At 38.1% G+C, this 56,934-nt stretch overlaps 1 protein-coding gene across 9 annotated transcripts; it reads left to right on the forward strand.

Moving 5' to 3' along the window:
* Positions 1 to 6,112: 6,112 nt before the first annotated feature.
* On the forward strand, positions 6,113 to 46,894 carry KLHL24 (kelch like family member 24). 9 transcript variants are annotated; one of them, XM_027582696.2, is made up of 11 exons: positions 6,123 to 6,255; positions 6,743 to 6,833; positions 9,866 to 9,947; positions 10,660 to 10,790; positions 12,306 to 12,368; positions 19,332 to 20,308; positions 31,367 to 31,551; positions 32,509 to 32,627; positions 35,982 to 36,170; positions 37,685 to 37,873; positions 44,619 to 45,012. In XM_027582696.2, exons 6-11 carry the CDS (start codon positions 19,389 to 19,391, stop codon positions 44,817 to 44,819), a joined length of 1,803 nt encoding a protein of 600 aa, XP_027438497.1. In that variant the 5' UTR covers positions 6,123 to 6,255; positions 6,743 to 6,833; positions 9,866 to 9,947; positions 10,660 to 10,790; positions 12,306 to 12,368; positions 19,332 to 19,388; the 3' UTR covers positions 44,820 to 45,012. The 9 variants fall into 9 exon arrangements, with proteins under 9 accessions (XP_027438494.1, XP_027438498.1, XP_027438499.1 ...); XM_027582695.2 differs by lacking the exon at positions 9,866 to 9,947; XM_027582692.2 differs by lacking the exon at positions 9,866 to 9,947 and having other exon boundaries at positions 6,132 to 6,430.
* Positions 46,895 to 56,934: the final 10,040 nt, after the last annotated feature.

Consider the following 56,934-nt stretch of genomic DNA (forward strand, 5'->3'; position numbering starts at 1 on the left):
AAGAGTCGGACGCTTAACAGACTGAACCACCCAGGTGCCCCGAGGTTTCTTCTGAAACCAAAGAAACCACCTGAATTCTCACTACTGGGGAACTAATTAAGGAAACAGAAAGGGAGGTGAAATCAGATGTCCTCGGGGCAGAAGAATGAAGAGCAGAGCAGGGTTTGGCATCACAGAGCAGGAAGGGTGCAAGTATGCTTCAGCCATCTGATGTCAGAGCCCGGGACTCATGGTGATGACCAGTCACCCTTATCTGCACGTACTGTAGCAAGTTTGGTAACAAACAGGATCCTGAAGCCATCAAGGCACCGATTACTAACATCTCATTGACCTCAACCTGTGATAGTTCCAAGAAAAAAGCAAGGATTTCCACCCTACCCTACCAGCAACAGATGGGTTTGTTTCAATTGTGAGGAAAGATACCTTGTGGCAGGCAAGAAAAAGCTCATGAGGAAAAAGCTCAGGGAAGAGGAGAGGGAACTTACCTTCCAGGTGGCAAAGTTACCTCTTTTCCCAGATTCCCAAATGGAAATTTTTCCAGCTATAACTTCTCTTGTTGAATCCTAATGCTACTATGTTTGACCTTAAGCTTTAACTGGCCCAGTCTGGGTTGGGATAGGAGTGGGACCTCACCAGGGTAACTCAAAACTTTCCCGGTAACTATACAGCGAGGGAGAGTCAGAACTCTGCATTCAAAGGGCTTCAGAGATGAATCACATCTCACCTCACCAGCAAAGAAGGGAGGGAAAGGGTGGACCTCAAGACTGGAGAGACTCGGGTGCCAAGAGCAAATAGTGTACTGTGTTTACTCTCCCCTTCACTCAACACTCTGAGGTGGTATTGTGTAATAGACTTGCTGAGATGTTAAATTGTCTGTGGAGGAAGATGAGGTGGGGGTGGGGTGGGCAGAGATCATTTGTTATTTATGCTATTTTCTGTCTTCTTTTTATATTTTTAAATTTTATTTATTTAAGTAATCTCTACACCCAACATGGGGCTTGAACTCACAACCCCGAGATCAAGTGTCACACGCTCCTCCAACTGAGCCAGCCAGGTGCCCTGCTATTCTCTGTCTTCTGAAGAATGGAACACTCTTGTTTGAAAGATGATGAGCATGTGGGGTGCCTGGGTGGCTAAGTTGGTTAGTAGTCCGACTCTTGATTTTGGCTCAGGTCATGATCTCAGGGTTGTGGGATCAAGCCCCGAGTCGGGATCTGTGCTCAGGCAGTCTGCTTGTCCCTCTTCCCTCTGCTCCTCCCCCTACTTGCTCTCTCACTCTCTATCTCTAAAATAAATAAAATCTTTTTTAAAAATTAAAAAGAAAGATGATGAGTGTGAAAATGCAAATTGCAGAAAAAGAGATGGGTGTGTCCTGGAGGAAGGTGGCAGAGATTATGGAAAGAGAAGAAGCCCAAGTTTGTGGCTGAAGAGAGGCCCAGAGAAAGAGCGTCTGGTGGGCAAAGAGGAGTAGCTGGTACCAACAGAGAAGCTGAGATGAGGGAGCAGAAATGTTTGAAGGGATTTGTTATGTAGTTCTGCAGTGTGGAATGCTGTATGATTCTCATTGTGAAACCTTCAGTAAAATCTCCATTCATCAGTGCTTTGTAACTGGGATTTGTTTCAGGGGAAATCAAATGACCCCTGCATTCCAGGACTGGGTATGAACACAGTGTGAGTGTCACATTCTAAAAGACCTGAGAGGGGCACGTGGGTAGCTCAGTTGGTTAAGCGGCTGCCTTCAGCTCAGGTCATGATCTCAGGGTCCTGGGATCGAGCCCCTCGTGAGGCTCCCTGCTCAGCGGGGAGTCTGCTTCTCCCTCTGCCTTGCTTGTGCTCTCTCTCTCTCTCTCTCTCTAATAAATACAATCTTTAAAAAATAAATAGGGTGCCTGGGTGGCTCAGTCATTAAGTGTCTGCCAAACCCTGGGATTGAGCCCCGCATCAGGCTCCCTGCCGAGCTTCTCCCTCTCCCACTCCCCCTGCTTGTGTTTCCTCTCTTACTGTCTCTCTCTGTCAAATAAATAAATAAAATCTGAAAGAAAGAAAGAAAGAAAGAAAGAAAGAAAGAAAGAAAGAAAGAAAGAAATAAAGAAAGAAAGAAAGAAAGAGAGAGAAAGAAAGTGAAAAAGAAAGAAAGAAAGAAAGAAAGAAAGAAAGAAAGAAAGAAAGAAAGAAAGAAAGAAAGAAAGAAAAGAAAGAAAAGAAAGAAAAGAAAGAAAAGAAAGAAAGAAAGAAAGAAAGAAAGAAAGAAAGAAAGAAAGAAAGAAAGAAAGAAAGAAAGAAAGAACAAACCTGAGAGAGATGCCCAGCCTCACAGCAAGTCAGGGAGAGAGGAAAGAATCAGAGGAAGCCCCATAGGAGAGGTGGCACAAGAGATGAGCCTTACCCAATGACCAACATTTCTACTGCAATACTGCAGGGGGACTAAGTGTGAGAGGCCAAGAGGGGAGGCAAAAAGGTCTGAAAGTGTTCCATTAATGATTTACTATGTCCTGACAGTTGTCTGCATGAAGAAGGGGAGTAGGCTGGAGAGGGAAAAAAAAGAATGGCTGGAAGAACTACGGATAATGGGTCACCTTCAAACATTTAAGGCTGTCATGGATGCGTTGGAGAGCAAAACACAGCCTGGCATGGGGTATTTGCAAGAATAGAATATGGCACAATTTGTTATATCCCTGAAAGGAGAGGAAATAGGTCTGAAGACCCTCTGATCTCCCTACTCCAAGTAGCTGCCTCCTTCAAATGACTAAGCCAACCTGGATTGTAAACACTGCAGAAAATAAATCATGTTACAACTTAATCACCCTCAACTTCAGTAGATTCCCCCTGGACTCAACAGCTGTTTCTATTCCAGTCCTAGCTGAGGAAAAGGCTGCCACCCAGCCATGCTCACTGATTTGTGGGGTAGGTCTAACTCCCAGGGCCCTCCACTAATGCTGAAACTACCTATATTTTGGCTGCCTGAGGAGCTCCCACACCCACCAGTAGGCCTCTGCCTGTCTTCAGGGCTGCCTGTTCTGTGGGTCCCCTCAATCTCCTCCACTCTCAGAACTGTGATTGATCACCCCATCTGCCCCAAGAGAGTCTGAGGACCTCCTCATGTAGATCCAAGTGGATCCTAGGGCATATGGTGGCAATTTTTTTTTTCACTCCCGTCCCCATAACCTCAAGAAGTAGAGATCATTCCATCAGTTAACAGATAAATATTGAACACCTACAAGGGATGCTATGATACAAAATTAATTAGACATGGTCCCTGGGGTGCCTGGCTGGCTCAGCTGGTGGAGCGTGTGACTTGGAGTTGTGAGTTCATGCCCCACATTGGGTGTAGAGATTACTTAAAAATAAAATCTTAAAAAAGAAAAACAAAGGACATGATCCCTGACCTCAGGGATCTCAGTTGAGAGAGACATGTAAATAAACATAGACAATTAGTGTGATAACTGCTGAGAGGGAGGTAAGGAAGTGCTGCTGTGGGAAGACTGAGGGGAGATCCTTAGTCCAAAGGGCAATGAGGAGGAAAGGAGAGTTTCCCAGGATTCTTGGAAGGAAAAGCAGGAGTTAGCCAGTGATTAGGATGAAGGAATGGAGGTAGTATAAGAGGCATAGGGAATAGGTATGGATGGGAATGGCCTGGAGAGCAAGTCCTTTGGGCAACAGTGGGTAGTTCACTGAAGCTTGGCGTTCAGGCTGCACAGGTAGACCCCAGGGTGCATCAAGAAGGATCTTGTGGGGCGCCTGGGTGGCTCAGTCGGTGAAGTGTCTGCCTTCAACTCAGGTCATGATCCCAGGGTCCTGGGATCGAGGCCCGCATCAGGCTCCCTCTCATCCCTGTTCCTGCTCTCTGTCACTATCTCTGTCACTATCTCTGTCTTGCAAGTAAATATATAAAAAATCTTTTATTTATTTATTTATTTATTTATTTAACAGAGGTAGAGAGACAGCACAAGTAGGCAGAGCGGCAGACAGAAGGAGAGGGAGAAGCAGGCTCCCCACGGAGTAGGGAGCCCAATGTGGGACTCAATCCCAGGACTCTGGGATCATGACCTGAGCCAAAGGCAGCCGCTTAACTGACTGAGCCACCCAGGCGCCCCAATAAATAAAAAATCTTAAAAAATTTTTTTTCTTAAAAAAAAAAGAAGGATCTTGTATGCATTCCCAGGAAGTTGAGACTTTATGAAGGCAGTGAGGACCATGGCTTCATACTCTAGGGAAAAAAAAAAAAACATACAAGAAAGGAAACTGTATACTATTTGACTCAGCACTGAATAATAAATACACAGTCTTAATAACATAAACATTAAATAATGATTTAACTAGAAATTATAATATTGGAAGGATGGGGGACAGGGATAACAGCTTTCTTAATAGGAAATAACCATGTTATGTGAAAAAATATATATAAATAACCAGAATCACTCAAATAATTGTGGTTTGCTTCTGGAGAATCAGGAGTGGGGAAGGATGGGAGATGAGACTGCTTTTCACCACTAGCCTTGTTTTTTTTTTTTTTCAAGGTTTTATTTATTTGACAGACAGAAAGAGAGAGCACAAGCAGGGGAAGCAGCAGGCAGAGGGAGAGGGAGAAGCAGGCCCCGCCGCAGTGCAGGGAGCCCAACGTGGGGCTCAATCCCAGGACCCTGGGATGATGACCTGAGCTGAAGGCAGACGCTTAACCGACTGAGCCACCCAGGCACGCTCACTACTAGCCTTGTAATATGTAACTTTGTAAATAAGCTTTTTAGAAAGATAATTAAAATTATATATATTATATTAATATAACTTATTAATTTAATATTAATATTTCTATATAATTATATATAATTATTAATTATATAATTATTAATTATATATAAGTATATAATTAATATTAATAAAATATTAATATAAATAAAAACTTTTTTTAGTATTTATATGTGAACCTCATCTTCATCACTCAATAACTGAGCGACCAGGGGACAATTCTTTATCCTTTCTGTAGCTGAGTTTCTTCATCTGTAATATGGGAGAACAACACCTATTTTGCAGGGTTATTATGAGGACTACATATGTAAAGTGCTTAGCACTAAGTTTGGAGCTTAATAAATAATATTACTATTATTCAATATTTATTAAATACTTAATATAAAAAATTAATAAATGGCAGGCACTTTTTTTTAAGTTTTATTTATTTATTTTAAGTAATCTCTACACCCAAGGTGAGGGTTCAACTCACCACCCTGACATCAAGAGTCACCTGCTTTTCCGACTGAGCCAGCCAGGCACCCCTGAGCTCTTTTGTTTATAATAAGAGATGGAAAAGAGGCCTAAAAAGCATATTTTAAAGTCCTGAACACATGCTTTCTTTATTATTTCCATCACTGGTCATTGGAACACGTTCCATTATTTAACAAGAGCATGGCTGTATTCATAAAGTATAGAAGAGAGAGAAGTTATAATTCCAATATCAGAAGCCAAAAACTAGTTAAATGTTTCAAAATCAGGAGGTATACTCATCCTTGAAAAAAACATTTGCAGAAACAAAGAAACAGAATAATGTGCTTTGAGGAATCTATCTGCCTGGGAAAACAGGGCTTTGCGATAACATTGTTCCACTTGGATGTACGTTTAAAATTAAAAGGTAACCTAGGATTTGATATGACTGACATGAACAGATTTGCAGAGAAAGGCGGTTTCCCTGGGCTGTCTACAGACCAGAGTTCTAGTGCCTTTCATCCCTCAGGCCGTCAAATTTCCCGATTGTGTATCAAGGGGTCAAATAAAAAGATTTCTTATGTCCTCGGCCCACTCTCTAAGGTTCTGAGAATTCTTGGTAACGTGCTTTTGCCTCGGGACGTGGCAATAAACATACGACTCAGGTTTCTCACTAACGCTCCTAACATGGGTGGATTTCCCTAACCCGTCTCTAACTAAAACAAAGTGTTTCCGAATCAGCAACCCCTGGATTGAGTCTCCTCACACTCCGCACCGACACCCGCCCTATACCGGGAAACCCAAGTGGCCCCGCCGGGCGCCCCCGAAGTGGCAACTACATATCCCAGGGTGCCCCAGGGTGGGGGGTGCTCACTCGGATTGGCCAGGGGTCGCTGACGCTCAGTGTTTTGGCCCGGACGGTCACATGTTTCCTTTGTTGTGAGCTGCCGCAAACACTGGTGGCTGGAAGGAGACGCCGGCGCTGCAGAGAGCCCTGCGCTGCCGGCCGCTAAGGGAAGGCAGGGGCTGCGGCTGCTGGCCGTTTCCAGCCTTCGCCGAGAGGTACCCGGGGATGACAGCTCTGGAACTAGCCGAGAGGCGAGGAACCGGCTAGAACCGGGGGCGGAGGGTCGACTGAGGTCGCCACCATGGGGGTGTCTGCAGGAGGGAAGCCAGCGTCGGCCGACTCGGAGCCAGACGTGGGGTCTGAGGAGAGATTGCGGCTGGGACTTGCACGGTCTCTGTCTGGGGCGCGGGGTCTCCAGGGCACCCTGGCGGGGGGGGAATGTCTTCAGTGCCGGCACGGTAACGGCAGTCCTGAAGGGAGGGCACCCCTGCCTCCTGGCACTACCGCCCCGGAACCGCGGCGTTGCTGGCGCGGCCCGCCGTGGGCGGGTTGGGAGGAGTATGGCCGCCGGGATTGGGGGTAGCAGGTGCGGGTCGCCCCGATGTCCCAGGGGCAGGGGCAGCTGGCGGATGGGGCTGGGCAGATGGGCCCCGCATGTTGCCGATGTGCTTTGAACTGGGCGCTGCTCTTTTTTAATCGAAGGAAGCACTGAGAATGCGAAGGTCTCAAGTCAAGTCGTGTCGTTTGGTGGGGGCAGCCGTTGGTCCTGTTGGGGAGGACTGACGGGGTCAAGGTGGGTCTCAGGGCATCGGGCCAGAGAAGCCCCATTAAAGCGGTTGCGAAATGTGCTAGGCACCGTCACCTGACCGTTACTCCCGCCCCCACCCCCCGAGAGCCTTTGTTTACCACGGATGGCGGCTGAGCCAGCGCCGGGAACCCGGCCCTAGAGCGACCGTCCCCGGGGAGTCGGGGCGGGCGGGGGCGCAGGATTTCAGCCGGCCGAGTCTCCGCCTAACCTCCCCACCTTCCTACCAGTCCAGGACGAGGTTTCTTAATTTAGTTCCTAATGTCCCCGCCCCCAAGTTCTGGACACTCAGGGCGCAAACTGTTACCACAGCTGGGATTGGGCGCCTGCGGCGGACTGCAGGCGGGACGACTGGGCAAGTTCCGAGTGTTTATTGGCGGGTGTCTAGTCGCTATGCCCAAGCAGTTCTCCTCCGCCCCCTTGAAGGTGATCTGGAGGACGCGCGGGAGCGCGCGCTCTCGCCTCTGGCGCTGCTGTGGCCCGACTGGAGCTAGAAGCGCGCGTCCCCGCGCGGAAGGACTGGAGCTCGAGGCCGAGCCACCCTGCTGTCACTCGGTGACCGCCGCAGCTTCTGCCAGAGCCTTAGGCAGTTGTGGAACAGCAGCGGAAGGCCCTCTTTTCGAAGACCGGAAAATTAACCCCCTTTAACTAGTGTCGCTTTATTACCGAGATGGTGGAAGGAAGTCCTCTTACGAAATTGCCCTTGCTGGTTCTGTAAACAAGATTTAAGTAGCGAAATAAGGACCTTAACGCTATATTTTAGGATGCCTCACTCACCCCTGAGGCAGTGACTATTCACAATTGATTTTAGGATTAATCACTTGGTTTCAAACAGCTTTTTCTCAAGCAGCTTTTTAAGAATTACGCCTTAGTATTTGCAGCTATAGCCTTTTAGGTCCACCAGCTGAGTTTGATTTTTATTAGGAATGTAAAATAGATTTAAAATCTGCCTCGTGTCGACGAAGATTAAAATTAGAATTCTACTTTTTTAAAAAAAGTAGCGTAAGGGTATTTTCCTAAAAGTTAAGAGTCTTCTATACCCCGGTTTAGATGAATTGTTTTCCTTGTTTAGAGGACGGTGACACACTCATATATTAATCCCCGTGGTAATTCAAAATTTGAATGAATTTCAAATGTGTTGTTTTAAAATTGTAAATTAAGAGGACATTAGTAAGATCTCCCAAGAAAATCATTGTAGCTGTAATGTGTTGAAGATAAAATTTGCCTAATTTCATGAGTTAATAGCGTACTTGGGCTTTATCAGATTTTCTTTTCCTGTAAATTTGTAGGAATTCACCCAAGACCTAATGCATATTTGTAGAAGGTAGATGGAGTTCCCTGCGTGAAGCACGAACTGAATATGAACAGTTCTCATTTGTTATGCATTCTTAATATATTTTTGATATTTGAGTGGAGATGACTACACCAGAAGGGCAGCTTCTGTGATCCCAAACTGTCTCATCACTTGTGCATTGAGGGCATTTAACATATTTAAATAAGTACAAACTGCAAACCTCTAACCTTTTTTTAAAATCAACAGTCAAAAACCTGCTTATCTAGACAGAGCCTGCAACTTAGTCTCAGAACAGGAAAAAGAAATATTTTGAGTTAAGGTTATAAGTTTTAAATTAAACTTCCCTAGCTTTTGTTCAAGTTGCTAAAACCTTAATGCTGTTTAAAAAAAAAACAACTTTAACTTGTTTTTCTGCCATTAAAACCCAAAAGTCAAGCCTGTGAAAAATAAATACTATTACATAAATGACAGCAGTTATTTTTGTATATACTTTTACCTAGAAATTTGAGATCCTTTTTCAATAAATATTTAGGTATGGACTGTATGCTGAAAAATGTAAATAAAATAGCCTTATAAGTATATCCATCTAACTACATGAAAAATACATTTTGTATGATTCTAATTGTGTGACTAAAACAAAATGTGGCCATCTGACAACTGTTGACGTTTTAAAACCTTTATTCTACTAAAAACACAATAGCTAAACTTTTAATTGATGAATTTGTCACTCTGCCTAAATTCATCATCCAAGGGCTTATAATTTTTCAGCATTTGGCACATCTTAAAGTCTACTAATTGATGTTTAAAAGTGATTAGGCCTGGGGCGCCTGGGTGGCTCAGTTGGTTAAGTGTCTGACTCTTGATTTCAACTCAGGTCTCTTTCTTGGGGTTGTAAGTTCAAGCCCTGCATTAGACTCCATGCTGGGCGTGGAGCCTACTTAAAAAAAAAAGTGGTTAGGCTTTACTCTTTACTCAATAGTTTCTAAAAGTTATTTCTGTAAATAATTTGTGTCACCGCTAGGTAAATAAAAATCACTGACAAAGATATTTTTATACATAGAGAAGTCATCTGAAATACTAGATCTCAAACTTGTTCGAGTGGCAGAGCAGCGGGTAGTGTCCTTGCAGATTTAATTTTATTTTAATAAAGAACATGCATTAAATACTTCAATATGTTAGCAGGGTAAAACCAAATGACCTTAAGTTTACACGTTAAGTCTAGTGAAAAGCGTGAGTAGGCTTAATAGGCAGCTTGATTGCAGGTGTGATGCTTGATAACATTTTTTTTCCTTCGTGGGTAGGGGAATATTAGTAACCAAAAGTTTTAAGGCAAGGGAGAGAAACACTGAATGGAGATATTTGATTTTTTTGTTCTGTGATTTAAGTTGTTTAGTTATAGAACCATATTGTTAAGTCTGACACATTGTTTAGGCACTGCTAAATTTTTCACCATTAGACACTTATTTTTTTTCTCTTGTTAATCACAGTCAGAATGTATTGACCATTTGAATTCTAGTCAACAAGGGATAATCATTAGTTGCTATAATCCTAGGCAAAGAAATTTAAGTGTCAGTTGGTTTCTGTTGTCTGATGGTGGGTAAATATGTTCTTGGTAGTTCCATTAAGAAAATTAAAATGTTGAAAATAACATCTTGTTTATTTACTGTTTCTTAAATTATTTTTCATTTAGCTATGTAAAATAAACTCTTCTTCCTCCCCTCAAAAGAAAAGAACAGAACATCTTGAAGACTGGACTTTAAATACTGCATTTGTAAAACTTGGTTCAGGAACCACTCACTGCTCCCAGAGTAAAGCTTTAAATTGAAATTTTTAAGAGTGTAAATTTATAGTTTTTAAAAAGTCATTAAATAGAATGTTTCAAATAAATTAGCTTTTGAGAAAATAAGGTGAAAATATTTAAAATGTATAAAAACTGCATGGTTTTATGTAGTACCATGTTAAGTATAATTTTCTAGTCATTTTTAAATAATGGACTTACTATGTTGTACTTTTCTGGCTTTCCTTCTTTTGCTTTACTTTATATAGCTTTATATATCTTTAAAGATAAACCTCTTCTTGGGGTGCCTGGGTGGCTCAGTCGTTGAGCATCTGCCTTCGGCTCAGGTCATGATCCCAGGGTCCTGGGATCAAGCCCTGCATCAGGCTCCATGCTCAGCGGGGAGCCCGCTTTTCCCTCTCCCGCTCCCCCTGCTTGTGTTCCCTCTCTCACTGTGTCTCTCTCTGTCAAATAAATAAATAAAATCTTTAAAAAAAGAGAAAGATAAACCTCTTCTTGGTTAGTCTTCTGGTTGTCTCTGCTATGTTTTCTGCACTCAAAGTTAAATTTGAGAAAATGGAGTAGTGTAGAGCATGGTATGTGGCGGGTCACTGTCACTAGTTGTAGGAATCACAATAGTGAAAATGTTGGTTTCCTTTGCTATTTGGTATTTATTAGTCTTTAAGCTTCTCCTTAATCCACACTATCTTTAAGACTGATGGTAATTTCTTTATTTTGTATAGGATTCCTGCATTCTAAAGGAAAATTAAGCTTGGTTGCAGTACAGCTACATTCTAGATCAATTCTGATATTATAACTCCTTTGGACTTTGTACACTGACCTCCTCTGTCCCTTGCCCTTACCTATTAGGTTGGTAAGTATTACCTTAAAACTCAAAATGCCCTAGTGAATTGCCTTGCCCTCCTACTCTTCAAGGTAATAGTTCTAGACCAGGTCAGTCATGAGAAAATCTATTCCAATCTTTGTTTTCTACTAGCAAAACATTAAAAATTTGAATCTATTTTAGTAGCAGTTCTGGAGTTTTGTTTTTTTTTTAAGTTTATCTATTTATTTATTTAAGTAAACTCTATACCCAGTGTGGGTCTCGAACTCACAACCCAGATATTGAGTCACATGTTCTATTGACTGAGCCAGCCAGGCACCCCAATCCTGTAGAGTCTTGAATTGCATCTGAATCCAGTATTTGTGACCCCAGCACCAGACAGAAAAATAAGCATTTCTTTAGTTGACCTGGATACCTACATTGGCTCAGGATTTTATTGTCCACTGGGAAAAAACACTTACTTAGCTAGGATTAACAATCTCCTAATTTGACCAAGTTGAAATATTCTTTACCAAGGGTACACACAAGTTAGACTTACTTCTGGGAGTAAAGAAACATTCAAAATAACTTCTATTTCACAATTGTAGCAAAATCAGGGCATAGAGATATGTGTTTGTGTACCTATATAGGAAAAAATCAGTAGTCCATATCTTGGTTTTCACAATCAACTTTTTTTATTTGCCTTAACTTGTTAAGACATTATGAGTTCTGTTTGTAGATGTTTGGGCCAGGCACAAGAATTGCTTATGTTTAATTACCATTGCCATTCCGTGCACAGTTCAAGGTTCTGGTATTTTCTCTTAAGCATTCCTCTCCTTCCCATCCACCAAAAGAAAAAAAAAAGAATTGTGCTGGATTAGTTGGTTTCCACAGGTACTAAGTTTATAAGGTTTAACAAAGCAGAAAAAATAATATATATTAATGCATTAAAATGCATATATAATAATGTATTTATATATTCTAAAATAATTATTTGAGATTATGGATAATCTAGATAACTAAGGATTAAAAACTAATTTTTTTCTTGAATTACTAAGACATTTTCTGATTTTCTCAAATTGATTCCATAGTTTTATAATACATAATGACTAAACTGTCAATTTTTGTAGTATTGCTAGACCAACTCAGAATTATTTAATGGCCCCAAACTCAGATGAGACCTCAATTACCAGACACTCTTCAAATATCCATTGCAGAATTATCACAGGATATATATTTTGTCATCTCAGTGCCACCAATTAGCTTGCTGTTGACAATAATCTTTGTTTACTCATCTTTCAGAAAACTTTACTCCAAGATAATATTGTCAAGTAAGGAAGTTGACAAATAAGGAAACTAATTTGTATGTAGAAGAGCATAAAGTTATTAATTTGCTTTAAGGAATTGTTATTCAGTAATGATTTCCTATGCAAAAGTAAACTTTTAAAACTGCAAAAGTCAGAAACTGAAGTCTAAAAACTTCTTTCAACATATTAGTAAATAACGCTAACTATGCATTAAGTGATTAGTATCTGATAATATATTGCTGTTCTCCATTTACTTTAGGTGTGGAAATTAAAACAACACAAATATTTTGACTGGGGATTTGATCAAGCAAATGCTAAAAAGGTATTATATTTATAGTATTTATAAAGTATCTAAGGGGTGCCTCGGTGGCACAGTTGGTTAAGTGTCTGACCTGTGGTTTTGGCTCAGGTCATGATCTCAGGGTCATTGAGATCGAGCCCTGTGTCAGGCTCTGCATTCAGTGCAGAGTCTGCTTGGGATTCTCTCTCCCTCTCCCTCTACCCCTCCCACTTGTGGGCTCTCTCGCTCTCTCTCAAATACATAAATCTTTAAAAAAAAAAAAAAACGCAACTAAACATTGTTATTAGAGAATCTAAACCATTTTCCTTTCTTTAACCAGGGATTACTTAAGCCAATCAGAGTAATGAACAGTTCTATCCTCAAGATCATAAAAGAAAACAATGTCATAGTCTTTTTTTTTTAAGATTTTATTTATTTGACAGAGAGATACACAGTGAGAGAGGGAACACAAGCAGGGGGGAGTGGGAGAGGGAGAAGCAGGTTTCCTGCTGAGCAGGGAGCCTGATGCTGGGCTGGATACTAGAACCCCAGGATCATGACCTGAGCCGAAGGCAGACACTTAACACCTGAGCCACCCAGGTACCCTGTCATGGTCATTTCTGTTACCAAATAAAGTATCCGCTCTTTTCACTTCCTCCCTCATGTCCTCAGTCCCTCTTCTACATTTTTCTCTAGCCTTAGAGATACTAAAATAAGTTATCTCTCCTCATTTTTCTGAGACATAGGCCAAAAACAATTTTAAATCTACCTAGCAATCAGGAACTAGGTCTACAACATGCATGAGTTCTGCAGTTGGAAATAAACCCTAGAGTACCTTTAACCAGAAGAATCTTTGTGTTAAGAAAAATCCTTTCAAGTGAGGGTATCGCTTCAGGAATTAAGGTCCTGAAGAAATGAGGGAGGGAAAGAAAGATACTAGCTTTTCTAGACAAATCATGCAACTGGCAGTCAGTTGCTGACATGACAATCTCATCACCCTTGCATTTGCTATCTTTATCTAGATAAAACTTTGTCATTGTATTTCTTCGGAACAAACATTTTCCCCTCTTATTTTGTCTAGAGATGCTTACTTAGTTGCTTACTTTCTCCTGAAGGGAATGATGATGCTTTGATATTTGCTAAATTTTTAGAAGAATTTTATCTGTAATTTATGTTTTGTTTGCTTGATTGTGTATGAATTTGTTTATTATAAATCTTGAACCTATATTAGATACTGTACTCTGAGATGTGGTTAAACTTTATATTTTTAACCATTACTAGTTAAAATACTTCATTTGTGTAAAATGGGAGAACAAAAGCTAGTAAATTACATCTGGAAGCCCAAAAGATGCACTTTGAAATGCATCTCCTATTCCTAAGACCCTCCTGTGTGAATTATTTACCCTGTCATCAATAGGCAGAATTTACATTTTGTGTTGTGGAGATTGGTTAAAGGGCAAGTTCTCAGAAAGTCTAGGGAAAGTGAGGATGTACAAAAGCCAGGCCAAAGCTGCTTGGAAAGAAATAGCCCAGATCTATGAGATAGCCTATCTACATACAAAGCAGTAAACAGGTATCTTGTTGCTGTTGAATACTTTGTAATAGCAGGTGATTTTATAGCTGTTCTAATCCAGGATTTTCAGTTTTACACTGGCAAAAGCAGTGGAAGACCGCTTGTTAGTCAACATTCAAGGAACCAGCTATGAGAGTAAGAGGCAGAAAATTACATAAGACAAACCCTTAACTCCTATAAAGGTTTTATCAGCCTTATATTAATACATAACTTGCTCAATCTGCTATCTCCAAATTTATCAGATAGAGATACCAGATAACAAATACCAGACACAGTAAAATTATTGGACACAGAAAGCAGAGTATCTTTTCATTTGTTTTCTTTCTTGTCCCTTTTAGCCAAAAGGGAAATTCTTAGTTTTTGCAGTATGTTATTTTATTTTTCATTTTGTTTGTATTCTGTTGCATTGTTTTGCATTCATTTAAACACTGAGAAGGGGCACATGGGTGGCTTAGTCAGTTGGACATGTGACTCTTGATTTTGGCTGGATTGTGATCTGAGGGTTGTGAGATTGCACCCTACGTCTGGCTCTGTGCTCAGCGCAGTCTACTTGGGATTCTCTCTCTTCCTTGCCTTCTACCCCTCCCCTGGCTTATGAGCCCCCCCCAAAATAAATGAATAAATAAAAAATCTTTAAACACTGAGAGAACAAAAACGTAGAACAGAAAAGGCATAAAGTTGAAGATTTTTGTTGTCAGTAATGCCAGTAATCACACCACTAGTCAAAAACAATAATTTGTGAATTTTTTGGAACCTGAAATGCAGTAAGAAATTAAGTAAGCTGATTTGAAGATAAATTCTTGTTTTGAAAGCTGACTTGTGACTGATTCAACCATAATTTGAATTTAGCTTAGTAAAGCATTAAATAAGTTATATTCCATATATTTGTTTATGTTTATCATAATTGAGTGGTTATCACTTGTGATATTACATGCTTTGAACTTTTTTCAGTTTCAACAACAAAAAATTGGCATTCAGGCACAGTAGTGATCTCTCATCTATGGGAGATAGGTTTCTGTGTATTAAACCATTATTGAGATAACTTCAGATTAAAAGTGTATTTGAGATATGTGCTACTGCACATGTATGGGAGCTTGCAATTTAAAAGTGATGATATGTACTATAAGTGAATTCTTAAATTTTAACCCATGTATATGTGCATGTATTTGTGGATGGCACACACATGTGTGGGCAGCCATAATCCAAGAAGTTGAATGACCTGTAATAAGGCAAACATGAACTCTCTAGTCAGGAAAATCTCAAAAGAGATGGGAAAAAACATCTCCCTTTTTTTTAGTTTGTGATGATATATTATAAAACTAATAGTAAAATATTTTAAACCCATGCAATTTTATTCATTTAGGTATTAAAATTAATAAAAGAACATTTTTATTCTCATGCAGATCTGTTACTTAAAACCTCCAAAACATAATTAGATTACAGTTCAAAATCTGACTTTCTTGGACCATAACATATGTGTAGACAAATATTCCCTCAAATTTAAGAAAAGCTCATTTTACTGACTAAATATCCAATAATTGACATTGCTCCTAAAACCAGTTATTCATAAGCATTCTCTTAGGTTTATTTTTACTTGTGTGTTTATTTAAATAGGCCTTCTACATGAGTTTCCACTGCTATCTAACAGTTTCATTATATTATAAACTTTGTTATACATTTAAAAAATAAATGACATATATATTTGAATACTTAAAATTTTCTGTTTGTTTTCTTAAACTTAGAAGTGAGGGTAAAGTTTATCCCTGTCAGTCTTTCACTTACGTTGTAAATAGTTCCTGCCTATTTAGAAAAATCTGTCTTGGGGCACCTGGGTGGCTCAGTCGTTAAGCGTCTGCCTTCGGCTCAGGTCATGCTCACAGGGTCCTGGGATCTAGCCCCGCATCGGGCTCCCTGCTTGGTGGGAAGCCTGCTTTCCTCTCCCACTCCCCTGCTTGTGTTCCCTCTCTCGCTGTCTCTCTCTCTGTGTCAAATAAATAAATAAAATCTTTAAAAAAAGAAAAATCTCTCTTAATCCTTTACATAAAAGTCCTAAGGCTGTAAACAATTTTCTTGTTAATTGTAGTAACAACTTCATAAGGTTGTTGGGAGGTTTAAATTAATTCTGTATGAAGAATTTAGAAAGTTGGAGCACCTGGGTTGGGCATCCAACTCTTGGTTTCGGCTGGGGTTGTAATTTCATGGGTCGTCGAATCAAGCCTGGTGTTGGGCTCTGCACTGAGGGAAGTCTACTTGAGGATTCTCTCTCTCTGTCCCTCCCCCCTCAAATAAATAAATAAATCTTTTTATTGTTTTAAATATTTACTTAATTTATTTGAGAAGGAGAGAGCAGGGGAGGGGCAGAGGGAGAGGGAAAGAATCTCAAGCAGACTGCCTGCTGAGCGCAGAGCCCCTTGTGGGGCTGGATCTCATGACCCTGAGATCATGACCTGAGCCAAAATCAAGAGTCGGTTGCTTAACCAACTGAGCCAGCCAGGCACCCCAATAAATAAGTCTTTTAAAAAGAGAGAGAATTTAGAAAGTGCCAGGCACATGGCAAGCAGTTTTTAAAAAAGATTAGTGTTGTTCTGTTTTGTTTTTTAATATGTATAAGGAAATACAACCCCCATGGTATCGTATCGTCAAAGCAGTTAATACACAATGAGTACACAGATTGGCACTTAATAGTCCTACAGCCTTACTTGGTAGATTTCCAAGAACTTCCTCAGTTTTTGTTAGAATTCTTAGAGGGAACCAAAATGACCCTTCTTCGGTCATTTTAGGACTTTTTAAATTCACACAATCCACATGAACACAGCAGGAATTTCCCTCTTAGCATACTGCCTCTGAATCCCCACTCGGTGATCCTAAATGAAAAAAGTATTTGTTTTACTTGCATCTTTATTCCATTTGACTAATAAAATTGCTTGAATTTTTTTCTGACTTTACCTGCAAAATTAAGAGATGAAGAGAGGAATGGAAGAGAAAGGATTTTGTACATGCAAACATTTAGGTGTCCTTAAATGTGATTACAACCAGGTACTTTTCCCTAACAATTAGAATAGCCTGCTGTACATCTGTCTAGGGAAAATCCTAACACCTGGACTTCAGAAAGATTAAGTGCTAATTTATATGAAGAGGTAAAAAACATTTAATAGAAACTTAAGTATCTATACCAGTGTGGCATCATATCGCATATACTACCTTCCTATTTATCTTCTTGTGAATATGCTTTGTCTCAACTATATTAAAAAAAAAAAAAAAACCTCAACAGCAACATCCAGTAATATCTTACATCTCTGAAAACCATAGGCTGAGCACAGTATTCTGACAATGGTAGGCACACAATAAATATTTGTTGATGATAGAAATGGAAGTGACAAAATTAAATACACTCAGTGAGGGAATTGAAAATTGGAAGTATCTAGTGAATATTGTAACTAGGGTATCTGGGTCATTAGAGTGATGAGAAAAGAAGGAAAATATAAGAATAAATCAGGGGGCACCTGGGTGGCTCAGTCATTAAGCGTCTGCCTTCAGCTCAGGTCATGATCCCAGGGTCCTGGGAATGAGCCCCTCATTGGGCTTCCTGCTCAGTGGGGACTCTGCTTGTCCCTCTCCCTCTGCCCCTCCCCCCCCCCCCGCTTGTGCTCATGCACTCTCTCTTTCTCAAATAAAATCTTAAAAAAAATAATCAGAATATGAAAGAATGTAATAGAACGAGTTGCTTCTTGGTTTTGATAGTTCATATTTTCTAGCTTACTGTGTCACATAAGGATTCTAAAAATGGGGTACAGTTTAATGTGTGATGGGTATACAAAATACAGGGTTTTTTTAAAGGATTTATTTTTAGAGACACAGTGCGAGTGTGGGCACACATGAGCAGGGGAGGGGCAGGAAGAGAGAATCTTTCAAGCAGACTCCCTGCTGAGCATGGAGCCTGCCCTGGCTCAATCTCAAGACCCATGAGATCATGATCTGAACTGAAACCAGGAGTCAGTGGCTTAACTCACAGGAGCCCCACAAAACACAGTTCTAAATTAAGATTAACTCTCAAGTGTCCATTTTATTTGTGGCTTGTGAATGTAGGACAGGATTTCATTTGGGGGGTTATCTTTGATGTTCTTAAGCATTCTTTAGGCTTAGTTAGGTCTGGATGTCTGACTGTTGAAATATTTCAGAAAGAAGCAGGGACCTTTAGAAGGAATTGTGTAAAAGATTATGAGAGAATGGGAATAGTTGAGAGTTATTCTCAGTGCTCTTAAGCCAGTTACAGTTACATTTTGGATCACATATTAATTTATGGAGATGTGAAAACAGAGTAGCTGTGGAAGAACCACCTTAAAAATCAAAACTTAAAGAGAATTGATAGCCATAACCCAGTGCGTCAATCCATTAGTTTACCTATTCATATTCATTTCTGAGAGAAGTTTGGGGATGTTTCTTATTAGCAAAAGGGAGAAGGGCATGGATAGATGTGTTTAAAGATCTGAAAACAAAATACTACATATTTATAGTGGAAATTGGGTGAAATAGAGGAAAACAAAAGATAGATAAATCACTTAACATTTTGGCATATATGCCTCCTTTTTTCTATCCCTAAGATACACTGATACATAATTTTTTCTGTTTTGAGCATATGTTTTACGATCCGCTTTTCACTTACTATCTGACTAATACTTCCCTGTGTCATTAAATAGTCTACATAATTTTAAATGGCTGCATAGACTAAGATGCAATATGGTTTAACTCATCTTCTATTGTAGGGCATTTAGATTGTTTTAAGTATTTTCTATTAATAGAGCATAGAACATCTCTGTAGATAAATCTTTCCACATACTCCAGATTATTTCCTTAGGATAGATTGCTAGAAATGGACTTGCTGGTCGAACAATACACATTTTTTTTTTTTAAGTAATCTCTATACCCAACATGGGGCTCGAATTTACAACTACAAGATCAAGAGTTGCATCCTGTACTGACTGAGCCAGCCAGGTGCCCCAACACACATATTTTTAAAGGCTGCTGATACATATAACTGAATTCCTCTCTCATAATATTATATTAAGGTAATAAACATTTATATTAGGAATCTGAATATAGTCAAATTCTTGGTCTTACAGCATTCAGACTTAACTCTACAGTCAGTAGATAAAACCCAGTTGTGTAAAAGGGGAGACAGAGGTTATTAGTAATTCAAAAAGTATATAATATCTTTGGGGGGGTGGGCTTAAGGAGTACTATGGCAGATTGTATCCATAATGCAAATTTTTATTTATCAATTCTTATTAAAATGAGATAGTACTCTCTACTCCGCATAAGATATATTAAGTATATGTATTTGTTGTAATGTTTACATCAAAATGAGGCTATGTAGTTTGAGTGCTGAATTTTTTATATATTGAAATGTTTTCCTTTTTTTTTTCTACTTTTAGCCACATAAAGAAGATCCTTAACATTTCTCAACAATTATATAGTCAACTGATGTAACAATGGTACTAATATTGGGACGAAGACTAAACAGAGAGGATCTTGGGGTGCGTGATTCCCCAGCAACTAAGCGTAAAGTTTTTGAAATGGACCCTAAATCTTTGACAGGCCATGAGTTTTTTGACTTCTCCTCAGGATCATCCCATGCTGAAAACATACTCCAGATATTCAATGAATTCCGAGACAGCCGCTTATTCACAGACGTCATCATTTGTGTGGAAGGCAAAGAATTTCCTTGCCATAGAGCTGTTCTCTCAGCCTGTAGTAGCTACTTCAGAGCTATGTTTTGTAATGACCACAGAGAAAGCCGAGAAATGTTGGTTGAGATCAATGGTATTTTAGCTGAAGCTATGGAATGTTTTTTGCAGTATGTTTATACTGGAAAGGTAAAGATCACTACAGAGAATGTACAATATCTCTTTGAAACATCAAGCCTCTTTCAGATTAGTGTTCTCCGTGATGCTTGTGCCAAGTTCTTAGAGGAGCAACTTGATCCTTGTAACTGCTTAGGAATCCAGCGCTTTGCTGATACCCATTCTCTCAAAACACTCTTCACAAAATGCAAGAATTTTGCATTACAGACTTTTGAAGATGTGTCACAGCATGAAGAATTTCTTGAGCTTGACAAAGATGAACTTATTGATTATATTTGTAGTGATGAACTTGTTATTGGTAAAGAGGAGATGGTTTTTGAAGCCGTCATGCGTTGGGTCTATCGTGCTGTTGATCTGAGAAGACCACTGTTACATGAGCTCCTGACACATGTGAGACTCCCTCTGTTGCATCCCAACTACTTTGTCCAAACAGTTGAGGTGGACCAATTGATCCAGAATTCTCCTGAGTGTTATCAGCTTTTGCATGAAGCAAGACGGTACCACATACTTGGGAATGAAATGATGTCCCCAAGGACTAGGCCACGCAGGTGAGAAAACTGTTTATAAATGAACTACAACATAATTAACAAAAGTTTTTATTTTTTAAATATTTTTAAACCTCCTGAGTGAAATCTCAGTGTAGTCATTTATATATATTGTCTACATGTGGCTTTCCATAATTTAAGATTTGGATTATGTAAATCATTAAAATGTCTCTCCCCCTCAAAAAAAAGTTTTTTTAAAGTCTTTGCCAGTGAACACTAGATTCAGCAGTATCATTCTTTGTTATTCGGAGCTATGAAAGGGTATTGCAAAGGGTCTTTGCAACTGTGAACATCTCAACATATTTCTGCTTATTTCTCTTAATCTTTTCTCTTAATCTCTAATCATTCCACTTTTCTTTCCAAAGAGTCTTTGGATATAAAGTAGACTAAAGACTTTGGTAGTCTCGCGGGTGCCTGGGTGTCTCAGTTGGTTAGGCAACTGCCTTAGTCTCAGGTCATGATCCCAGGATCCTAGGATCGAGTCCCACATCGGGCTCCCCCTGCTCTGCAGGAAGCCTGCTTCTCCCTGTGCCTCTGCCTGCCACTCCCCCTGCTTGTGCTCTCTCTCTCTCTGTCAAATGAATAAATAAAATCTTAAAAAAAAAAAAAAAGACTTTGGTAGACTCTCTTGTACTGCCTCTACATATAAAAAACAATTGGCAGGGGTGCCCAATTGGTTCAGTTGGTTAAGTGTCTGACTCTTGATTTCAGCTCAGGTCATGAATTCAGGGTCATGAGATCAAGCCCTGCATTGGGCTCTGCACTCAGGGGGAGTCTGCTTGAGATTCTCTCTCTGTCAAATAAATAAATAAATCTTAAAAAAAAAAAAAAAAAACAATTGGCAAATTCACAGACTTCCTTTTTTCCTAGCAGGCAACTTAAAATATAAAGGTGAAGTAAGTAAGCTGATATATATTGAGTGGATTCTTTTTTTTTTTTAAGGTTTTTTTTTTTTAAGATTTTATTTATTTGACAGAGAGAGACAGCGAGAGCGGGAACACAAGCAGGGGGAGTGGGAGAGGGAGAAGCAGGCTTCCTGCTGAGCAGGGAGCCCGATGCAGGGCTTGATCCCAGGACCCTAGGATCATCACCTGAGCTGAAGGCAGATGCTTAATGACTGAGCCACCCAGCTGCCCCTATTGAATGGATTCTTGATGTAAAACCCAGGTTTCAGATCTCTTCTCATTGTCACAGTAATTTAATGTCAATCTTAATTTTAAAATTTTTTTCTGATTATAAAAATTGTATCATCATTAGAGAGAATTTGGAAGATATTTAGAGGTAGGAATTCAATTCAGTATTAGACTTGTATCTTCTTACAGTGCATTATTTCAATAAAACATACAGATTTTAATTTATAAGCTATAGGAAAATAATATCCATGTCTTAATAATTGAAGGAATAATATTAAAGGTACTATACTGTGAATAAGCAAGAAATGGCTATTGTGAGAAATATAGTAAAGAATCTTGCAGGGCGCCTGGGTGGCTCAGTCAGTTAAGCATCTGCCTTCTGCTCAGGTCATGATCCCAGGGTCCTGGGATTGAGTACCACATCAGGCTCTGTGCTCATCAGGGAGCCTGCTTCTCCCTCTGCTGCTTCCCATGCTTGTGTTCTTTCTCTCACTGTGTCTTTCTGACAAATGAATAAATAAAATCTTTTAAAAAAAATCTAGTATTTTTCTAACAAAGCTAATTTTTTTAAATTGTGGTTAAAAAACATATAGCATAAATTTATCACCTTAACCAGTTTTAATAATTGTACCACTCAGTAGTGTTAAATATATTCACATTGTTGTGAAACTGGTATTTACTTTTATTTTCTCATATCATCTCCACTTTTCCTATAAATTTACTAGAGCGTAGCTCTCAAACCAAAATTTTAGCTTTCATTTTGATTATTATTGTTTTGGGATATGATTAAAATTCAGCATATGATGAGATAGCATGTCTTTAAAATCCACACTAGTTTGAACATCACAAGATTTAATCTGTTTCCTCATATGTAAAGTGAGAATGATGATAAATAGTACCTATCTCACAGGTTCTGCCATTGAAACTATTAAATGCAATAATCCTTAAGGTACTCATCATTGAAAGTGGTGCAGAGAAGTACTTAAAAATTATTAGCTATTATTTATAGAGTGTAGTGTAGGTTTGACCCACTTAAGAAAACTCCCAGGAGTGCCTGGTTGGCGTGGTTGGTTAAGAGTTCAATCCTTGGTTTCGGCTCAGGTCCTATCTCAGGGTCTTGAGATCAAGCCCCGAATGGGGCTCCTCTCTTAGCTCAGAGTTTGCTTAAGACTCTCTTTCCCTCCGGCGCCTGGGTGGCTCAGTTGGTTAAGCGACTGCCTTCGGCTCAGGTCATGATCCTGGAGTCCCGGGATCGAGTCCCATGTTGGGCTCCCTGCTCAGTGGGGAGTCTGCTTCTCCCTCTGACCCTCTTCCCTCTTGTGCTCTCTGTCTCTCATTCTCTCTTTCTCAAATAAATAAAATCTATAAAAAAAAAAAAGACTCCCTCTCCCTCTGCCCCCCCACTTGTGCACTCACATGTGCACGCACGTGTGCACTCTCAAATAAATAAATCTTTAAAGAAAACTCCCAGTACTTGACAGTCTGAACTTTTTATAAATTGGATACAATATTGGGTAATTATTATTATAAAAAATTAATACTTCTTTGTATTTAGGGTTAGAGTACATTTTTTTCTTCAAAGTCAACTGAATTTAGTGAAAAGTAATAATTGCTTTGTAAGAAAGAAGTATATTTGACTCTCAGTTTTTTAACAAGGGACAAAAAACAGAATTTTGTTATATAAATATACTAATTTTTTAAGTTGTTATTTTTTTTAAGGACTACTAAGAAACAGGGGCTGAGCTTAAAAATGTGAAAGACCAAGGTTCTTAAATGTATTGATTAAGAATGCTGAACAGCAGGCGCTTGAGTGGCTCAGTCAGTTAAGCTCTGCCTTCAGCTCAGGTCATGATCTCAGGGTCCTGGGATTGAGCCCCGCATCAGGCTCCCTGCTCAGTGGGGGGAGTCTGCTTCTCCCTCTGCCCCTTACCCCTGCTTGCTTGCTCTCTCTTGCTCTCTCTCAAATAAGTAAATAAAATCTTAAAAAGAATGTTGAACAGCTTTGGGACTGTTCAGAACTTTTCTGGATACATAGTATCCCTCTAAGGGGAAAATTGTGTATTTTTTCAAACAGACTCCCCTTACAGCAGACAGAATGGCTTTGGGTCAAATAGGGCTAATAATAACTTTCCAGCATATATCTCCTATATACGCATAGGATTAGAATTAGGGACCAGGGGATGTATGTTGTAAAATCAAATAAGTTATTTGTTATTAACATTATAAAAATATGACCTAAATGAAATCAGATTGCAGTCTAAAGGTAATTAGGCTTAGATAATACATAGATAATTTTCCAATTCACTTAATTATTTAATTTGTAAAAATGTATTTTACATCCAGTTTTTAAGGGAATCAATCCATTTCATACAGTGAAACACATCTATATATAAGATTTCAATGTCATCTTTCTTTAGGAGGCAAGTAGGAAAAAAACGAACTATAGTTATATCGAGTTTATGGACTATTGTAAATATAATAGAAGATACTTATTTTATGTAGCCATTGTCTAAGGAGCATAAAGAGAATTCCTTATTTTACAACTCTGCCACCACCTCCCGCTCCTTCTGTTCCTTCACTTACCTGTTACTGCATATTAATACCAATCACTAGGAATTTCATTCTCTGAACAATGTGTATCGTCTGTCAGGTTCTCATCTTTCTGAGGAACTCCAAACTTCTTTGAAAGAGGAGTGATGTCTCCACTTCAACTACAATTCACTCCTCTGACTTCCCCTCCAGTCACTAGACTAAAACTCCTCTCAGTCAGGTCATCACTGACCTTCTATTTGTTATTTGTTAGCCTCTTTTCAGTCTTATTCACCTTGATTTCTCTTTAGGATTTGACTTTATCCAGTTGCTTTACTTTTTCTTGAAATTCCTCCATTAGCTTCTGGAACACCTTTTTCCTCACGGTCCTCTTCTCCAGCTGCTCTTTTTCCCTTTGATGGTTCTATATCTGGCCTTTGAAATATTGATAATCCCCTGGGTTCACAGCTCTCTGTCTTGCCTTACATCACATCTTCCTAGATGATCTCATCTACCCTCTTGATTTTAATTACCATACATGCTATTGACTAGCAAACCTATAACTCCAGCCCAGACTTTTCTCTTTCATTTATTCACCCATTCATTCAGCCAATTTTTTTAAAAAATTATTTATTTGTTTGCTTATTTTTACCTCAGGATGCATCTTTAAAACAATAACATAGGCTAAATAACACCCCACTTGAAGTTAATATTTTTTTTCATATTAACTAATACCCAGTCCGTATTCAGATTTCCCCAGTCTTTTCCAAACTGTTCTTTAATGAACCTTGATCCAATCCAGTACCGCTCATTGCATCTGGTTATTCCCATGAAGTCTCTTATTCCAGAACAGTTTCTTTTTCATGATTTTGTTGATGGGCAAGTTGTCCAGAAAATATTCCACCTTCTGTATTAGGTTGCTTCCTTATGCTGTCACTTAGCTGAATTTAGCTATGTTTTCTGGAAACTGGAAGTTAGTTCAACAAGCTTCCGCTTGATGGAGACAAGTTAAATATTTTTGGCTAGAGTTCATCCTAGGTAATGTGTATATTGTATTGCATTACTTTAGGAGACACAGCATATCTGGTGGTCCCACCATTAGTGATGCAAAGATTAACTCGGATTAAGGTGATAACAGTCTGTTTCCACCACTGTTCAGTTAGGTTATAGTCCTCACATCAGCCAGGATTTCTTCATGGTTTATCCTGTGCCGAGTGTTCTCCAGAGTTCAGTCCATACTGGATATTCTACCTATATATACCCACATGTCTCTTAAATAAGAAAGAAAACTCCAACGTACATTGTATTAAAAACAAAGGATGATAATGGTTACCTAAAAAGAGGATAAGGACCAATCTAAGAGCACAGAAGCTTTGGTAATATGCACTACCAGTTGTAAACCCTCAGGAGAAAAAACAGTAGAGACCAATCATGGGAGTAAAGCTTAGGAATAGTTGTCTTTTTATTAACATATATGATGCAACCTGAAGTCTCTGTACTACTACATAATGACTACTTTTTAATAAATGACAAATGCAAGTATCATGATGTCTTCAGAGTACTGACTTCAGAATCAGGTCTGGACTGGGATTTGGCTCTATACAAATAGTTAATACCATGACCTTAGGCAAAACATTTTAACTTTTCTATCAATTTTCTCATCTGTAAAATAAGCATAATACCACCTCGTAAGATTGTGAGGATTGGAAATAGATACGAAAAGTACATAACCTAGTATTATACACAAAAATGCACAGTAAAGATTTTTGCTGGTTTCATGAAGAAAATAATCAAAATACATTGTAAATTTGCGCTCTGCTTTTACAGAATAGGAAATGTGCTTTGAAAGACAGATATGCTTGATATCAAATAGTTTAAGAATAGTTTGTTCATGTCTATGGAAAAAATTGATGCTCTTTGCCACATTCCATTGAGCAATAGAGATAGCTAAGATTTAATAAGCTTGTCATTTTGAGGTTTGAATTAGTTAATTAAGTACTTTTCTAAAAACTTTCTACTACCTCTTGTCTAACAATCAGTTATTATATAATGAAAATTATGTCCATAATGAAGACAAAGTTCAAATTCCTAATGGAAACCAATAAAAACATGAAGATTATGATTAAGATTTTTTTAAAAGATTTTATTTATTTATTTGACAGAGAGAGCACAAGCAGGGGGAGCAGCAGGTAGAGGGAGAAGCAGGCTCCCCGCCAAGCAGGGAGCCTGAGGTGGGGCTCGATCCTAGGACCCTGGGATCATGACCTGAGCCAAAGGCAACGTTTAACCGACTGAGCCACCCAGGCGCCCCTGATTAAGATTTTTTTTTTTAAGAAATAGTATTTTAAAATTCACTGTTCTGAATTTTTCTTCCAGTTCCTCTTAAGAATGATAGTCTACTATATTAGATGCATAGTTTACCTCTTTTCCACATTAGTTCATTTTTAATTTTTTTAAATGGTTTCTTTTTTTAAGATTTTATTTATTTGTCAGGGAGAGAAAGAGAGAGCACAAGCAGGGGAGCAGCAGGGTGAGGGAGAAGCAGGCCCCCACTGAACAGAGAGCCCGATGTGGGGCTCCATCCCAGGACCCTGGGATCATGACCTGAGCTGAAGGCAGACGCTTAACCGACTGAGCCACCCAGGTGCCCCTCATTTTTATTTTTAACTCAAACATTTTTCATGAAAGTATACATGTAAGTCTCCCTCCACCTGATCCTTTATAGATCAGTTCTCCCCAAAGGATACTACTGTTAACCAGTTTTTTGAACTCTTTAAAAATATTCTTTGTGTGTGTATATATTCTAGGTATATGTATATATGCACACATACTTCCCTGCTTTTTATACACTCAGTTCTGTGCCTTGTTTTTATCATTTATAAGTATCTTGGAGGTTATTCCACATCGGCACATATAGATCTTTAAGCCAGTCTGTTCAGCATATTCTTTTACTATGAACAAATCACTAAGCGGGAAGCCAATGTTTTCAAAGGTTGTTTGGCAAGCATGGGATCCAAACAAAGGGAGTTGGTAGATCTTTAGAACAGGAGTCCTATCAGCTAGTATAGCTTGAGGAAATCTCACCCACCATAAAAATATTCTTACCAAAGAACCAGTAATGTTCAAGTTAGCTAAGCTAAGATTCTCTTTCCCTTGGACAAGAATTTGAGTGGACACAGGAGATGTTTGCCTCTGTGATTATTTACTTTTTCATTCATTTACTTTTTGCTTCTATGATAAACCAATCCCTCTTTTGATACATAGTTCTTTCTTTAGATATATTAATACACTGAGTTTAGTAACTATCATACCTTACAGACTAGAGAGCCAGGTGGTCTCTTCAGGGCTTCAAGTCTCATATCTCTATTTTAGTTAATTATTTTGTTTGATAGCTCAGTTTTCAGGTATTTTTGAGTCTTGGAATGGTGAATAGATTATATTACTAACATCATTCCCTTCTTTCTTCCAATTCCCTACTATATGTAAACATTGCCTTTCCTATTGTGCTTTTTAAATACATTCAGTTATTGGGGCGCCTGGGTGGCTCAGTTGGTTAAGCGACTGCCTTCAGCTCAGGTCATGATATCTCAGGGTCCTGGGATCGAGCCCCACATCGGGCTCCCTGCTCCGCGGGAAGCCTGCTTCTCTCTCTGACCCTCCCCCTGCTTGTGTTCCCTCTCTCGCTGTCTCTCTCTCTCTCTGTCAGTCAAATAAATAAATAAATAATCTTTTAAAATAAATAAATAAATAAATAAATAAATACATTCAGTTATTCTTCCCAGTAGCCATTAACCATTCCCAGTGACTCCTTTTATTGGTGAGAATTAGTTTGACCTATCTCTGGCATATTTGGCATTAATAATAAGTAGGTCTGTTATTTCAGCCAACAAGTTCTGTATTTTGCGTTTTGAGATTTTTTTTTTTTTTTAAGATTTTTTTTAAATTTGGGGAGCCTGGGTGGCTCAGTCGTTATGTGTCCGCCTTCAGCTCAGGTCGTGATCACAGGGTCCTGGGATCAAGTGCCTCATCGTGCTCCCTGCTCAGCAGGAAGCCTGCTTCTCCTTCTCCCACTCTGTCTCTGTGTCAAATAAATAAATAAAATCTGTTAAAAAATTTTTTTTAATTTATTTATTTGAGAGAGGGAGCACGAGCAGGGGGAGGGGCAGAGGAGAGAATTATTTTATCTTTCACATAAATCAAAGAATGTAATCTTTTAATTTGATCTTTTCTTAAATTCATGATAAAAGAGGGTGATGATTTTTTAAAAAAAACAATATTTGCCATAGTAAAAAAAAGGATAATTTAGTTGTCATACTTTCCCAGGAACAAATGGTAAGATTTAATACTAAAACAGCAAATATTTGTTATTTAATCACAGCAGAATCAGGATTTTCACTTTAAAGCATTAATAAAATAATGTTCACTCTAAAAAATAGGTTGAATGGGGTATCCAGACTTTTATTCATCCTGTGCTATCATCTTGACTGCCTTTTTGTTCCAGTTACCATTATCAGCTGTAGTAACTTACTTCCGTTAAGGCAGTCATCTCCCTGCCTTAGATAAAAATTTTTCCAAGCTCAAGAAATAAAAAATAACTTTTTTAAAAAAGATTTATTTTAGAGAGAGAGCCCTCACGCAAGCAGGAAGAGGGGGAGAGGGAGAGAAACTCAAGCAGACTCCCCACTGAGCTGGGAGAAGGATGCCAGGCTTGATCCCACAACCCTGAGATCATGACCTGAGCCAAGACCAGGAGTCCAGCCACTTAACTGCCTGAACCACCCAGGCGTCCCTAAAAATAACTTCTCCTGGATTAACAGTCTCTAATGAGAACACCAGACTTGTCTCTAATTAAGTTAAGAGCCATTTGGTTGTAAATAAGACCTTCAGTACAGGTAAAACTACTAGTTTGTTGATCCTTTCAGATAAAAACACATTTCCATAGACACTGAAATGATCCTTTATTTAGTGGGACTAATTGTTTTAGCCATTAGTTTTTGGTGCTATTTTCTCTTCTTACTACAAGGTACAAAAAGAGACAATATATGTTTATTAGGCTAAGAAGTCTTGAAAAAAGCAAGCAAATTTAAGCAAAGAGAAGCTGTAAAATAAATCATATTTGGGGACACCTGAGTGGCTCAGTTAGTTAAGTGTCTGACTCTTGATTTTGGCTTAGGTCATGATCTCAGGGTTTTGAGACTGAACCCCACGTTGAGCCCCATGCAGGGTGTGGATCCTGCTTAAGATTCTCTCTCTCCCTCTGACCCCCCCACCGTGATGCCACTTCTGCTCTCTCTCTGTCTCTTAAAAAAAAATAAAAAATAGGGGAGCCTGGGTGGCTCAGTCGATAAGCGTCTGCCTTCAGCTCAGGTCATGATCCCAGCGTCTTGGGTTCGAGCCCCACATCGGGCTCCCTGCTCTGCGGGAAGCCTGTTTCTCCCTCTCCCATTCCCCCTGCTTGTGTTTCCTCTCTCACTGTGTCTCTCTCTGTCAAATAAATAAATAAAATCTTTAAATAAATAAATAAAATGTTATAAGGAAAGTGTATAAAAGACAATTCTATAATATATAGTAGTTACCTTGATTTTATATTAAAATAATTGGGGGTCACTGAACCCCAGTGACAGTATTTAGCAACTTTTGTTTTGATCAATCAATAAGTAAGGAAAATCACATGGATTTGTTTTAGAGGTATTTTAAGTGTAATTTTAGGAAATGATACTTTTATGGAAAGAAGGATAAGTTAATAGTTATACCAAGTATCTGGTGTTATTCTCTATTTATTTTAATAGTTTCATTTTAGAATTATTTGGAAAATAGTATTGATAATATTTCAGTCCTTCTGATAATGTCTTACTATATACTAGATTAGGGTTATATGATTTGCTGGGTTCCTAAAAGTAATTTTTATTACATCTATGAACAGGATTCTTTTCTACAATATATTTTTCTGATTTTATAATGGAAAAATATACCTGGCATGGAACAGGTGAATGATTATTAGTTGAAAAAGCTATGAGTAAATGTAGCTAGAAACAGTATCTCTGTTAAAGTGACATACCAGTATTGCTTAATTTTGTTTTTTTTTCTAGTGTAATTGTGAAACTCATACTGACTAAAACTACAAATCAGTGTTCTGATGTGGTCTTTTTTCCTTCCACATTTAAGTTAAGAGGGATTGTTAGCATTTTGCTTCATGAGATCAGAATTGTAACAACCATAAAATGTAGTTACAGGACCTTTTTCATTTCAGTTATATTTGTGAAAAAATATAAAAGCCAAATAATTTTAAAATTCCAAACTTTCTACTGAGCCTTATGAGTAACAACAAAGAACTTGAATAAGCTTTTAGTTTTTCCTGTGTCTATCTTAAATTTAAACTATAAAATAAAAGAAGTCCATGATTAATAAACCTTAGGATTCTCTTAGTGCTCTAAATGTTGTTTTTTTCCACTCTAAAAATAGTCCATGTTCATTATCATTTTGAAAATTTGTGTTGATAGAAAGAAGGAAGCCACACTATCCAGAGATAACCATCATTAGCACTTGGTATATTCTTTCCAGACACATTTTTTACATAGTATTGATCAGACCTTCTGTACAATTTTTTGTCTTGCTTTTTTTCCTTTAACATTCTGTGTTATAAACTCTGTTAACACTTTAAGGACTGCTTGGTGTTTTGATTTGGGTTACTTTAATGTACTTAACTTTAAAAAATTATTTTAAAAAGTATATTCCGAACAAATACATACACTCCTTTAAAGGGTACTTAGATTATACTATGAATTAGTTTTTTTAGAACTAGCAATATGGGGTGCTTGGGTGGCTCAGTCGGTAAGCGTCTGACTTCAGCTCAGATCATGATCCCGGGGTCTTGGGGTCAAGCCCCTGCATTGGGCTCCCCGCTCAGCAGGAGTCTGCTTGTCCCTCCCCCTCTGCCCGTCCTCCTGCTCTTGCTCTCTTTCTCTTAAATAAATAAATAAAATGTTAAAAAAAAAAACTAGCAATCTGATAAAAAATCACTATATTCCTACATTATCTTACCTTAGTATGGCTATACATATCTGAATTACTGCAAAACTGCATTTAAGTCATCCTTACTATTCCCAGGATTCCAGTTGAGTTAGGTAGGATCTTTGGACTGCTTTACAATTTTTAGGGCAAAACTCAAAGAAAAAAAATACCCATAGAAATTTTCTGTGGAAAATGATGTCACTAAATCCCTTGCAAATGCTCTCAAAGTCACTGGCAGCCTGTACTATTTGGCACATGCTCAGAGAATAAACTTAACTGTTTACTTTATAATAATGTTCTACTTTCTTTATGTTAATGGTATGTTTTTAGAGTTTTCAACAATCTTGAGTATTTTATCATTTATACATTCTTATAATAATTGTTTTAGGTCAACTGGCTATTCTGAGGTGATAGTTGTCGTTGGAGGCTGTGAACGGGTTGGAGGATTTAATCTTCCATACACTGAGTGCTATGATCCTGTGACAGGAGAATGGAAGTCTTTGGCTAAGCTTCCAGAATTTACCAAATCAGAGTATGCAGTCTGTGCTCTAAGGAATGACATTCTTGTTTCAGGTAATTAGAGAATTATTACAGTAGCTACTTTTAATTTGAACACAGCTTGGCTGTTTTAAACAATAGTAGTGTCTCAGAAGAAAATATGAAAGTGAATATACCCACTTTCAGCAGAAAGTATTTGTTATACAACAAAACTGAGAATGACTTTTTGCTCTTAAAAGCAGGCTCAAGATGATCCAGAATGATTTATAAAAGATCCACCAGAAAAATGCCTTTAATTGTCAAATTTTAAATGCTCTCAAGTGCATATAGGATATGGTATAATTTTTAAAACTTTTACCTGTTAGCTTTGTTTTAAGGAACACAGTGAAGTATGCAAAGTGCAAATTACTCATAGAATTAATTAAGCATCTCTGATCCACCCAGGTTTTCTGAAATTCTCCCCAAAGTTTATAAAATAGGATTTTCCTTAAAATTCTTAATTTGAACTTCTTTTATGTGATGTTACATCTAAAATCTGAGACAATAAAATGACAGACTTATACAAAGTATGACTACATTATCAATGGTTTTGAGTCTGTTATTTGGTTAATAATTTTACCAGCTTTGGAGTTACGCTATTACTACATGTTGAACAATATAACAACACATACTTTATTTTGTACAATGGTATGCTTTTTGAAAAAATGGGTGATTTTTAAAAATCTTTTTAAAATAATTCTGTTGTTTGGGTGCTTCTGATGTCTCATTCAAATCAATAGTCTTATACATTTGTAAAATTCATATTCTGCATTTTATTATTTGGGGCCTATAATTCTCAAGATCACAGTCGGCAAAGTTTAAATCTGCTCTGTAGAACTGTTTCCATTAAGCTTTAAGAGGGTCCTTGTTTCATTTATTGAACTGAATTCACAAATTCTTGGGGTGAATAATTCCCATGTTATATCTATGCCTTAAGCATAAATCCCTTGGTGATACACATATTATTGTGTGTACATTGTTTTGCATTTAAAGGTGGAAGAATCAATGGCCGTGATGTGTGGATTTATAACTCACAGCTAAATATTTGGATCAGAGTTGCTTCTCTAAATAAAGGCAGATGGCGTCACAAAATGGCTGTCCTCCTTGGTAAAGTAAGAGAAACCACTTTTTATTACTATTGCTGGCACATTCCCAAAATAAATACCACAGTTGAATCCTTCATCTCACTCTCTGGGTATTTTGGATTCAAATTGTATTTCCTTCTATTTCTAACCTCAATAGATAAACTGAAGGTATAAACAATTTGACACTGTACTTTTGAATGGCTACTTTGTTCTCCCAATTTGGAATTTGTGGCAGTGCAGCACATTTCTCTTTTCATGCTCCATTGGAGTCTGAATGCCTAAGAAGCATTGGAAAATAAAGGAGTTACATCAAGTACAAAAACAGGCCAATGTCTAATCCAAGCAATCTTTTTCCCTTTATTGACTTTGGCAATCAGGCAGAGATATATTTATCTAGACTGATGTTATTTTTTTTCTTTATGCAAGTTAGAGACAAAACAAATTTAAAATAGTGTTAAAATAAATTCACCAATGTATTTTAAAGAAAATTGATTATTGACTGCAGCTAATAAATATTTTAAAATATATAATTTGGGGGGCGCCTGAGTGGCTCAGTTGGTTAATCATCCGACTCTTCATCTCAGCTCAAGTCTTCATCCTCAGGGTTCAAGCCCCATGTTGGGCTCCATGCTGGTTGTGGAGCCTACTTTAAAAAAATAAGTAAATAAATGTATGTTGGTTCTGAACCATTCTCTGTCCTTGGGAACCTGAGAAACACTTGTGGACTAGTGGTTTTCAAACTTTTTAAAAGCAGCCACACCTTCTTTTTTAAAGTTAAAAAAGTTAAATCTAATATAAAAAGCCATTACATAGAACAGATAAAAATACAGCAGTATGCCAAGGGCTCTTTAGCTTTTCTTTGCCTCCATCTCTCTTAGCTCCTTCAAAGCTACCATAAATTAATGAGCAGTCTGAATAAAAGCAGCATACTTGCTTGCACATGTGTTTCTGACTGGTTCCCTGATACTCCCTTCTAAAAAGATTGTTGCCTCTTGGGCCCTCGCGGAGACATTTTAGAGCAACCAATGAGAAAACAGAACTGCTCTAATAGAAACAGAGATGGTGCAGGAACCCTTCCCAGTCAGCCTCTCATCAGCCCTTGTCTGTTTCCCCATAGAGGCTTCTTGAAATTTCTATACCACAGAATATTAGTTTCTCAAAGCACAGTTTTGAAAGCTACTGTTAATTCCTAAGGATGTTGATCTATTGTGCTGCTGCTGTCGACAAGGTCAATGAAATAATGAGGACCTTGGGATAGATGTAATGGAAATAAAATACTAATTCTAAAAAAAAAAATTAAAATAAAATACTAATTCTATTTGGATATTTTCCAAAATCACTAGTTTGTCAGTAATTACTATGTTATATATAGTTTTGGTAGCCATGCTTCAAGAATGATAAAATATTACTGAAAGTGACAGCTAAAATATTCAAGGGGTTGGAAAGAGAAGAGAGCTGACTTAAAAAAATTGTAATTATTTAGCCTGGAAGTACAAAGGCAAATGCATATGACTTATGTCTCAAATATCATGTATGGATTGGTGAACACAAATTTATTTGACAAATGTTAGTATACTTGGCTTGAAGTTACTTAAAACTTAGAAGCAGTAAATCAAGACATGAAAGGAATCTTTCCTTCCTTACATAGCAAGTACTCACATCATGGAAACTGTTACCCTAAAAAAATTACAATATAAACTGAATTCAAACCTATAAAAGTATTTAAATTTATAAATGGTCTCTTTAAAAAACCTGGGTAAGATGATTTGGAATAGAGAATCTGAGAGTAGGAAGGAATCGTAGAGAAAATTTCGTGTAACTTTTTCAATTTATAAAGAAACCTAATTCAAAGAGATCAGTCACTTGCCCAAGGTTACACAGAAAGTGATAAAGCTGGGGCAAAGCAAAGTTCAGGATTTTCTTAATCTAGAGTCCTTTCATCTTGGTGCCCACAACATATATTTTTAATTTATGCATGCAGGAGAATGGTAAAAAGTTTAATCCTCAAAATTATGTGATAGGTACTATTACTGTGTACATTTTTATTGAGGAAACAAAGACTGACTCTCAGAGGGTAAGTAAACTGCCCGAGGTTTACATTTCATAGCAATGCTAAATATTGAACCCTGCCTCTCCTGACTTCAAAGCCATGCCCTTAATTGCTACATTGTGTCACAGTTTCCATACACTCTTCCAGCTGGGTGACCTTGAGTAAGTTACTTAACCACTCTGAACTTCATAGTGTTGGGAGAACAAACCCACCAAGAGATCATTTTAACATAATTTGAGAAGTGCAACATTGAAATACAAAATAGCATTGGCTGCTCTAGAAATTTGGAGGAGTACAGAAAGATAAATTGTGGACAGACTTGAATATGAAGTTTGGCCTTGACCACTTAGGCATCTGTCGTTGAACTATTAAGAGTTGGTGAAGTATTTTAGGAAGATGAATCTGTGGTTGAGGGAGCACAAGAGTGGAGACCAGGAGATTAATTGAGAAGTCTAAAATGGTATGGATCCTGAAGTAGGATAGTGGCAATGGGAAACAAAAGGAAGGGACAGATGTGAGATGCCATGAAAGAAGACTCAGTGGGACTTAATGGTTACTTAGATATGGAGGGAAGAATTGATAATTACTGTCGATTAAAGGAATTGTGGATGTTAAACTGAAAAACCTCTTTTAAGTTAAAAGTTTCTTGTGTGTCTCATGATTCTTAACGGGTTATCGGCATATAGGTCATTTAATAAATGGCTTGTTGATTAGTTCAGCTGTCACATAAAGATACTAATTTGCCTTCCTCATATTTGTGGAAGCCCTTTGAAATATACAGTATAGAGTTCATTATGTGTCAGGTACTTTGCTAATAAGCACAGTAGATACTAAAAGGAACAACAAGATAGGCACTGCCCTCAGTGATCTTACAGTCTAGTATTCCTTATCTAATATTTTAGTTTTATAGCTTTATTACTTCATAATAGTCAAACATTTTCATCATCCATGAGTGTGAGCATTAAAGAATCATGTAATTCTCAGTGTAAGCAGTATCATTCTTAAAGGTGTGAAGATTCGTTCTTGGGGGTGAAAAAATTGTACTCTTTCATATATAAAACACACAGATATACATACAGTACATAAACAGATACACAGTATATCTGTGGTATTAAAACTTCATTGGAGGGTGCTATTATGAAAAAAAATGTCTAAAAAGTCTCCTTGGTGGTGAGAGGGTGCTAATAAAAGTCTCTAAAACTAAGCTAAATTTATTGCAATTATAGTTATCAAGGGCTTTTTAAAGAGGACAGATCCCTTAACTCCTTAGCCAACTAGTTAAAAATTCAGACTTTTGACAATTAGGATTTTTCCATGTATTTTGCATATAGGTATATGTTGTTGGAGGCTATGATGGACAAAACAGACTTAGCAGCGTAGAATGTTATGATTCCTTTTCAAATCGATGGACTGAAGTTGCTCCCCTTAAGGAAGCAGTGAGTTCTCCTGCCGTGACTAGCTGTGTAGGCAAATTGTTTGTGATTGGTGGAGGACCTGATGATAATACTTGTTCTGATAAGGTAAGCCATGTTCTCTTATAAAAATTACCAATGATGTATATGGGAAGAAGAATACACAAAGCTTATCAAATAGATAGCAAGGTCCCTTAGTGTGAGGGAACCTTTTAAAAATTGTCTAGTACTTTATACTTTGGGGGGAAAACACTGAGTTTCAAGTTACTGAAGTGAACTCCTAATATATCTAACAATTTCTGTAAAAAGCATTATCTAATCTTTTTTAAATGAAACTAATCTCAGCATTGGAATATTATACTAAATAAATTGTTTTAAACCTTTTACTGCTATAGTCTATAGAATCAAAAAATTACTGACAACACAGTTGGGAAGTGAATTAGCAGAGGGTAAGACAGTAACTACACTGCTTCCAAGTGGGTCATCTTCTGCATACTTTAAAAGTATTTTTTAGAACAAAAAAGAGGAAAGGAAACCTCTGTAATGTCAATAGAGGGCAGCTCAAAGTTGCTACAGTTCATCGAATTCCTGGGACAAAACATTTCCTTCCTGACATCTCAGAAAATACTGTTATTCTGGAATTGTCTGATGCCTAACCTGTTTAGCAATTGTTAACTGAATTTTGTCAATCAATTATTTTTTTAAAGATTTTATTTATTTGAGAGAGAGAGAGAGAACATAGGGAGGAGCATAGGGAGAGGTATAAGCAGATTCCGCGCTGAGCACAGAGCCTGATGTGGGGCTCCATCTCACAACCCTGAGATCATGACCTGAGCTGAAACCAAGAGTTAGACACCTAACCGAATGAGCCACCCAGGTGCCCAATCAATTATTTAATTAAACTTTAATGTGGTCAAATGTTACATTTTTAGAATTCAGAATTTGTGATAATTCAAAGTATACTAAATTGAAGTTTACTTGTGTTCTTTTGAAGAAAGGACTTCCTAAAAGCATAGAGAAATTGTATTCAGATTGAGGTATTGTTATCCTATTTAACACAATTTTTTAAAAATCTAGACTGTTGGGGCATCTGGGTGGCTCAGTCGGTTGAGTGTCCGACTCTTGATTTCAGCTCAGGTCATGATCTCAGGGTCTTGAAATCAAGCTGCACATTGGGCTCCATGCTCAGCAGGGAGTCTGCTTGAGATTCTCTCCCTCTCCCTCTCCCTCTGTTTCTGCCTCTCCCCCCACTAATGTGCATTCTCTCCTCTCTCTCTCTAAAATAAACAAATCTTAAAAAAAAAAAATCTAGACTGTTAGTTTAATGAAAGTAAGAAAACTTATCATGGTAGTGTAGTATCCATTCATCCTGGAAACAACCTGTGTTTGTTACTCTATTCTGTTTGATAGTAATAAATTTGCATTTCTTTTGAGAATTTTATAAATCAGACATCTCCCTGTCAAGCTAACCTTTCTTAATTCTGTGAATTAATGTGACTTAATTAATGTAGTTAATGGGATTTAATTTTTAATCATGTTTCTATGTATTAGTAGACTTTTTTATTAAGTAAATTTGCATTTTTGTTTATAAATTTCAATAAAATATTTCTGTGTATTACTAGGTTCAATCTTATGATCCAGAAACCAATTCTTGGCTACTTCGTGCAGCTATCCCAATTGCCAAGAGGTGTATAACAGCCGTATCCTTAAACAACTTGATATATGTTGCTGGTGGACTGACCAAGGCAATATATTGTTATGATCCAGTTGAAGATTACTGGATGCATGTACAGAATACATTCAGCCGACAGGTAATGACATAAAACAGGTCCAAAAGAAAAATCAATCTAGGAGGGTCCAAATACGTGGCCATTATAAATGTACTGTAATTTCACTGTTAATATATTTCATGTATGCTTGAATTATTTCATAATTTTTAAAACCACATAAAGCATGTAGTATGCCTGTTTTGAACTCATTTCAGGGAATTGTTTTATTGAAATAACTTATTTTGTACCATCCCATGGTGAAGCAGCCGTTGCACTTGGGCTGGTAGTTTTTTTTCCCTTGACCACTTAGAATCTACTCCTGTCCTTATCCCTATCTCTTACATATTTTGAAAGAGAAGAAATGCTCCCAAACTGGTTTTCTTTCCTTCTGTGGTTTTAATTATAAAAGAAATGGCTGGGCTCAGGTTTCCCTCATCCGTGTACACTACCTATACCCCTACTCCACCTCCACCCCCTGCCTCCCAAAAAGCCTTCTCTCAGCCTTTGATTCATGACTCTGCCCTCCCTCCAACCACCAAAATGCTTGATGTTCTAATGCTGGAAATCTGGATCTACCTATATACTACTCTAGAGTTATACTCAGAGGTCATTACAAGTAATCTCCTCAGTCTCATCCATATTCTCTTATTTTTTCTATCCAACCCTTAAATATGAGCATTCCTTGAGTCTCTTTCCCCTACCCACTTCCTAGTTTATTCTCTATTCCTGAGTGGTCACATTTATTGCCCAGTACTGATGACTTCAAATCTTTATCTTCATTAAAGCCTCTCTCTTGTGCCCCAGACTCAAATTTCCAACTGCCTATTTGGTATTTTTTATGATGTCCTAAGAGTTCAAACTTAAAACAGAATTCACCTTCTTCCCCAAGCCTACTTTTTCTGTTTCCAAACAACCCTAGTGAATGGAAAAACTGTTTCTTCCTTACTAACACTCACAACACTTCTGGCACCAGATACTAGATTTATTCCAACCAATTCTCCATCTCTAGCTGAATGTCTTACAGTTCAATTCAGTTCTGACACTATCTACCTGGAGTTAGCATCAGATTCCACAAGTTGAGGGCTCAGTTCAAGACTGCCACTGCTCTAGATGCCAAACGCTAGTTCCAGCTTGTCGCCAGTACTTTTGACTGGCTATAAATTAACATTCCCACAGCCCCCTCCTTGGGTTCAATTATTTGCTAGAACAGCTCACAGAACTTAGGGAAATACTTATGTTTATCAGTTTATTATATAATAAAGGATATCATAAAGGATACAGATGAAGTGGCACATAGGGTAAGGTCCAGGAGGGTCCCAAGCACAGGAGCTTCTGTCCTGGAGTTGAGGTGCACTACCCTCCCAGCACATGGATATGTTCACTAACCCAGAAGCTGTTCACATCCTGTATTTTGGGAATTTTTATGGAGTGGGGATGAAAGTTTTAAGATTCTAATTATGGCTTGATCTTTTGGTGAGCAGCACCCCCATCCAGGAGCCAACCAACAATCACCTCAAAAGACTTTCCTATCACTCAGGAAATTCCAAGGGATTTAGGAGCTCTGTATCAGGAACTGGGGGCAGAGACCAATATATGTTTTTCTATTATTTCATACCTAGACTTAATTTCTTAGATTTTCCTCACTTTCTCCTAAATTTGAATCCATTATATCAGTTCTATGTCCTCAGAGTTTTTCCTGTTCTTTTCTATTCCTATGGTTCCTGCTTTTGTTCAAGTTCTTATCAGTTCTTCCCTAAACAAAAACAGTATTCTAATTAGTGTTCTTTAATGTCTTCTCTCACCCATTTTGCCACTAGTTGTTTTCCCATAAATCTTATGTGTCTCCTCTGATTGGAAACATACTGAATAAAATCCAAGTTTCCCCACTTCATTCTAGGCCTTCTGTTGTCTGACCTCTGCTTGCCTTTTCAGCTTCACTTTCTGCAACTTTATCCCAATTATATAAGTGTCTGTAAAATTGCATATGCTATATAGATTGTATGTGTTCTTGCCTTGGTTCATGATGTTCTCTCAGACTCTAATGTCTTTTCTACCTTCTCTATTTGTAATTCTACTCTTTCAAGGACGACTTTATAGTTACAACAAACTGAAGTTTCCCTGTTCAGGATTAATCTCCTTCTTTTCTGATACGTCACTGCACTTATACCTCTATTATGGCGGTCATAATATTCTGTTATGTAATGTTTATTTCCATACCAGAATTCCGTCTTCTTGAGAATACTATTTTTTCTAACTCATTTTCTATGTATCTTACATTAATTGGTGCTCAGTAAATATTTATTGAATAAGTAAACAAATGAGACAGGGCAGTAACAAGAGACCTAATTTTAAGAGTCTTATATGCAAGATGCGTAAGAGATATAGACTGTAAAGGTAATGAGTAGGGTTTGAATGTAACACCATTTTTCTAAAGTTTTTGACATTGAGGTATAGTCTCTAAAATGTATTCAAAGTAACATTGCCTCAACTGATGAAAGGGACATAATAAGACCTTCAGCTTCATGGTATAGAGGGAATATAATCTTCTATCCCTCTTGTATCACATTTGAGTAAAAATGAATCACATTCTCTAGTTCAATGGCCTTTCCTGGAAAGGACAATCTCCAGGTCTGTAGAGGTGAGGGTGTGCCCTACCATATAAGAACCCATATTATAGCCACATTCACCTGTGCGACAAGTGTTTACACTTACTTATAATTTTTTTTTAAGTAAACTCTACCCCCAACATGGGGCTTGGACTCCTGACCCTGAGATCAGGAGTCACATGCTCTACCAACTGAGCCAGCCAGACACCCCAATTTCTAAATTTTTTAATCAAAGCTAATCTTTATTGGCTTACAGTGAATATTTTAAAGTATAATACAGGGGCGCCTGGGTGGCTCAGTTATTAGGCGTCTGCCTTTGGCTCGGGTCATGGTCCCAGGGTCCTGGGATCAAGCCCCACATCGGGCTCCCTGCTTGGGGGGAGGCCTGCTTCTCCCTCTCCCACTCCCCCTGCTGCTGTTCCTGCTCTCGCTATGTCTCTCTCTGTCAAATAAATAAATAAAATATTTAAAATAAATAAAGTGTAATGCATTTTTGCCAAGAAGTACTGTTCATTCAGAACTTGGCTATACTGTAGAAAATGATAACAATTTAGGAAGATAATTTTCAGCATCTATCATAATGCAGGGCGTACAGTGAATATGTTTCTAACTACATGATTGAGATAAAACTAAGAATAAACAACAGGACAAACATGGCACATTTTTTCTAATTAATGAATAACACGACTTTGAAAATTTCAAAGAAAAAACATTTAGCTCAGAAGTATATTAAATCACGGGGCGCCTGGGTGGCTCAGTCTTTAAGCATCTCCCTTCAGCTCAGGTCATGATCCCAGGGTCATGAACCTGGGATCGAGCCCTGCATTGGTCTCCCTGCTCGGCGGGAAGCCTGCTTCTCCCTCTCCCACTCACCCTGCTTATGTTCCCTCTCTTGCTGTCTTTCTCTCTGTCGAATAAATAAAAAAATCTTTTTTTTAAAAAAGTATATTAAGTCTATTATGACAAAGAGAAATCATTGAAGTCCAAATCAAATATTCTACGTCAAATCTCTTGAAACAAAAAACACGGAGATTTCTGGGATTATCTTTTCTCCTCAGTTCATTCTTACTACCAGTACCTCTAAGTATATCTTTGTAGGGGTGCCTGGGAGGCTCAGTCGGTTAAGTGTCTGCCTTCAGCTCAGGTCATAATCCCAGGGTTCTGGGATCAAGCCCCGTGTGGGGCTCCCTGCTCAGCAGAGAGCCTGCTTCTCCCTCTCCCTCTGTTGCTCCCGCTGCTTGTACTGTCCCTCTCTCTCTCTGTCAAATAAATAAATAAATTCTTTTTAAAAATCTTTTTATCTTTGTAAATGTTATTGATTGGTAATTTTTGAACTGTGTTTGCCTACCATTTAATGCTAATCAGTGAAAAAGGAAAAATCAACTGTAATTTCATATTAGACAGTTGAGTCAAACTTTTTTTATTTTTATTTTTTTTAAAGATTTTATTTATTTGACAGAGATACAGCGAGAGAGGGAACACAAGCAGGGGGAGTGGGAGAGGGAGAAGCAGGCTTCCCGCCGAGCAGGGAGCCCGATGCGGGACTCGATCCCAGGATCCTGGGATCATGACCTGAGCTGAAGGCAGATGTTTAACGACTGAGCCACCCAGGCACCCCTGAGTCAAACTTTTTTTAAATGTTTAGAATATTAAGTGGCAAAAACGCTGAAAAAATGAGCTCTTTGTTTTGCAGATCTAATGGACCTAATGCAGCCTTTTTCTCTTTCTGTCCCTTACCATTTCCACGCCTCTTGACTCTGCGTAATTCCTAAAAGCCACGACTTGCTATTTTAAACATATTTTGCTTTTTAACTCTTGTCAGGAACATCCTTTGAAAAATTGTGGAATTTTTTTTTAGGTCCATGATGAAGTTTTTTCAGTCCCTCTTCAGTAGCCCAGGTATTTAAAATGTCATTAAAGTTTAGAATAATAAATGAAAAAATCTGACTCTAAGTTGGAATTTTAACATTTAAGCATTAAGCATTATAAAAAATAATAAGGGGAGGGTTTTTTTTTTTAATATTAGGATCATGTTTCACTCCAGTCTTGAAAAATAACATTAAAACTTCATGTACTGAGGCACCTGCCTGGCTCAGTCAGGAGAGCAAGCAACTCTTGATCTCCGGGTTGTGAATTCAAGCCCCAGGTTGGGTGTAGAGATTACTTAAATAAAATCTTAAAAATAAATAAATAAAACTTCATGAATTAAAATATTTTTCTCTTGTTTTAAGACTTTATTTGACACAGAGAGAGAGAGCATACAAGCAGAGGGAACAGCAGAGGGAGAGGGAGAAGCAGGCTCTCTGCTGAGCAGGGAGCCAGACATGGGGCTTGATCCCAGAACCCTGGGATCATGACCTGAGCTGAAGGCAGATGCTTACCGACTGAGCCACTGAGGTGCCCCAATAAATTATTTTTCTTAAGAGCTGTCATTACTCTTGAGATTCTAATAGAGTGAAATAAGTTACTATATCTGATACAAGTAATTTCCTGATCTGAAGGAATAACTGATTTCAAGATTGCTTGCTTCATTTATTTCTGAGCATTATTACCTGAAATGACATTGTTTTTTGTTTTTGTTTTTTAAGATTTTATTTATTTATTTGACAGAGAGAGACACAGCTAGAGAGGGAACACAAGCAGGGAGAGTGGGAAAGGGAGAAGCAGCCTTCCTGCGGAGCAGGGAGCCCGATGCAGGACTCGATCCCAGGACCCTGGGATCATGACCTGAGCCGAAGGCAGATGCTTAACTACTGAGCCACCCAGGCACCCCTACCTGAAATGACTTGTAATAAGATCCTGTAATTATATAGTTTAAGAATCACCATTAAAGTGACTGTAAGGTTCAATACTATAGGCTAGGTTCTATCTGAAAACTGAGGATGATATTGTTTTTTGTTGTATTCAGAACTTTTAGAATTTATAGAAAGAGCTCACTGTGTTTTAGATGAAAAATGTTGTAGTTTGGCACATAATTGGTACAATTCATGGGTGACATTCTAGATAAAAGTTTGTCGTTCATTAATGATAATGGACCAGGTTATTCTGGGTATGTGTAAACTCTAATATAGGTATTTTTAAGTACTCACGAATTCTTTTAGACCAGAAGATATTATCTTCTATTATATAAGTCTACCAAGATTTAATTTCTTCTATAAGAGCAAAACTTAGGGGCACCTAGATGGCTCAGTCCGTTAAGCCTCTGCCTTCAGCTCAGGTCCTGATCTCAGGGTCCTGGAATCAAGCCCCACTTCAGGTTCCCTGCTCAGCCAGGAGTCTGCTTCTCCCTCTGCCTCTGCTCCCCTCCACCTGCTCATGCTTTCTCTCTTTCAAATAAATAAATAAAATCTTTAAAAAAAGCAAAACTTACATACACAGCAAATCTTGTCAAGTAAAAATGTTTATTGTACTGATTGGTAGAACCTATCTTGTTAGTTATATACAAATAGGATGATAGTAATATGTAATAACTTTCTGAATTAAAGTAATTGAAAAATTAAAGTAATGTAAATAGAATATTTGACCTACAGCATAACCAGATCTATGAAATAGGGAGACAATTTTAGTGTAATTTCTTTCTTGGAAGAATCACTCTCATCCTTGCAAGAATATTTGTTTTTTATAGTAATTATGTTATTGAGAGAAAAGAGTAAAATTCAGCTATGAATCCCATTATGTACAAAGTTAAAATATTATTTGGGGAGTTTCTGTATCCCAGCCAAGCCCCTATAACAGTGCTTTGTTAATTTGTTTATAAGTCTTTCTCTCATTCATTCATTCAACTTGTGGGTAATCTCACATAATGATTAATATTCCTACTCCTTGCTCAGGTAATAGCCACTTGCTGTAATAAAGGACCTCCCTGTAATAGGAGAAGCAAGCCACACTCTCTGAAAATATTTTTGTTCAACTACTATTAAGTTAAAACCCTTCTCTCAGTCCACTATCCCCACTTCACCTCCCACATCTTGGCCCCAATCATAACATATATTTTATTTTAACATTTCATTCATGCAAAATTATCTAGAACTCACACATAGAGCAGGAGTTAGGCAAAAGGGAGCTTATTTCATGACTTCTTTGTTTGTTAAAGCATGTCTTATTTTACTTTTCAGTTTGCTACCAAATCCCTTACCTTTAAGAGTTAATTTTTTTTTTTTTAAATGTATTTGGTTCAACAGGAAAACTGCGGTATGTCTGTGTGTAATGGTAAAATATATATCCTGGGTGGAAGACGGGAAAATGGAGAAGCCACAGACACTATTCTCTGTTATGATCCTGCAACAAGTATCATCACAGGGGTGGCTGCAATGCCCAGGCCAGTGTCCTATCACGGCTGTGTGACCATACATAGATACAATGAAAAATGCTTTAAGCTCTAAAGCCAGGATACCTCACCCAAGAAGCCACACTGATCCAAGATGAGAGGTTCTAAGAACTCCAGAGTGAGAACTTGACATATCTCCTTTGTGCCATGTACACAAAAAAGTAAAAATAATAATTGTGGTGCCTTTTCCCCGAAATATCCATCTTTCAAACTGTAATAAAGCCTTTCCTGTAATTGGAAAAAAAAAATTGTTGTTGAAAGTAATAGTGGTTATTGCTTGGGTTTTGAGAGTGTACCTTTGTAAGTACTTGTAAGAAACTCATGTGGAGTAGGAAATAATGTCTGCCTGTGTAACTTTCAGGAATTTGTGAATGGTTTCTCCATTTATATATGCTTATCTGTAAGCCTGTATATTCCTTATTTTGTCATACATGTATAGAAAATTGCATGACTTAGGCTTCATTTAGGTTGACTCACATAATGCTTAGAATGCTTACAAAGGGAGGAAGTCAGTTTAAAAAATCTTTTTCACTAAAAATATATCCAAACTGATTAATTTTATTGAAGATTTTTTTCAGTAATTGATAAAAATGTAATGACAACAATTTGAGTATCATAAAATACTGAATTATCATGACTTCTTAGAATTGCTTATATTAAACATATTTTTGGAAGAACATTGGGTAGGAGATAGAAAAGCAAGTGCCCCTAAAATGCAGATTAAAATTATAGGTTAATTCCTAAGAAAAAATTATGTAAGACTGTTGAAGGGAAAAACGACCCACTGTGGCTCTCAAAGTACTTATGTATCATCTCTAAATCCTCTAAGGAAGCACCTTTTCTTGAACCTGGCAAGAGAGTTGAAATCCATTTTGTGATACTATTTTGTGTAAGACAAGGACAGGTCTCCTCCCTAGCCCAGCAGGGTTTGACTTCATTAGTATGGTGCTTTGGGTGAGGACCTCTTCCCTGGCTATCCTCCTTTCCTGTGAACAGGTAAAAATCCTGGAGTCTCCACTCTTGAGTTGCCTTTAAAGGATAAAGCAGGGATCACCTATCAGTGGGTCCGTTTTTCTTTTAAAATTAGCTATCCAAAAAAACTAACAGTGGTATTTGCAGTCTTTTAAGATAAATCTTTCAGTTGGTACCAATTGCGGAAAATCCTGGTCAACATTCTCAAGCTTCTCTACAACAAATTGCCTTTGTCTAGATTTTTCAGCTCCAGTTTATAAGCTTACTAGTTTTCAAAGAGGAATGTAAAATTTTTTCTAAGGCAAATGGAATGGCAGGAACTGTAGTATAAGTGATTACTGTTATTCTTGGGTGAAAGATATAATTTACAACATTTTAGGGATATTCCAGGGATGTACCAGGTAGCCTGCTGGGTTTCAACTGCCCAGGCACTACTGTTGTCTCACGTAATTATATACTCCTTGTCACAGGAGAGATGATGCAAATGTGTGATTATAGTGCCACCAGATTTCTGTTAAAACCAAGTTAGTAATAAAAAAACCTAACATAGATAAACCATTTTGTTTTCTCATCTTAGAAGGATACAGAGATTCCTAAAAACTATGTGGCATCAGTGCCAACTTAGCTGGAATCTGAATTCTGAGGAAAACTCTAAAGATCTTATAAATGTTTAGGGAATTAAATTTTTCAAATCATAATTTGGAAATGATATGTACCTTTTTCTGATAATTGTCAGAGCAATTCAGGAAATAATTTTCTATCATTTTAGTTGAAAGACCATTGTAAATACAATTGGGATACTTGTTTTAATTCTAAAGTAAACATCTGCAATATACCTTTTGTAGATAATGGAACCTGTTTAGTTCAGAGATTCTTTGCGGTAGATGAGATAATGTATGAGAAAAGTGTTTTGTAAATGCTGAGGATTATACAAATGACACTTGTTATTTTTATGTGTATTTGTAAGATCATGCCCATCCATAAATACAGACACTTCACACACAAACCTTCTCAAGATCACTTGTATTGTAGTACTTTTGTCTATTGTAAAAGTATTAAGTATTTACTTGTATTTCTTTATACATTTATTTTTAATATCCATGTGTTTATTGTACTAAATTTGAAATGAAATCCTATAAAACAATTTGTTTAAACATAGACCTCATGCCAATATTGTTTAATTTTTTCTACATAATTTAAAACTACATAAATTAAGTAAGCCACCAAAAACTTAGCTTGAATCCTATGAAATTAACAATTTTTGAAATTACTCAACTGATATTTTAATACCCTTTAACTATTTATCTTCCTTTACTGATTGTTGATAAGTAATGGTGTTAGCATTGATAAAAGAATTTTAGGGTATAATTAGTATACCAAAAGGGATTCATCAACCAAATTGTGTCAGATTATATTCATACTGTCATCACATAGTTGACAGATTTCCTTTTGATAGGAGATGCTCATATAAGCCTTTGGGTTAGTATGTATGTATATACATGTATAGATAGATAGTATGGTCATGTACACACATATATACAAACACCAAGAATTTGATCAGTTTGTGATGATCGGAAAACACATAAAGTAAGAATTGGTTGACTTAATTAAATTCATTTCCGGAAGATTTTTTTTGTTTGTTTGGACATTTCTATAAAACTCTTTTACATTTGAAAGTACATGATGGGGGGCACCTGGCTGGCTCAGTCAGTAGAGCATGCGACTCTTGATCTTGGGGTCGTGAGTTTGAGCCCCACATTGGGTATAGTGATTTCTTAAAAAAAGTTTGAAAGTACATGAGTATTAGTATAATGAGTTGTATACAGTCAGAATCTATGTAATACATAAATTTTCACGAGATCAGAAAACAAATTGGAGGTAGAGACAAGTTTGCTAAACCCATCTGTGATACCTCGGTGGGAAAAGGAATTCGAGTGTATGTTTTGTGGATTAACAGGAAAGTATAGTTGTTTTTTGTTCATGAACGTGTATTTTCCTATTGATGAGTGAGCTATAAAGTGGTCTGATTTTTACAACAGTAGACCTTCGTTTTCAAATTTACTCTTCCCACTGACTACTGCACAGGTATGAAATAGTAGCTTATTGAATCTTCAGTAACCTTTTGTTTCCCTAGATGACTGAAATATATTTACTCCATTTAAACCAGGTGGTAAGAAAAAAATGGTGTAAATACTCAGGGAGGGTATTCACTTGTCATTTTTGCCTATTTGGGGTGTTTAAAGTGCCATAACTCTATAAACTTCAGTTCATGATCCTAGAGTAAATTTAATTTGGTAAATGGGCTTCACACAGGCAGTGGTTGAACATTCATTCTTTTATATTTAGAAAGATGAAAATGTTTTGTGGACTGATACATTTTCTCTTAGTGAATACGAATTGTTTATGTCTCTCTACTGTCATATACCCTTTTGAAACTCAGGAAAGACAAAGGTTCAGTTATACTACTTTTGTCAATACGCAAACCAGGTGTGTATTGTTTTTTTTTTTCCTGTTGTCTGGATATGGCAATAGATTTTTTTAAAAAAAGAATTGCTGTGAGAACCCAAACATGAAAAGAGAGGGTTTGAATTGTTGTGTGTGCCTTTCGTGTCTTGAGATTTATATGTGGAAAAGACATCTCCAGAGTGTATTTTCAAAGAGAAGAGATAGCTATTTATATGGTGCCAAGTGATAAGATAATGTCTCTTAAAGGTTTCCTATGGAAGCCTTTATTTTACTAAACTCAAGACACCAGTGAACCTCAACATAATTTTGGCCTTATTAGAATTTCTTGTGCATTATATTGAAAGCCAGGTTTACATCACCTCACCCCATTATTCTTTTTAGTTAAATAAACAAATTCGCCATATCAGGTAACCAGAATGGGGGCAATTTGGTTGGCCTTTAAGTAGGTTTGACTAGGTAGCTCTACTTACTGTCACATCTAATGCTAGACATCAGAAACCACTTGAGCCAGAGTGTGAACTGATAATTCCAGAGACATTTTCAACATACTTCAGACATTTTTTAATGTTTTTTATGAATGTGTTACATTTGTGTGATTGCCTTAGATATTAAATTTACTTAGTGCTAAAGATGATCGTAATTTTTTTAAAACAGCAGTAGTCATAACTTATTTTATATATTGTTCCAAAGAAAAAGAATTTAATGTTTTCAAAATAACTGCATCTGAATTTATGTGCCTTAAGTTCTCTAGTGCTATTTCAACTTTTTTTCATACTAAATGACGCTTACCTTAGATGAGTTTCATATTTGTTTCCTACCGAGTAAGTAAACTCCCCTTCTTAAATTTTTTAATAAGCACCATGTGGTTGCTTGGCAGAATGAGAATATTAAGAAATGTTGTTGAGTGTTTGGAGTTTTATTATATTTGAGGGTTTTGTTTGTTTTTGTTACCAAGGTGCTTTTTAAGATATTCAGACAAACATCTAACATTGATTAAACGTTTGAAAACATCATTTGCAATATCTACATCTAATGTCAGAAAAGTAAATGTACTTATTTTTGTTCCATCCTTATGTATTATTTTTTTCCTTCTATAGTCTTTTATATTTCCTGAAAAAGTTCTTACTCTTGCTTTCCCCATCATCCCTCCCCACCCCCAGTTTCTTTATTTAAATTATTGAGAATTTCTGGAGGTAAGACAACAATTATAGAGTTGAAAAAGAGCATAATATGCTTTACAACTTGTATAGACCTATGGCAGCCAAATGTCACTTGCTTTCCGTGAGAGGCTCCAAGAATCTTCACAGTGAAAAAAAATGCTTTGTCATTTGTTCTCAATTTGGTTGTAGCACAGTAATACTTATATGTCTTGTTTAGATATACTTTGTGCATAGTTTAATTTTTTTAAAGTTGTATCTAATAAAATGTCCTTTAACCATTATTATTTGACTATACAGTTGTATTAAATTTTGTTTACCAAAAACTTGTTGCTTTGTTTTATTTTAAATACATCCAAATGAGGGGTGCCTGGGTGGCTCAGTCGTTGGGTGTCTGCCTTTGGCTCGGGTCGTGATCTTGGGATGGAGCCCCATATCGGGCTCCCTGCTCAGGGGGAAGCTTGCTTCTCCCTCTCCTGCTCCCCCTGCTTGTGTCCCCCTCTGTCTCTCTCTCTGTCAAATAAATACATAATATAAATACATCCAAATGGTTGTGCAAAAAAAAGGGATGGAGGAAAATTCATATTAATATATGTGCATATTTACTGGTATGTCCATAAAGTAACTAGAAGAATAAATAAAACATTGATGTATATCAAGAAATACGGTGGCTGAGGAGCAAGTAAAAAGGAAACACCACTGCATACTCATATAATTGTATGTAATTATAAATATGCATATAATCAATGTTTTAGTCTGAACCACATGGAAGTGTTACCTATCCACAAAAAAAAATTTTAATTACCAGAAAGTTACCCATAACGTGTACTCTAGTGTTCTTTGATTTGACTCTCAAAAGTACCCCTGTAGTGATATTAAGAGTAAAGGACTTAAGAAATTTTCTTTCAGATGTCAAAGAGAGGGTATATTATTTACAGGAGGGGCAATGTCTGATTTTACATTAACAAAAGTAAAATTTTGAAAAGATACAAATACGTTATAGAAGCATGTGCAATGCTTAGCTTTTTATGCTTAGTTTTTAAATTGTGCCATAAAAATGGCAAGTTAGAGTGCTTCTTAAATAATAAATGTTAACAATTTTTCCTTTGACTCAATTCCTTTGTAGCCACACCTGGGAAGTGCATGGGCTTCATCAGAACTGATTCCAACCAGTGCTCTACCATAAAGCCATTTAACTCCTGAACCCTACTTTCCTTATTCTAGGAAAGGTCATGATCCCCACTTCACAGGCTTGTTGTAAGGAGATGAGCTAAGGGGACGTGTGTGTTAAAGGGTGAATAGTTCTGGCACAGAAGAGGAGAACATAAATGTTGGCTCCTTGTCCATGCAGCTAGTTTAGGACAAAAATGCAATACGTGAAAGTAGGGAAGGAGTTGAAAAAATAAAAAGTATTTGTTAGCTTAAAATTGGAAAACCATTGACAATGGGTAAAGAATTTCAATTTTATCTTTAAAAAATCACCTGTACTCTTGAGGCAGCTGACTGGCTCACTCGGTAGAGCATGTGACTCTTGATCTCAGGGTTGTTGAGTCCAAGCCCCAAGTTAAACATAAAGAGCTTATTTTATTTTGTTTTTTTAAGATTTTATTTATTTGAGACAGCACAAGCAGGGGGCGGTGGTGGGGGCAGAGAGGGAGAAGCAGACTCCCCTGCTAAGCAGGGAGCATGACTCAGGGCTCAATCCCAGGACCCTGAGATCATGACCTGAGCTGAAGGCAGACGCTTCACCGACTGAGCCACCCAGGTGACCCAGGTAGAGCTTACTTTAAGGAAAAAAATCATCTGCACTCTTAATAGAATGAGGAAAAAAATGGGCTAAACCTGCCTTCTGCTTCTCTGATATTAACCATTAATGGAGATTTAGAAAATCAAAAGGCATGGTTTTCCTCCTAATTTTGTTGAGGCCTTTATTTTTTGTTTATATTATATAACGTTTTGACATATTGGGGGAACTTTGCTGGGAGAAACTGCCCTTCCTAAAACTAGCTAATTCCTGGAAACAGTAACCAACTTGTCAGTGAGCCGACCTTTCATATATAAACCAAACAATCTTTTGTCCATACCCCAGCCACCTCCTTTAACTCTCACACACCAAGCCAATATTTTCCCCACCCTGAATCACTCCAGGGCCAGGTACCAGACAACTATGAACAGCTCCTCTGTCCCGAAGCCTGCCAGCATTATTAAAACTAGCCAGTCTTAAACTGTATACCCTGTCCTGCCTTGATTTCCTCATGGAAACGCCAATAAAAGCTCTAGCATATGCTCTCCCCTCATTTCTTTTTTCTTTTTTAAGATTTTATTTATTTATTTGAGAGAGAGAGCACATGAGAGGGGGGAGGGTCAGAGGGAGAAGCAGACTCCCCACTGAGCAGGGAGCCCGATGCGGGACTCGATCCTAGGACTCCAGGATCATGACCTGAGCCGAAGGCAGTTGCTTAACCAACTGAGCCACCCAGGCGCCCCCTCTTCTCATTTCTTTTTGCCTCCTGACAATGGTGCTTTCTCTGTGGCCCTTCATGACATGGAGGAACTATGAGTAACATTAAACTTTTATCTCAATGGCACTGACCTCTTTGTATTGTCACTCAGTCACCTTTATAAATTAAGACTCACAAAGCACAGAGGGACTTAATGTTTTAGTGGGTAAAAAAGCACCAATTCTGTTTTTTATGGCAATACAAGAGCCTGTTCAGAATAGACCTTAAAACAGGATTTTTGAGTCATAGTTTGATAAACATAATAATCAGTCCATATGTACTGCAACCAAAGCACTAAAGAGGAATCAGTCCAAAGGAGTCCAGGCTTTGAGCGCTGATACCCTTTTATTTAGAGAAAGTACAATAAAGGGAGGCATCTTGTCCAAATGGAAGAAGAAAAGGAGATTTTAAAAGATCACATTTAGGGGTGCCTGGGTGGTGCAGTTGGTTAAGCCTCAACTTGGTTTCAGCTCAGGTCATGATCTCATGGATCATGGGATCGAGCCCCAAGTCAGGCTCCGCCGTCAGATTCTCTCCCTCTGCCCCTCCTCCCAGTCTTGCACACACTCTCTCTCTCAAAGGAAGGAAGGAAGGAAAAGGAAGGAAGAAAGAAGATCAAATTTATTTGTTCACACACACTCTCCATCCTACTGGGATTTGGTGGATGATACCAAAGATGGTAGGGCTTTATAGGAATTCAGTGTCCACATGTGTACAACAGAAGAGGTAAAACAAAAGAGAAAGCAAAAGCAACCCTCAGAAAGCTTTCTAGTATGGTATGGCAGCCATGGAAATGGGCCTGGCCAGCCGCCAACTACAGGGAGCATAACTGACCAAATAATGCCCCAGCTGCTGGCTTTGAAACCCATCTCGCATTTGCACTGAGGCCACGCATCCCACCAGCTGCTCCCAGCCAATGTCATGTGGCAGGGCTACTTAAGGCACATGTGTTCCCGAAAGATAGGTCTCCTTTTCGTTTCTTTTCTCTCCTTCTTCTCCTTCTTCTCCTTCTTCTTCTTTTTCTCCTTCTCCTTCTCCTTCTCCTTCTTCTTTTTTTTAAAGAGGGATGGGGGTGATGGGCAGATGGAGAGAGAGAATCTTACGCAGGTTCCCTACTCAGCACGGAGCCCGACACGGGTCTTGATCTCACAACCCTGAGATCATGACCTGAGCGGAAATCAAGAGTCCAACACCTAACCAACTGAGCCACCCAGGTGCCCCAAGACAGGTCTCTCCTGATGGTGAATTTTGGCTCCATGCCTCCCATTCTACTTTGTCCAGCCCTCATTAGATTACATGGTAATGCAGGATGTTTCTACCCAACCTTTCCCTCTTCCCTTCACTTGCTTTTAGCATCTAACGGCTCTCTCCCCATGTTTTCCCTCACAGAGCATTTCCTTGCATGTTTTCATTAAAATCTTTGCATATTTGATCTCATCTTCTCAGAGGACACAGGACTGATTTATGTAGAAAAAGTCCCTGGGGAAATCATTGCCCTAATGACAAAGTTAGCACTGTGGAGCCACCCACTAATCCTGGTTTTCTGAAAAGTCCTAGTTGTTACATTTAGAGTAGGCTCGGTAGCAGCGTAATGTGAAAATAGGTTTTATTTTATTTTTTTTTAAAGATTTTGTTTGTTTGAGAGAGAGACAGCGAGAGAGGGAACACAAGCAGGGGGAGTGGGAGAGGGAGAAGCAGGCTTCCCGCCCAGCAAGGAGCCCGATGCGGGACTCGATTCCAGGACCCTGAGATCATGACCCGAGCTGAAGGCAGACGCTTAACGACTGAGCCACCCAGGCGCCCCGTGAAAATAGGTTTTAAAATCATCTGTTTATAGGCACCTGGGTGGCTCACTCGTTAAGCGTCTGCCTTTGGCTCGGGTCATGATCCCGGGGTCCTGGAATCGAGCCCCGCATTGGGCTCCCTGCTCGGCGGGGAGCCTACTTCTCCCTCTCCCTCTGCTGCTTCCCCTGCTTGTGCTCTCTCTCACTCACTCTCTCTCAAATAAGTAAATAAAAAATATTAAAAAAAATAAAGTACTGTTTACAAATGCCAGCTTTAACATTTACTACCTATATGTCTTTGGGTAAGATATTTAACCTTTCTGAGTTTCAGTTTCCCCCCTTCCCACTTAGGCTTGGTTTGAGGATTAAATTAGAATGTAAAAGCACTCAGCACTGTACATGACAATGGTGCTTCATCAGGAATGGTAGTAATTAATAGCTTACAGATTTCATTCATTTATTTATTCATTTATTTGGCAAACGCTGGAGTCCTTGATGAGGATCAGGCAGAATGTTTCCTACCAGCATTGTGTTAATGAATGTTACAGTCCCTGTTCTTAAGGTTTACAGATTGATAAGGGAAGTGGACATGTGAACAGATAAATTCTATATAGTGTGATAGAGGAAGTTATAGGCATTCCAGTTACTGAGAACTGTGTAAATAGGAATAAAGAATCATCAATTTTCAGAGTAAAGAGATTTTATGGTCTCTTCTTTCCGATTGTGCCAAGCACTGAACAAGGTGCCATGGGATTAATACATCAAATGAGATAGACCCTGTCCTCCAGAAGCTTTCTGTCAAGTGAGGAACTGCATAGCAATTAGGGAAGGACCGCTTGCTAAGACAAGGAAACATTGCACTAATGCCCTGGGTTTCTTTGGTTGTGGTTTTTTGGGGGGTTTTTTTGTTTTTAAGTAGGCTCCACACACAATGTGGGGCTTAAACTCATAACCCTGAGATCAAGAGTTGCATGCTCTACTGAATGAGCAAGCCAGGCACCCCCTAATGCCCTGGTTTGTTGCATTTTTCACTTCTCATCTTGTGGCTTCCATACACCTACCATTCACCATGTTGTTGATAGCAAATTTGACATCTCACAGTCTTGCTCTTTTTTTTTTTAAGATTTTATTTATTTTTCAACAGAGAGAGAGAGAGACAGCGAGAGAGGGAACACAAACAGGGGGAGTGGGAGAGGGAGAAGCAGGCTTCCCGCTGAGCAGGGAGCCCAATGCGGGACTCGATCCCAGGACCCTGGGATCATGACCTGAGCCGAAGGCAGACGCTTAACGACTGAGCCACCCAGGTGCCCTCACAGTCTTGCTCTTAATTTTGATTTCTACTATTATCCCGGGTCATTTTATCCACTTCTATGGCTCCAGTTATAACTGTATTTGAAGACTCCTAAATATAAATATTCAGTCAATATACTTGTATCCAAACGTCTTTCTTTTTTTTTAATATTTTTTTTAAGTAAGCTCTACGCCCACCATGGGGCTTGAACTAACCACTCCAAGATCAAGAGTTGCATGCTCCACCAACTGCACCAAAAAGGTGCCCCTGCTTGTATCCAAATGTCTTCTAGAAATTTCTGCCTTAGTCTTTAATATGGGACTACTAGCACCTGAAACTCTAGAATCTCTTTCTCCAAAAATACTCACTTATCTTGTATTCTCTCTTCTGCAACAAATAGCAACAAAATTGCTTCTCAAAGGCAGAAATCCAGAAGTAATTTTTTTCTGTTATTCAATCCTGCATTCAAATATATATTGAGTATCTACCTTGTGCTTGGAACTCTTCCTCCTTGATATCTAAATCTGCCTATCTCTCTATCTGTCCCTCCATCTATCTATCTTTCCATTCTCCCTCCCAATGTCTTAGTTCAGGCCTTCATCATCTCTTGTGTGGAAGAGACTCCCAAATGGTTTGCCTAAGATCAAAGCTGGCATGCGACTGAAACCAAATATATCTGAATAAGGAATTTATTGGAAGGCAGTAAAGGCTCATAGAATTGATAAGAGAGCCAAGTATCAGACCTGGAAAACAGGCAGAAAAGAGCCATGAAGAAGGACACACAACAGTGATCTTTAAACGGAAATAATCTGAATGGAACATCCCTGCCGATCCACCATAACTGCTAATGAATTTATCTTTACCTCATTTACTCCTTGATTGAAATCCCTGGTGGAAGCAATCAATTGATTGACACTAGTTCATATACCTACTGGTTGCTAAGGGCCAGGGAGAGAGATCTGAATTCTTTAGGGAGAGGAAGGCTTTGCTTCTTGCCAAAATAAATATAATATGGAATTCCCCAAATCTTGGAGGGGAGGCAGGGGAGTGGAATGCTTCGCGGATTTACCAATCTCTGTGCCTTGGCTTTCTTCTTCTGGAATACCTGACCTCCAGCTATCTCTCCCATTCTCTGAAAGAGCTTAGAATTCATTTCCTCAGGGGAAATCCCACGACCACTCTCTTCCCACCCCAGTCTGAGTTAGATGAGCTCTTGTGTATTCCCATTACCCCCTTTATATACCTCTGTCATGGTACTTTTCTGTTTATTTGACTCTTTACCTCATTCTCCCAGGTTATGGACTCTTTAAATCAGGAACCATTTCTTATTTGATGAGATCCAAGGATCTAGCCAAGAATCCAGTCCAAGGGAAAGGACCAGCTGGACTAAGAAGCCTTAGTGGATAGTATCGGAAAGCCCCAGGTCACTGAAAAGTGAAAAGAGAGAGAAGAGAAGGTAGAGCGCCAGTGACAAATGACCTATTTTGAATATGCCTAGAACTGGAAAATCTCATCAATATATGTTAAATTATATTCCTAATGATTTCATAGCATCTTACATTAACAGTGAGTTCCCCTGACCTTATCATTAGGTTTCGGGTTTCTGTCTAAATTTAGGTTTGGAGCAACCCTATCCTTGCTTCCAAGTCCAACTCAAATGCTGCCTCTTCTATAAAGCCTTTCCGATTTCGAAACGGATTTATTCTTCACTCCTTGAGGGCAAGGACCAAGTCTGTCTTATAAACCTAACTCTATTCCTAGGACTTGACAAAGTGCCTGGTACAGAGTAGGTAATGAATATTTATTTTATTGATAATTACTATGGGAAGCATGAGGGGTATGTCAAAAAACAAAGGAATAGGGAAGTTTTGAAGCCTCCAAAATTCTTTAGTGGTCCCTGGTTTGGTTTACAGCTATTGCCTCTCTTTTGTTATGCTAACTGGAAGTCTTAATTGATTGCTACCCAATCTTCTATTCCTGACTTATTCTGCTACTGATA

This window comes from Zalophus californianus, chromosome 1, assembly GCF_009762305.2.
Source record: "Zalophus californianus isolate mZalCal1 chromosome 1, mZalCal1.pri.v2, whole genome shotgun sequence".
Classification (NCBI taxonomy): domain Eukaryota; kingdom Metazoa; phylum Chordata; class Mammalia; order Carnivora; family Otariidae; genus Zalophus; species Zalophus californianus.

Excerpts from the sequence above, each read along its gene's own strand:
- KLHL24 (XM_027582693.2), top strand. The coding sequence starts at position 19,389 with ATGGTACTAATATTGGGACGAAGACTAAACAGAGAGGATCTTGGGGTG. Across the intron at positions 36,171-37,684 it reads ATAATACTTGTTCTGATAAG|GTTCAATCTTATGATCCAGA; the intron begins GTAAGCCATGTT and ends GTGTATTACTAG. Across the intron at positions 37,874-44,618 it reads AGAATACATTCAGCCGACAG|GAAAACTGCGGTATGTCTGT; the intron begins GTAATGACATAA and ends TTGGTTCAACAG.